This window comes from Aplidium turbinatum, chromosome 5 (assembly GCF_918807975.1).
Source record: "Aplidium turbinatum chromosome 5, kaAplTurb1.1, whole genome shotgun sequence".
Classification (NCBI taxonomy): domain Eukaryota; kingdom Metazoa; phylum Chordata; class Ascidiacea; order Aplousobranchia; family Polyclinidae; genus Aplidium; species Aplidium turbinatum.
The window spans coordinates 23,118,110-23,190,198 of record NC_137476.1 but is presented as its reverse complement, the minus strand read 5'-3'; the positions used below and the strand labels follow the sequence as shown (position 1 = coordinate 23,190,198).

General features: G+C 38.0%; 1 protein-coding gene across 2 annotated transcripts; it reads right to left on the bottom strand.

Annotated features, from left to right (window-relative positions):
• Positions 1-12,564: 12,564 nt before the first annotated feature.
• LOC145770716 (40-kDa huntingtin-associated protein-like) lies at positions 12,565-61,332 on the bottom strand. Of its 2 annotated transcripts, XR_014289163.1 has the most exons (10): positions 61,211-61,332; positions 60,936-61,055; positions 48,636-48,795; positions 42,185-42,253; positions 41,629-41,749; positions 26,219-26,311; positions 15,416-15,612; positions 14,922-14,977; positions 13,084-13,551; positions 12,565-12,679 (listed from the first exon to the last, which is right to left on the bottom strand). XR_014289163.1 is itself a non-coding variant. In XM_082582412.1 (9 exons), the coding sequence occupies exons 1-9, from the start codon at positions 61,267-61,269 to the stop codon at positions 13,470-13,472; spliced, it is 957 nt and encodes a 318-aa protein (XP_082438538.1). In that variant the 5' UTR covers positions 61,270-61,332; the 3' UTR covers positions 12,993-13,469. The 2 variants fall into 2 exon arrangements, 1 of the variants encoding a protein (XP_082438538.1); XM_082582412.1 differs by lacking the exon at positions 12,565-12,679 and having other exon boundaries at positions 12,993-13,551.
• Between the last annotated feature and the right edge of the window lie 10,757 nt (positions 61,333-72,089).

Here is a 72,089-nt window from a genome sequence, read left to right as displayed (position 1 = left end):
AGCATAATTATTGCAATAGTCAATAGTATGCTAATTGAGTTTCAGGCAAAATTTAGGTAGGGGTCTGCAGAATTAATAATTTGTCTAAAGGGGTCAGTGACAACAAAAAGGTTGGGAACCACTGACTTAGATGTTAAAACAATTTAAACTCTTCGCGAACAATGACATCGCCTATCTTTTGAGACAAAGGCAAAAAAGTTCTAAAATGATTGGAAGATGCTTTGCGGTTTGGATTACAGAATGGCCCGTTTTGGAGAATCCGATTCGGAGAAATCCCGATTATTTTTTCAGAGATTTTTTTAAAATCCAACGACGCTTTCTGTTTATTTAGAGAATTTTGTATTTTATTCCACAATATTGTCTCTTTTGCATTCCAACAAAGAAAAATAAATTGAATTGAAATTTAGCAAAAAATAAAATTGACATGTATCCTGCGTCGCCGTCTGTATGCAAACTTAGAAGTCAATTTATTTACTGGGCAAAGAGGGAAAATATGTTTTTACATCAGTTGTAAAAAACGGTTGATTTGCTGTCTGGGTAACTATACAATTCAAGTTCTGCGATGTTCATCTGCATGGGAAAACTATGTATTGACGTCAAATTTCGAGAAAGTATGCTAACTTTGTCATTGAAGTAGTATCCAAAGTTTGTACTGACTGCACAGCCTACTGGGCCAAACTTTTCTAAATCAGCATGAAGAAGTTGTGTTCAAACACGATGAACCGTAAAAAAAGTTAGTGATTGGATATCTTACTATGGGATATCTGCCTCAACTTGAGTTTTTTTCGGTCATTTATCGGTCATTGACCGATTTTTTAGCAAAATGTCCGAAAAAAATATGGTCAATTTGGTCAAAATGTCCGAAAAAGCATATATTGATTTCCATAAAGAATAGGGGATCTCCTGACTAAGAAGCAGCAGGCCAGCGATTCTCAATCAAGTATCAATTAATCATTTGTTTATTACAAAAATAAATGGAAAATCAGCAGAGCCCTATTGGCATATGCATTTTGCTCTACAACTGTAGAGCATCATTAGTGCTTAAAAAGCAAACATACAAAAACATTACCTAAAAGCTGTCACTAAATAAATCTGCAGTAGCTTAACTAAGATACTGGCCAAGACTAACTGGTAGAATACTATGTAAAAATTTACAGGTTGCATAAAATATTTATAGGCAATTCTAAACTACACGAACCTAACTACTATGACAGAATAATGAGAGACAAAGCGCAAAAACAAACCAAGGTTGATGAGAGTCAAATGTCTAAAGTAATACGTACAAAATGAAACTGTGTGAAGATAGCACGTCAAAATAAAACTAAGTCACAGAACATGGCAAAAAACAATGGGTCCATGACCTAAGTGTTAAGTGCAAATCAATAAGATAGCTCAACAATAAATTCACAATGAAATGAAGCTGGAAAAGCAAGACCAGCGAATCGAATCCTCTACTTAACAAGAGGCAAAATCATTCTCTTGATGTTAACCGAAGATTTGATCAGTGAAGCTCATTTATCTTCGTACATGTCCAAAACTGCAGCGGGTGGCTTTTCAACAAATGTCACTGTGAAACAGTCTGCGATAGGTGGTTTTGTGTTTATGTACAAAGAGTGGCGGAAGGCGTAATGTTTGAGTAATGCAGCCTTATCACCCCCCGGGCTGGTGTCAAAAGTGTTCCATGTGGACCTATGGCCTGATCACCTGGTAGAAAACCGATTGGAGGTTTGGCCAACATATTGTTCCGAGCAAAGTTTGCAGGAGGCAACATATATCCCGTAGTTGCTACAATTAAGGTCTTGCGGTAGTTTGATTACACTATCCTTAGATTGTATTACCCGGGTCCAAAGAACCATATTTTTATTGTAGTTGCAGAAATTACTGCACAAAGCACAATGCCCACATGGTTTAGAACAGCCGAGTGTGTTTTGAAGATTGTCCGAAAGTGCAATGGCGCGGTTGCCAAGAGTGAGGGGTCTTTTACATACAATGCATGCTGTTGGTTGTAGGGCCGTTTCCTTGGCAGTAAGTTTCATGGTAGTGGAAAATGAAGAAGCCCAAATTGTGCATTTATTGGTAGTTTTGTGATTCTTGGGACCAAACTGTTCCTTCCAATTTTTTGCTAATGTAGTGAAGCATTCTACCATGTCCTGTTTAAAACCAGAAAAATTACATTTGTTCTGTAGTCTTCGTAAAGAGTTGTAAAAATCTTCATCCAACTCGTTGAGACATCTTAAACATACACATTCACTAAAAACAATAGACTGGAAAATATGTGGGGGTGAAAAGTAGAGCCGTGGAAGAAGGGTCTGTGTTTCGCTGTGGGTTTATGAAAGTCTCTCGTGGTAAATCCTATTGGGCCAGATTGATCTGTTGATCTATATTTGATTTGCACCAATTAGGTCATGGACCCATTGTTTTTTGCCATGTTGTATCACTTAGTTTTATTTTGACATGCTATCTTCACAGTTTCATTTTGTACGTATTACTTTATCCATCCGACACTCATCAAGCTTGGTTTGTTTTTGCGCATTGTCTTCTACCACCGTATTCTACCGCAGTATTCTACCAGTTAGTCTTGGCCAGTATCTCAGTTAGGCTACTGTAGATTTATTTATTTATTTAGTGACAGCTTTTAGGTAATGCTTTCGTATGTTTGCTTTTTAGGCACTAATGATGCTCTACAGTTGTAGGGCGAAATGCATATGCCAATAGGGCTCCGCTGATTTTCCATTTATTTTTGTAATAAACAATGATTGTCCGAAAAAATAGTCAATTCGGCCAAAATGTCCAAAAAAAAATAACGTTTCTCAGCGAAACTTAATGTTGTAGCTAGTCAGGAAGTGCAAAGTTTGATTTGTATTAGCTACTTGAAAGGAAACATTTTCATCATAAAAAAACGACTGAAATAAATAAAAAATGAGCGAATTTTTTCAAGTCATTTCGGACAAATGACCGAAAAGTCTCAGCAAAAAAAAAAACAGGCCTCAACCATGAAATCTTAAAGCCATGAAGCTTGGGAACCTAACTCCAACCAAATTGCTCACAAGTCTCGGAAATTCAATCAAAAACGCCGTAAACTCATCAGGGAAGAGGTAAGCAAACTTTTATCAGAGAAAATCATTGAACCTTCTCATTCACCTTGGCAAACGCAGGTGATGGTTGCAAGAGATGGGGAACATAAACCAAGAATGGTGGTTGACTATTCACAAACTATAAACAGATTTACGTTACTTGATGCTTATCTGCTGCTCTCAAAATTAAGCAGGCCAATCATGATGTTGGCAATACGTAGTCGTAAATACCACGACAAGTATATACATAAAAAAAAGAAAATTCAGCAAAGTTGTTTTTGTTGTATGTATTTAAAGCAGTGATTCCAACCTGTGGTACACATACCACTAGAGGTGTGAGAAGTCATTTCTGGTGGTACACAGAAAATAAGTTTGTTTTTAAGCAAAATTATAGTTTTAACAAAACGTTAAACTTCTTTTTTCCAATGTATTATTCATTGAGTGAATAAAAAAATAACAGTTAACCTCTCAAGTACATGTAGCTCCACACAAAGTGAAATTTGTATGCCTTTTAACTCTTTTTTATTTCTTTAAAAGTAATGTCTAAAAAGACATTATTGATCCAAAAAGAATGTCCAAAAAGACATTATGAAAAGTAACTACGGACAAAGGCCAGTGTTTCGATCTTCCGATCTCTTCAGCGTAGTAAAGTGAACGTGGAAAGTTGTCTTGAAGGTGTTGGTTGAGATGATGATTTGAAACTTGAGTGATTGTTGTGAGACAATGAGACTGGATTTAATTTTGGACTTCAGCGAAACATAATTTTACCCCCATTTAGAAGGTGTGATTTTTTTGAAAGAATTTGTGCTAGGAAATGACAGGAATTTGTTGAAAATAAAAACTAGAAAAAAAGACAAGAATTTGCAACTTAGCTAGGACATAACAATCATCTGAGATGGATCTAAAATGCAAGAAATTAGATACTAGATTACTAGCGGCACATATAAGTATTAAAAATTTAAAGAAAATGAAGGGGTGTACCAGCAAACATCTATAGAATTGGTCCATGATACTAGAGAAGGATCCACAGATATAAGACAGAAATAGAAACTCATAAATCACTGCTTTGAGAAAATAGCAAGATCATTATTTGAATGAGTGTAAGCATGGAAGGCAACACCCAGCCGTCTTGGGCAGCCAAAGTGAGGAACTCAACCAATCCGAATATACAAGCATACAAACGAGATAGGGAGGTTACAGTAAAGTTCAAAATCCCAACAACAAGACAGAAGGTACACGAAATTATCAAGAAAATAAAATTCCTGTCAGCTCACATAATTGGAATACTTCAAAAATCACCATTATATTTCGATTTCACATGTAGTAACAGAGAAAAAGCTTTTCAGTTTGCTGAAAGCACAAAAGAAACTGAAGAAATTGAAGAGGCTCACCCTCAAGGGACGTTCAATATCCGAGTAACATTCAGACGTGTACCCACTACCCATCGACTTCCCAGATAAACGAATCAGGGAAGCCTTAAACTCCCGTATTGGAAGTATATGTGGCCCAACAGTGCTAGGAAGAGATTCAGCAGGGTTTCTAGATGGCAGACGATTCTACTGGATAGCCAAAAGCCACCTACAAAAAAAACCCTATAAAAAGCTACATAAGCTTTGACAGTACTCGCGTCTACGTGAACTATGAGGGCCAAACACAGACCTGCGCAGTCTGCGCCAAAGCAGGACACAGAGCAGCAGTATGCCCGGAAAGAATCCCATTCAATCCAAGCACATTAGAAGCAACTAACCAGCAACTCAAGAAATTTTGCGAAGAAGAAAAGCCCCTGAGCCCTATGCCGAAAAGTGAAGCCAGCGAAGAGAGTGAAAGCGAAGCGGAACCAACAACGAGCGAATCAGAAACCAACGGATTAGAAAGCTCAACACTGAGCCAACAAAGAAAACGTAAACGAATCGGACTAAACAAAAACTGCAATCATGAACTCATCTACAAAGAATTAAAAAAAGGAGAAGCCAAATCATGTAAGTGTGATGCTCTTTTTTACCGATGCCTTTGCGGTGATATGAAAAACGCACCGGATAAAAATTATTATAATTTATGCTCAAACACTGACTGTAAAATTGTAATTATAAATTGTAAGTGTGGAGATATTTCAATCGTTGATGGAAAAAAACTGAAAGAGTGAAGAGCACTCTTTCACTCTACCCCAAACCAACTACATGCTGCAGGTGGAGTGGCGGTTTTGCTCAACCACCCATCCCTCACTTTCGGCCGCACAATGTTGGATCACCAAGGCAGAGTAATAGCGGTTGACATCTCATTCCTATCCACAACCTTACACATTGTGAACATTTATGATCCAACACTTCTACAACCTGCACGATCAAACACTTCAAACCACCATTTTTTTCAAAACTTATACCGCTTTATCGACTCTAACCACTACACCATTCTCGCTGGTGATTTTAACATTGTGGACGACCCAATCCTTGACAGAAATCCACCTAAAAGACCCCACCACAAACCAACAGAGCTACAACAACTCATCACAACATTTCACCTCACAGACGCATATAGAACACTTCACGGACATACTTCCACATACACATGGAGAAACACAGAATCACAAGAACGACTGGACCGCTTTTACACTTCTCCCCTCATCACACCCACACATTACGAAAACACCAGCAATCCACTATCTGATCATGACCAAGTAACACTCACGCTTAACACGGAAGTCACGCCCCCTAGAGGAAGAGGAACATGGAAAAACAACACCGAAATCTTCACAAATGACGAATCTCTAGATGACCTCGAGCAACATTGGACACTGTGGACCACTCTATACCCAACTCTCTACCTCGACTTTGGCACTTGGTGGATCAACATTAAAAAGAAAATTAAGTCTCTTATAATCAAACATTCAAAAATACAATCACAGAAAAGCCGACAACAATACACTAACTTACAAAACCAATTGCAGACTCTTAAATTACAACTGCCAACCAACACGAGAATTTACAAAACATATCAAACAACCAAAAACAAATTAGCCACAATGATGAAAACAGATGCCCGCAAAAAGCTTGTCAAAAACCTTATTGAAGACAAATACAACTCCAACTTATCAACTAAAAGTTTCTTTCAAAAATTTGCTACGCTAAAGGAACAAACCACGATCTCCAGCTTGTTGAACAAATCAGGCACGACCACGGAAACACCAGAAGACATGATGAAAACAGCAGAAGAATTTTACTCGGACCTATATGCCCACCAGAACACACAAGGGCAGGCACAAGAAGATTTCTTACAACATATCACAAACAAATTACATGAAGACGATCAACACGAAATACAAAAGCCCATCACAGAGACAGAAATTGAAGAAGCAATACAAAAAACAGCACGCGGGAAATGCCCCGGCCCTGACGGACTCAGCATCGAATTCTACTCTCAATGCTGGCACATCATAGGCAAAGAAATAACACTTTTAATGCAATACCTTCAGCAAACCAAAAAAATCCCTAAACTCATGAATTTCATCTCTACTTTAATAAAATGTTTAATATAATTTATTAACAGTTGTACTGATGAGTTCTCTATGAACGAAAACCGGTTCTGCAACAAATAAATTGTAATATGAAATTGTAATGCTGTGTGGGAGATAGCTAGTCGTCGATGGTATAAAGATTGACTTCGAGCAAAAACTTTACAGTTTATGTCATTTATTGATTCGTTGAAGTTTAGATTTATGATCGCCCATAGAGGAAGTGCCTTAGTGCCGGATCCTTTCTATGACTTTAGCATCTTTTCACTATTTTGGTTCTGATAAAAGAAAGCCGTTAGTGATCGGAAAATCGGCAAAACCCAGATGCTTTAGGGGCATGAGTGTACTGCCAGTAAGCTACAAGGCTAACAAGAATGCATGGATGACGGCAACTATTTTTCAAGAATGGATAAACGAATTCGAAAAAAAGATGGAAAAAGAAGGTAGAAAAGTTTGTTTGCTGCTGGATAATTGTTCTGCACACAACATCGACAAAACTCACCTTAAGCAAGTAGAAGTTGTGTTTCTTCCAGCTAACACAACTTCTTCTGTCCAGCCTTTAGACCAGGGCTTCCCGATTGGGGGTGCGAGTAGCTGTTGCTGGGGGTGCGAGAATCCACCGAGGAAGAAGAGCTATATCGTATATAAAGATGGATTTTGTTTAACGAGGGAGATGGTGATTATCTCTCAAAGCATTCTATGTTGGCCTATACAGCACAATGCACAACAACAAGAATCTACCACCCAACAAGTTGCTGATTACAAAAAGGCTGCGGTCCAAACGTCACGTAATTTGTAGCGGGAGAATGCGGAAATATTGTGTCACCAATTTGCTCATTGTTTGCAATTGTTGCTCATTGTTGGCAATTGACATTCCAGAGGTGATGAATACTCATTGTATTCTTCATCGTCAAGCTCTTGTATCAAAGACTTTGCGCGTTACTCTGAAAAATGTGATGGATTTGTGTGTTAAAATTATAAATTGTACTCGAGGAAGAGCTTTGAATCACAGTTTGTTTAAAGCATTTTGCAGTGATCTTGATGATGGTGCTTCTGTTCTGCTGTTTCATACAGAAGTCAGGTGGCTCTCCAGAGGTAAGGTTTTGAAAAGGTTTGTTGAGCGCAGTATGGAAATTGAACAGTTTCTGCAAAAACGAAAAAATGCTCTTGTGCATACTTTTGAATATCCTAACTTTGCTCCTATGTCGGCATACCTGGCGGATGTTTTCTAACATCTAAATGAACTAAATTGTTCGATACCAGGAAAGAATGTGAATATATTGTGATTGCTTGTGGCTTGTTGCGTGCTGGAAGGTTGTGGAGTGGAAATCGGGAAGAACCGGAAACTTAGATCATCAACCCCTTTGCCTTCAAATGAGAGAAGATGGGAGATGAGGATGAAGATAAGGAACATCTGATAGATAGGCCTGTGCAAGTATGCCAATCGACAAAGCAGCTTTATGAGTCCAGCTCACTTGAAACTTTCTGATACAGCGTTCAAACTGGGTATCCAACTCTGGCTAAGAAAGCATTGCAAGTTTTGGTTCTATTTGCTACCACTTGGCTGTGTGAATCGGGATTTTCATCTCTACTTTACATGAAAAATAAATACCGCAACGCCCTGGAGCCCGAAAATGATCTGCGTATGGCATTGTCCCAAAAGGTTCCACGTTTTGAACAGATAATTGCAAAAAAGAGGCAGGAGAAAAATCAAAGATCTTGATTAATGTCATTATGTTCTCAGTTTGTGTTATTTCTATATTTATTCGCTTTTGCATTTTATGAGATTGCTTTGTTGAAGGCTGCCCTACTTCCTATTCGTTATCCATATAAAAGCCGGTGAGCTGCTTTTCTGCGTTGTTTTCGTACGTATTTTGAATTTTTGTCACAGAACCACTCCGCTTCAAAACAGGGGGTGCGAGATTGCCTTCATCAATCCCATGGGGTGTGGGGTGATAAACAAATCGGGAAGCCCTGTTTTAGACCAAGGTATCATCAAGAATTGCAAACATCATTATCGACGGAGTACGTTGCAAAAACTTCTGGTCACCATCGATGCTGATGAAAACGCTACAGCCACCAACGTAGCACGTGCAATTAGTGTTCTAGACGCTATAAATTTTATGTGCGCCGCAAGACAGGACGTCACTGCACAGACAATACAAAATTGTTTTTTTCCACGGATTAACTCCTGCTGTTTCGGATAAAACTTTTTTAGGATTTTTACCAGAAGAAGTCCCCCCAACGTTGACACAAGAAGCGTATGCCGAGTTTGTTTGCATAGATGACAATTTACAAGTGACGGGAGTGCAAACAGATGAGGAACTGTGTTTCGAAGTAGTGCATGATCAAGCCGACGACATTGAAATTGTTGACGAGGAAACCGATCAACTACCCTCTCCGAACAATAAAGAAGTTTTAAATGCTTTTGATGTCATCCATCGGCGACAGGCCTTCCAAGGAATGGACGCGGACAAATTATTTCAACTTGAGAGGGAAGTGTTGGAAAGCATGTCCAAAAGTTTAAACCAAAAAACTTTGGAGAATTTTTTTAAAATTGCTGAATAAAAGTACTGTTGTGAAATGTAGTGCGTAATTTCATTTGTGCAGTTTTGTTTAGAAGAACATTGCAACTTAATTATTTTAGGAGATACCGCAAAAGACTTGAAAAAACACCTTTGCGATTTCAAAACAAACAGTGAGTGTGAGCGGCGTTTTTCTACGTTCCATACTCAAAACTACACAGCAGGTACGGAGCTAAAAATAGCACGCATGAATCAAAAACTTCAACGGTCAAAGTTCGGGTTGTGACGTCACAGAGATTGGTGATATGAAAGATTGCCGATTTGCAGTCCGATTGCCGCAGTTTGCAGAAAAATGCTTTGATCGTACACGCTCTCCCAGTCAGCAAAGCTGGTCTTTTTCACATTGATTCAACGTCTGCAGACAATAAACCAATGTAAAAAGGACCAGTTTTGCTGGCTGGAACATACAGCATAGTGTTACTAACACAGAACTAGTAAACTCTTTAAAGTTTAAACCACAATTGTAAACAGTTGTAAGAAGTAGTATCAGTTGTAACGTGCGTTGCAGCCTAGTCAGCATAGACGTCTTTTCAACAATTATTCACAATAAACCTTTTTTTTAGTAAATTGGTTAAACGAATCAATCGCATAATCGTATCAAAACGTCTGGCAAATAGGTGATACGATTAACCGATTTCGTCTGTAAATCCAAAATGTAAAATTTATACAAAGAAGCTTTTGGCACAGAGGCACTGAGTTTTTCTTGCTGGTGGATTGTGTTTCAAAGTATGAACTTGAGTTTTCACCATCCAAAAAAAGACAGATGCGAAACCTGTGAGAGATATCGTAACTTGACGCCAGTCAAAAAAGATAAGAAAAAAATGTTTTTGTACAACATAGGCAGCAAGCTGACAAAGTTAGGAAAATTTAAAAAAAATAGTGATACTGATAAGATAACAGCAATTTTTGACCTGCAAAAGGCTTTGAAAACCCCAAAATCAGAAGTTTTTTTGTTTTATTACTCAAGAAAGCTCTCAACATATAAGTTTACTGTTACTGAAATTAGCAAAAACAAGCATTGTTTTGTTTGGAATGAAACAGTTGCTGGAAGAGGGTCATCAGAAATTGGAAGTTGTCTTATCATTCTGCTAAAACAACGGGATGCCCAAAACAAGAAGTAAATTTTTCAGTGATGCATGTGGTGGCCAAAATATAAATTTTAACGTTACCAGTTTATTTTAGTGGTTTTTTCTATAACCTATATGAAGCAAATTCAGTTGAAAGAATAAGTCATTATTTTTTGAAAGTGGACATACATACGGCACTTAGAACGAAAATGACAGTGTGCATTCGGTGATTGAACAAGCCAGTAAAAATGTCAAAATATTCAGTTCACCCTAGAGCAGTGGTACATGTTGATCAAGAGAGCATCGAAAACAAAGTATGGTGAAAGAAATATTTGATCTACTACAGGTGCAGGAACAAATTATTTAAAAAAAGGCTCAGCTAAAATACCCAAAGCTCAAATTATCACCTACACTAGGGATAGCGTTTTGATAAGCTCTTCAGCTTTGAAAGAGCCAAAAGATGTTGGGATCCACCTGAAGAGGCTTCAACAAAGTAACAAGGTTACTTTACAACAGCTATATCATGCACCACTAAAGATAAATCAAGCCAAAAAAATGAACCTTTGCAGAAAACTGGCTATACTAAGTACCTACCATACATTCTATGAAACAATTACCGTTTGTGAGAACTTGGAAGCTGCAGACACAACTGACTAGAATTCATAAATATATACAGTAGGCTACTAGTTGTCTGCTACTTTTCTTTTATTTGTTTTTTGCATGTTGATGTTTAAAGCTTAATTATATTTCTGTCTATTTTGCATACAACAATTTTGCTGTATTATTGTAACTGCATTTCGACAATTTTTTTTTGTTAAATTATTGTATGTCCATATTCATTTTACTAACGTTCAATTTTAGCAAAAAAGAATTATCGTTATTTTCAACAACAAAACTCCATGTTGAAAGCAATGTTTAGTTGTTATGTTTTTCCATTAAGAGAACTTTTAGAAAGATTATACAATGTGCAGAAAAGACGTGAACTTTAAAATTCAATTTTTTCAAAACTGCATTTTTGGAGTTACGATTGTTCAGCTTGTAAGCGACAATATGCAGTATTATATTTAAGACAGCAGAAGTTTTGGAATGATTCAAAAGGTTGGAAAGCACTGTTGTAAAGTGTAAAGGTAACAAGTGATGCTTCAACATTGGCACTTGCTGAAAGCCCAAAATTTGTTTAAGGAAAACATTTGTTACATGTAACTGCATGTGATACAACGATTTGGACTACCCATTAAAGGGTTGCTCATCACCAAGTTTGCCAGCTGGGCAAAAGATGTTTTGTAAATAAACGATTACTGAATTCGCTTACAACACTGCTTTGTTTTTTGATCCATAATACAGAAACGGATCAAAAATTGGTGATCCAAAGTAAGATTTTATGGGCCAGTGTTATAAAGCTTGACGTACTTTTAAGCAAAGCACTAAACTTCAAAACGGATATATACATCTCCCAACGAAAATGCTAACCTATTCATCACATAATTATTGGTTGGTCTGTCTGCAAATGAGTTTTTTCCTCTTCTTTTTGTATTGGCTATAACTTAAATAATCAAAACTTAATTATTTTTTATGTTTTAGTTCAGTATTTCCCAACCTTTTCAATTCACGGACTATTTTTGCAATAGCCCAAACTTTTGCAGACTCATGTTACAGCAATCACAAAAGAACTTATTTTAGCGAAATTTGTTTATTGCTCACATTCTCAAATTTCAATGGGAACCTTGTCTCTGAACTTGCTTCACCAGTTCATGGAAATTGGGGTTGATGGTCGTTAAGGCACATCTGATGTCGTCTTCTGGTTGTAGTTGGTGGCGGTACTTGGTTTAATCACAGCTAGTGCTGAAAAACTAGCTTCACAAAGATATGTTGTCGGAAAGGGCAAAAGAGCTCTTGTAGCCTGCAAACAGAGTTCAGATAGATTGCGTTCCACTACTTGGACGTTGGCCCAAAATTGAGTCAGAGAAACATTTTTGTATTTCTCTTTCCACAGCTGTCGACTTTGCAGCACAACCAGTTGTTCTCCAATCCAATCTATTTCCAAATGAACCAGTAGTGCTGAAACCTCGCAGGGATTTCGCGCCCACTTAAACTCTTTGTTGAAATTGCGGGAAGGAATATATCTGTCCAGCTCGAACATAAATGAAGTAAGGTGCTCAAGAAAGACGGAATGGCTCGTTTCGGTGAGTCCGATCCCTTAACGAGGGATTTTTTCAATTTTTTTTTTTAATTATCGGGTACCGTAGCTTAATTATCATTGCCGTTTTAGGGTTAGGGGTTAGAGGTTAGGAACTCACCGAATCGAACTCACCGAATAGTAGCAGACCCCAAGAAAGATTCCACCGATGCTCTTCAAATCAAATTTTTCTTCCAAAAATGCGTTTAAAGCAAGAAAAACAGCTATCTTCCCACTTTCCATTTGATGCATCCACAGTTTCATTTTACCTGTAAATGCGACAATGTCTTCCGATACATCCAAAAAGATTTTATTTCTTTCCTGCATAGTAGTGTTCAGCTGGTTTAAATCGCTGAAAAAATCAGATAACAGCAATTTGGCAATCCACTCATTGTCGCTGAATCGTTTGGCAAGTTTACAATTCTTCTCTTTTAAAAAAGCACCGATTTCATTGCGTAGGCTAGCTACTCTCTCTAACACTTTTCCTCGTGACAGCCACCGGATGTTCTAATGAAATAAAAGCCCAGTGTGTTCTGCACCATCTCGTCACACAACGCTCGAAATATACGAGTACATAAAGGGCAGGATTTGATATAATTAACAACAGATGCGTAATTAAACTAACAATTCCGTTGAGTTACATCAGAGTTGCATTGAAACACATATTGCTTACATATATGATCTTAGTTGATGTGCTTGCGAACTCAACCAAAGCCTTCCGCGGACTCGGGTTGGGAAACACTGTTTTAGTTGGAAGACTTGCAAAACATTTCAGAATAACCTGATGTTACTTGAAAAGATTCCAACTATGGTTGCATATTTCTGTCCTGCCCATAGGCTACTGGATGCATCCAAAATAAAAAGCGCATCATCAAAAAATCTAACATTGCTGATTGATGAAAGAAAACTTGATGCTTTTATAATAGTTTCAAAATGTAGATTTGAATTGTCCATGTAATTCTACACCTCCAGTATTCCAGTATTTGAAGCATTTGTTTAAGTTTTGACAAAAAACCCAAATGATCACAGCATCTTTATCCTGTTGTCCAGTCAAGCATGTCAAAATCCTAATCCATCAGGATGAGTGAACTCTTCAAGAATCTTCTCCAGCAGCATACATTGCGGAGGGGAAAGAAATTTTCTAAAATGAACCAAATGAACTGTCATGAGGTTCTTTATCTGGCATAGAGCTATTTTTTATCTGATGCACTCATAAGCAATTGTTATTACAAATTTAGAAGCAACAGTCGATGAGTCATGGAAACCTATCTTCGTGTTCAGCTATAAGCAATCAAGAATGTCAATAAAAGGCTTATGATGTTTGTTTGTCGTATCCAGGCTTACAACTGGTGGTTGAAGATTTAGATTAAGTGAACGGGAAGGCAAGGAAGCCAATCTTCATGTCCACCTTCAGGCATGCCTTTAAGTGTCCTGCCACAGACACAGCCGCATGCTCTTGAGCGGTGTCAAACTGGCACCCTTTCGATTGCCGTTCCAGTGTTCTCACCACTCGGCTATGCAGCCGACAAGGCTTGCGATGCACAAGGCTTATGATGAACCTAATGTATGCAGCCGCATACATTATGTTCATGGGAGACACTCCCAGGACTAGGCAGCAGTAATACAGGGTGTAAACGCCAAGTGTAGACAAACAAAAATTGTCATAAATAAGTCAATATCGAATAGATTTCATTAAATGAGGGCTAAATAATAAAACAAAGACACACTGATTAATATCCATCGCCATTTATTCAAAATATCCACCTTTGGCATGAATAAAACGTCTGAGTCTATTTGGAACTTGGGCACATGTTGCACGCAAAGTTTTAGCATCTATTTCATCCCAGCATTTGAGCAAAGCTCGTTTAAGTGCATCAGTATTTTTGTGGGAGGTTACACAGGCCTTCTGCTCCAATAGTGACCAGACACCAAAGTCCATACGGTAGGATTCAAATCTGGCGAAGATGGAGGCCAGAGTTCCTTTGACCAGAATCCCTTGAAATTGTCCTTTCAGAAGCTCTGGACCAACTTTGCGGTATGAGAGGTTGCCCCATCTTTCTGTAGTGTCACCCCGCTGTCTCCTAGACTCCTATCAACCCAGGGGACCACTGAATCCTTCTTTTTATGACAAATTTTGTTTTTATTTATGACAATTTTTGTTTGTCTACACTTGGCGTTTACACACTGTATTAATAAGTTCAACAATATCTTAACAAAAATAAGTAAAATTAACCCAAACAAACTTCCAAATCTAAAACGACAGTTTGCAAAAAAAACTAATCGTACAGAACAACTCAGTAAATTATAATTTAATTGTGAATGAAAAATGCCATTATGCAACTTTTCATATTTCCAAATGAATGTTATGAAAATTACAAGCTAAACATAAAGTAGAAAGTTTCACTATTTATACAAATTTGTTTTGAATACACTTTTTACACATGCTAACTACACAATCATCATGGTATAGTTTTTGAATTTTCCTTGCGTATCATAATAAAAACGATTTACCTTAAGTCTTCCAGCAAGTGCCGAATTGAAGACAAATCCTTTCCTGCACATGCCATCTGAGAAACATAATCGAAAAAAATTTAAACTCAAAAACAGTATTAACTCAAAATCACAAATTTACAGAAGAAAACAATCTTTCATTTGGTGTTATGCTCAAAGTTTTTAGTACCTTGATAAATCTTGCAGCCTTGCAAATATGACATGTTATAACGAAAGAATGAGCGTAATGAAAAAAAACACAAAAAACAGCATTTTCACTGCCACTTTTAACACAAAATTGATAAAATGAACTAGATAGATGTTCTGCTCAAGATGAAATTATAACAACTGTTTACCATTAATTCTGAAAAAAAAAGTCGCTAAGACAGTGGTTCTCAAAGTATGCGTTGCGACCCAAACATGGGTCATGCACGATCAAAAAATGGGTAGCGCATATTAAAGGAGCCAGGTAAGCAGTCATGTTATTATCAACTTATCAGACAATTGAAACTTACAACAAGGGACTGCAGTAATACAAATAGATCTTCGTCCATTGCGTTGCATACTGTGACGTCACAATCGCAATCTGTCCAGGTGTATTTTTGAAGCAACCTCGAATATTCAGATTTGATTTTTAATGGGTGGGGGTCCAAATACATAAGAAGAAGCACTACTGTAACTTCACAACTGCAGTGAAGTGCCGCATAGCTTCCTAAATGAAGTAAATTCAGGAAAAATGCATAAATAATGGTTACAAACCAAGACACAGTTTCCTGCATATATATAGTTTATCATTACACAATGAAACAAAGGCGATTTTCTTGTACAGGTACATGTTGTTACATTCTAAAATTTCTCGAGTTGTCATTGGACTTCACAGATTACTTCGGCACTCCATTTTTGTTGTTAATTTTACAAACAATAGTGCTGGTTTGTCTTTCCAGCAGAGATGTTGAAATTGCCAGACAGAAGTCAAACTGCTGATACTATTGCGTATGATGTGTAAAAAATTTAAAAATCGCAGCTTTTAAAGCTTTTGAAAACTTCAAAAATTACAAATGTTGTTAATTTTTTGCCCCACCTGATGTATATACACTGTATCTATTTTAACAACTAAATCAAATATAGTTATTAGTCTCTAAAACCTTGACAACCTGTTTCACCCTAAAAAGAGGATCATGAAAAGGTCAATACGAACAAAAATAATTACAAACAAACTAAAAATTAACTTTAAAATGTAATTTTTAGTTAGTTTTGGTTTAGTTGTATGTAGCCTACTGATATTTCATCACTTTGAAATGTTTTTTTTCGTTTTGAATTGTTGTACTGATGAGTCCTAATGGACAAAAACTGACATTCTGCAGCATAAAAAAATTATTGAAATACTGCTGTGAGTGATAGCCTAGCGATATGTTTTAAGATTTAAACTTAGAAAAAGTACTAGTGATTTCTTTTCTTAATGGTTTTAACTTAAGATATTGAAAATTTTTGATTGTACTCTTTGATCCCATTTTCAGCCATACATTCCCCATTGCACCCTACGGCCTATGCTGCAACAAAGATTTTTGGGAAGCACATGAGTAAAGACAGTAGAACGAATATTTGTGAAAAAAATTAAACAAAAAATTATTTCAATTGACATATTTGTAACATCACTTTTGTGAATGATTGGATTACAGAAAAAACATTTATATTTTTCCTTTGTCAGCAATGCCAAGAAAAAACAAGTCTATTAACTATCTTACATTTGACAGTTTTCACACTAAAGAGAGTCTATGTGCCCTTTAGCCATAAAATGGCAATAATATTCCTAGAATTGTACTATTTTTAACTCTGAAAGCATCAAAAATAGCCTGTGCTATCGGATTCTTTCAAAGTGATAGATTATTGTAAACGAAAGCCAAGTGCATATTAGCATAACGTTGTTTCCATGCTAAATGAGTTCTGCTTGCTTGTGAATGTAGTTTTCGCGCCAGATCTGTTGCATCATGGATTACATAGCATCTACGTCAGAGGTTCCCAACCTGGGGGCCATTGCCCCCTAGTGGGCCGTGAGCCTTTTTCAAGGGGGCCAAGGAAAAAAATTGAAAAATAAAAAAAAATTTAATTTATTATCTCTTAGTCCACTCTAACACTACATAACAAAAGAAATAAATTACAATTTAATAAAAATACTAGTACATTTTGCCCAAATTTTCATGAAATGGTCTTTAATTCCTGGTTGTTTCAAGAATAATATAATAATCAAAAATAGGGAACCCCTGATAAAATATAGGAAACCCTGTAAAAAGGTTGGGAACCCCTGATCTACGTTAACGAACGACTTACTGGTGCAACTATAACGTTTCTATTTCAACATCAGAAAAAGGACTTTTTCTTGTTGTAATATTAAATAGCACAATATTGCATTATTTGTTGATTCAGCATGAATACAGCTCAGCTATAGGCAAACATTTCTTTGCGTCAGTTTTATAAGTTAATGAATAGAATTCCTTAGCATTTGTTAAATGAGCTATTGAAAAATCTTTGATCGTCTGTAATTTAAGAAAGGTTATGTTAGATCTTTCTGGAATATTTGTTATTTATAATTGTTTCTATTTAGTCGTGATATATTGCTTATAGGCATACCACCTTCTGGATAAGAGGGTTGTCAACAAACCGGTAAATATCATTTTCATTTTATTCCTAGCTTGTCTAATTTATTAACCAGCTGTGCATCTCATATAAAATTTCGTATACTGTAATGTATGATACTATGAAGTCTACACTTGTTGTAACTGTTTTTATTTATGTTTTCGCATTCATAAAGTCACAATATTTTCCCTAGAGAAAAACTGCAACTTGACGCAACCTGACGATTGAGTGCTTCGACAAGCATTTTTTCTACATAGAACAACCTTGTCAGCTTGGTGGTGGTTGCAACCAGACAATTCGAATAGAATTATCTCAGTGATGAAGATCGTAGACGATCTTACACTATTTATTTTGCAAACTGTCAACACATTGTACGTGTTAGTTGTACTATATATATACCTATTTAAAAAAATATTAATTTAAAAATTTGATTTTTTTTCTTGGGCGCCACAGGGTTGACCAATGTCACAGGCAACCTCTGTAGCCTATTATTCTTGCATTGCTGCAGTACCACAATGATGCAAAAAATAGGTTTATCCAAGGTCATGACCTCGACCACAGCCACACACAGAGCTTGCACATGCACTTCCGGCTCCATGCTGTGAAAAAAAATGGCAGAGCCAAAGATCGTTCCATCACTACACTCATCTGGCTGTCCATCACCTGTCATGAAATCTGAACAATCCTTCTTCACACGAAAGAAGAAGATATCAAAAGTAAGAAAACTAATATATATACTTTGTAACCCTTCAAGGACGGAATTACTCCACCAAAATTGCACTATAAAACCGATAATACAAAAAAAATAATATTAATACTCATAACAATATTTTCAGGTTTGTTAACTCAAAGCAACATGTGGCACAAAAACATCACTTCAGAATGGGAATAATGCATTGGCGTAGGCTACATCATGTCCAAAAGATGGAAGAGTATTTTGTGGTAAAACTTTTTCAATCTTACAATGCTTACTGTAAAGAATAATGAGGTGGTCAAAATGATCAACACCACCCATTTACATCCTGTGGAGGTTGACTATAGTCAAAACAGAAACTGGTATCTTTTATATCTGGTTGGCATCATGTTTTTGCTTCTTTCATCTGGGCAATATACCAGCGTGAGCACTGAGCATATGTCATAAAAAACATACACTCTTCTTGTCAAGGTGATGTACAATAAGATTATTGATGCCATGTGTTAGTGCACAGCACATCTTATATATTCCTATTCTTTTTTTCTTCATGATAGCTCTACTTGGCAAACTAATGTTTAGGACCCTATTGGGCCACACAGTTCCCAGGTCTTGTATAAAAACTTTATAAAGTTTACACACATGTGGAATGAACGCAATATGCCACTAAACAAATAAAAGTTTTTCAACTTCAAAGTTTTGTCTGTAACAACACTGACATTTCCTCAAATTGGGGGCAAAACTCCCCATCTGGCAACACTGCCAATCTTAATTTTTTTTGACCCACTTTATTACCAAACATGAATGACTGACTAATTTTTAACTGACTTCGTTTTTAAAGATTACATGAATTGTGTAGCTAACCTATAACATATAAATAGAGCCATTTTTATTTTGACATAAAAAAAAATGACTTTATTTTTATCAAATTTTGAATTAATTTTGACCTAACGAAATTGCTTATTTGTAGAGGCCACAGTTCTTCTTCGAATTGATACCAGTTACCCAAACATATTATTTTGTCGATTTCAGACTCAAACGTAAGTTTTTGTCTTCCATCATGGAAAATCTCCATGATCTTCGAAAAAACACATTTGTGAAGAGGTAGTGTTTTATAAAAATTATTTAAGTATGTAACAATGAATAAACAATGGACAATTTGCGATAAAAATTACTGCTGATCTAAGTGGGCATTGTGACATATTTCCTGCTTTTATGGGTTAATATGGTTTAATTGTGTCGCAGTTCCTGATATACAATGCTTCCACGTGGATTTTGACAAATTTTAACTTTATTGTCAATTTTGACGTATAAACTTCTTAAACAGTTCCCTAGGTGCTGAAAACAACTTCAATTGTTTGATTTGTGGATAAACGCGGTCCTTATAAAATTTTGACTTTATTGACTTTTGCGGGCCCTAGTAATAAAATTATCGTGAAAACTCAATTAATGCAAAATAAAAAATGTAGCATGTACATGATCAGTAAAAAAGAACAAGCTGATGTTGCTTTCAGTTAACAAACCAACTTTTGCACCTGCAATTTAAAAAATAAATACTTGTTTCCTTACGACAAGTTTTTTCTCAACATTAGTCCCCTTAAAATTCTTAAAAAAATTACAAAGCAAAAAAATGATTGAACAGTTATTTTTTGTTGGTTTATCTCTGTCCCACTTGAGTTGGCTCAAAAGTCATAGACAAAAAAAAAATTGTTTAAAATCTGAAGAACAAACAACGGAATTACAATTTTTTGACCCAAAGGATAGGTAGGTACATAGGCGTCGAAATAGGGTGGGCCGCCCACCCTGCTGTGAAACGAAGGTGGGCAAAATATGTTTCGCCCACCCTGTTTTCATGACACTTATGAAGTGTCAGTTACAATTATTTCCGTTTTTGTTAAACGCTGAATTATCCAATCTCTCGCTATCCTTATCTCTTGCTAGGTATCAGACAGAACAAAGCAATTTCGCAACAACGCTGTGTTGAAAAAAGGTGGTACTCACTGCATTGCTGTTGCTACGGCAACTGCAACACGCTGGCAATTCCTGGTGATAGAAAACCACGTTTGATCTTTTCTACGAATGGCCACACTTTCGTTAAGTCACAATCAAACTTCAGTTCTGGGTCAGCGTAAGGGAGTATGAATATGACATCACAATGAACATGACAATAAAATAACCGATACAAACTAAAGACGTACTGAAACAATCGCTTTTTACAAATCTTTCCTCACAAACTTGTTGCTGGGTATAAATTGGGGCACCATGCAATGTTGTCATTTCATTATTGAAAAGTTAAACATGAAGCAAAGTCAAACATCTATTCGCGCATTCTTGAAACCAGTTTCCAAAAGTGGTGTAATCAGTGGTGTAATCAGTGGCGTAGCCAGGGGGGGGTGGGGGTTTCAACCTCCCATTTGAGAAAAATTAAATGGAAAAAACTGAATTACACTTTGAATTTTACGAAGCAGATCTGCCGTGTATAATCACCCTTGCTATTATATCCGAACTGCATATTAAGGCGATTCAAAAATCAAATTTCAAAATTTAACCTATCGCTCATGGATTATAGCAACATGTAGAGCATTTGCTATAATCCATGAGCCATTTGCTATAATCCTGTAAAATATTTTGTAATAAAACGCTCTAACTTTAAACATTGAAGCGTTTAAAGATTAGGTATTTACAACTTTTGATACGGCGATTCACCAAACTAGATTGCGTAACGCCTGAATCACCTGATCCAAATAGCGCTCTGTGAGTGCGCAGTTCCATGAAAACGTGGTCTGTGACAACACAATGAGTGATTTAACAATTGGGAGTAAGCTCCAGAAAATAGACAAGAAGCAGTTTTCAGCTGAAATGTTTGCTACAGTGCAATTTTAGGTTGGTGAATAACATTAAGGCTAATATGTGTTTAAAACTTATAGTTGTTATGTGGCCTAGCTTTTCCGAGAAACTCGAAGCGGTTTTGTCATTCGAAAATATTAGGGTTTCTGCTGATGATTGCTTTGGTGTATTGTACAGTAGCCCAATTTCTGCTCGGTGCTAAAGCATTACTGAATCACGATGACAAATTGTATAAAATGTGGAGTTTGTTACAGATTAATGAAGTACAAGGCCTAGGAATTTCAATATTTGAAATTAAATCAGTGTTAGAAAAAGTTCTGTGTTCTGTTGAGTTCTAGTCTACTTCACAGTTTGTATGTACCGTAGTCATAAGATCACAAAACTATAACGGTACCATACTCTTCAACTATATTTTCAGTAGACTGTTGTATCAGTAAGATAATGCCCAAAACTTGTACGAAGACTATTAGAAGCGCTGAAAGCTCTGTCATTGGACCCTCGAAAGAACTCCCGACTGCAGACCTACCAACGCTACGAGATGTCCTCGCATTCTGTGGTATGTTAAAGGTAACATTGAAATTAATTGAAATATGTTTATCTTTTAAAGCTTAGCAAGGAACTGATTTTAGACAAGTACGGCATCCAGTAAAAATCCTGTTGCTCTTAATAATTCATAAAAGACCCACATTCCTTTTAAGAAAAGAAATTGTTTGTTTTATTATTGAGTTTTCAATCAAATTTTATTCAAATTGCAGATGCTAGTTCTGGTTTATCTTTTAGAAGTAATATAATTTATGTACATCATATACCACAAACAGATTCCTCCTTATTACAATAATTAATAAACCACATTTTTTCCAGGACATCAAATGCAATTACCATTTCCAACAGTCGCAAGAGAAGTAATGCGATGGGGTACAAGTCAAAAAAGAGCTTCTGCTTTGGTAAATGCTACACTTATTGATGTCGGATTTATTTCACCAGACAACCCTTTAATGATAGTAGACCACTGAAGCAAGATCCGGAGGGAAGTGGAAAAGGTTTGCAAGAGAGAACCAGAAGTAGATCGAGAGAAAAGAGGAGAGGAAAAGTTACAGGGTATCTTCTTCGATGAAAAGGAAATTGAAACTGTTACTGTAGAAGAAGAGGATGGGGTTTTTAGGCAGAAACAAATAAAGCAAGAGCACATAGTTTTAGTTGGAGAACCGGGAGGCTAATACATTGGACATGTCACACCTTTTGGGAAAGCTGCAGAGCCCACAGCTGTTGAAATAACAAAATTTTTAAAGGAGGAATACCTCATCGACAACTGGTTGGTTGTAGGAGCAGACTCCACTGCTGTTAATACTGGGAAAAATAATGGAATAATTGCCAGGTGTGAACGACACATTGGCCACCATCTCCAATGGAATATATGCATGTTGTATACCAATGAGCTCCCATTGCGACATTTATTCCAAAAGCTTGATGGAGCAACTTCTGGAAGTGCTTCCTTCAAAGAGCCAATCGGAAAAATTATGCCGCATGTTGAAGACCTTAAATGGGATGCAAAATTTCTGCCAATTGAAGGCCCAAAATTACAAGTACCACCTGAGATTATCTCTGATCTTTCCACAGATCAAAGATATCTTCTTCTTTCTGTAACATCAATTCAAGGTGGAAACATTTTAGACAGCTTGAAGCATTTGAAGCCCGGTCCAATTTCTCATTCACAATGGCTTACACTCGCAATCGATAATGTCGTCTTTACATGTCAAAGCATGCTCTGCAGGGGACGATTGTTGATGCTCTCCAGAAGTTGGTAGCATTTATTGCCACTAATTATGCTCCACTGTGGTTTGACATAAAAAGCAAGCCATACATTCACCATGCCCCATTTCATGTTCTTCGTCAGGTCCAGCTGCTACCATTTTCTTACTGCGGATACTCGGGAAGTTGTTGCTCCTTATACAAAGTTGTGGCATGCTCACAGTGAGAGCCTCCTTCTAGCGATGGTAAGCAATGACGATCCTGCTGTTCGATCTTTTGCTGTGAGAATTTTGAAAGACATTCGTAAGGGCAACAACACTGGTGATGTTTCCATCCGCACATTCATACCTCCAAAATTAAACTGAAATACCGACTCACTGTGCTCGTTAATTAATTGGGAGGATACCACACCTACAGAGTCCGTATTAACTTCTCACTTGACCTTGGACAAATTAAAGAATTTAAAGAAAACAAAGTTTGAATGCGCTCATTTCCCTTGTCATACTCAGGCTGTGGAGCGCCTTATCCGGGAAGTGACCAATGCCCGCGGAAGTGTGGCTGGCTACCAACGACGGGATGGCTTTATTCGAGCTAAACTAGCTTCAAGGAGAGTCACTCTAAAAGCAAATACAAAATTCGACTTTGTTGCTATGACCAGGATTTAATATTTGCTAGTGAGCACGGTTATATCATTCTGATTGCTTTTTCTGTTGATGTGGTTCAATATTGCAATTTTGATGGCACATATTTCATAGGTAAACGTTGAAGTCGTGCATTTCCATGTGATTTTTAATTTGTAGTTGTTACTACGTCCATATGTACGAGGTTGTTGTATCTTAGTGTATTATTTATACTGCGTATTACGTTGTTATGTTTACTGCAGTCCTACAACAAAGCAGATGATTGACGATTTAAGACGATCGAGATTATACTCTTGATGTAGAGTTGAATATTGAATAAGCCACATTTATTGCTGACTGAACAACAGCAGGGTTGCTAGAGTGATTGTGAAAGATTGCGCAGAAGACGCTGAACCTTCTTTTGAACAAAAAGTAGCCATTACACTGGTTCTTATTGCAATTTAGCTCTTTAGGGTTGCCAAATTTTTCTGTTTTTAGAATTTTGCACAGTTAAATTCTTAGAACAATTAGTTTATGGCAACTCTGTCCTTGTTACAAATGCCTGATCATAAAATCGCCTCAATGTTTAAAGTTATGCAGAACACAAAAAAAATCTGCCTTGAATTAGTGTTAGGAAAGGTTAAAGGTTGATTGATTGATAGGTTAAATTTTGATCCTTCATACTTCTTGAAATTTCAAATCGCCTTATACCAGCTTGCCAAAAAGTGATGTAGCCTAATGTGCCTTGCCATTTTGCCCGCAGTCAAAGTTTCCAAACAATAATATTTTAACAAGTGAATAAAAAAATAACAGTTAACCTCTCAAGTACATGTAGCTCCACACAGAGTGAAATTTACATGCCTTTTGACTCTTTTTTATTTCTTTAAAAGTAATGTCTAAAAAGACATTATTGACCCAAAAAGAATGTCTAAAAAGACATTATGAAAAGTAACTACAGACAAAGGCCAGTGTTTCGATCTTCCGATCTCTTCAGCATAGTAAAGTGAAAGTGGAAAGTTGTCTTGAAGCGTTAGTTGAGATGATGATTTGAAACTTGAGTGATTGTTGTGAGACAATGAGACTGGATTTAATATTTAATTTCGGACTCGAGCGAAACGTAATTTTACAGCCTATTGGATGGTGTGATTTTTTTGAGAGAATTTGTGCTAAGGAATGACTGGAATTTGTTAAAAATAAAAACTAGAACAAAAGACAAGAATTTGCAACTGAGCTAGGACATAACAATCATCTGAGATGGATGGATCTTCTCTAGTATCATGGGCCAATCCTATAGATGTTTGCTGGTACACCCCTTCATTTTCTTTGAATAATATTTTACTCCGCATTCTGGCTACTCTTCCAGTTCGGAATGGCCCGTTTCGGCGAGTCCGATTTGGCGAGTCCAATTCGGCTAGTCCGATTTGGCGAGTGCCCTATTCGGCAAGAGCCCTTTTCAGCGAGTTCCCTATTCGGCAATTTTTTGAATTTTTTTTTAAATTATCGGGTACTTTGGGTTAACTTTAAAGCATTAAAGTTAGTGACTTACAGGAATAAGATCGTTTTTTGGATCAACCAAGGAGAAAATTGATAAATAATAAAACGGTAATAATCTCGCAAAAAAGCAATCAACCTATGTCTCTAAAACAAAGTTTGCCTAATTTTAAACGAAACTGCATTAAAAGAGCTAGTTTTGCCAATACCAAACATTCAAACATCTCAGCCAGGAATTAGCAACAAGAAAACATAGAAACTTGGCTTTATTTCCGAAAAATGCCGAGGAAAACATGATCTTATTCTTTTGCTATGCCACCGAACAGCACCATTTTAGAGGAATATATTCATACCCACATTTTTGTTGAAAATGCTCTCAGAATGCACCAAATTCAAAGTAATTTTTTTAAATTCTCTGGGGGATGCCCCCCAGACCCCCTGCCACTGAGTGTCGTCTTCGGGCTTCGCCCGTCGGTCGTCAAAAACCTCCTTTTCAAAATTCCTGGCTACGCTACTGCATTCAATAAAATCTGTTTGAAAACTCTCGCCCACCCAGAATTCCTCTCTTCTAAGAAAAAATCAACGCCTATGGGTAGGTAGGCTACATTACTTAGATGCAACAACAGGCAAATGCAACTTTAACTCGTTTCTACATAATGTAGCTGAATGAAATCTGGCATGTTGCCTCAAGTTAACATCTGACGCTCAATGGGTTTAAAAAAAAGATTGTATTATTTTCTATACCGGTAACAAGAAAGTAACATCTGTACCAGGGGTGACGAACCTTTTTGCAGTCGCGGGCCACTTTGTCAATTACACATGACTTATCGGGCCACACAACTTTTTAATCGTAACCTACTATGAAATCTTTTAGAAGCGACTCAAGATGTTATTCATGAAAAGTAACAAACGGCAGATGAAAGTAATAAAACCCTAACAGTTGAAATTATCTTACGCAGAATCGAAACATACAAGTGTAAAAAATAAAAACAAATCGACTTGAGCAAAAAGGATAGAGCATTAGAGCAACAGTACTTGCACTGATAATGAAGACATTTAATTTTTGAAGAGTTTGCTTTGCGGGCCATACAAATTTTCTGACGGGCCGCATATGGCCCGCGGGCCACAGGTTTGTCACCTCTGATCTATGTTCATAATCACCACACAACAGTCATCGTATAAGCGTGTACGTCACTTACAATAAAACAAACCATATTAGCCAATTCCGGTTTCAATGCAATTAGTCTTTACAGGTTTAATATCTAGTCAAAGTACTCACTACTCACCAAACAACGTAACTCCATCCTTTCTGTATGTGCCTTTGTCGGCTATATGATTTAAAACTTCAATTCCCACTGATAACGCTCCTATATAGTCCCCTGTAAAAAGTAATATAGATATTAAAAATAAATTAATCAATTAGCAGTACCGGTACACACTTAAACTCTAGCCAGCCAGAGAGCAATTCTATGTGGTAGATGGACTCTCACTGGGAACAATAGATTTGATGACGCATTCATCTTTTCTTGAGCAAGGTTGGCAGCATTTCTGATTAAATACAGTTCAACAAAAATTGGAACTCGATTCTTCGTTTGTATGCCCCAAAGAAGATATCAGCCGTTTCTTGAACCTTTGAATGAATATTACTCTTTAGAACCAAACCACAAAGCTAAATATTGGAACAAACAAATTGGGTACGGTAGCTTTGATGTAAAAAAAATATTATAAACATTACAGACATTATTTGTAATGATTGAAAATACAGGGTCATCAATAATTAAAGTTACAACTTCAAACAACTGTATTTAACATCAATATTTAGCGTTACAATGTTAATAAATTAAATATTTCTCAATTTTATATTTTTAAGGCCAAAATTTTATAGGCCATGAATGAATATTTGAATAAAAGAATAGCTTTTGTAGAGCTCTTGAAATCGGGCAAGTCAAGGAGTGATATTTGCAAGGACTTAAAAATTAACAGAATGTGGTCTGGGAAACTCTCAAAAGGCATAATAAAACTGGAAATGTCAAAAATCGACCTGGCCACGGTCACTCTCGAAGCGCCAGAACTTCAAAATTGATAAAAGCAACCAGAGAAAAAGTGCGAAGAAATCCCAAGAGATCCATTCAAAAACTGGCAAAGGAGGCGAACGTGGCCTACTGGCCTATGGACCATGTTCACAGTTCTCAAAAAGGATTTGAAGATGAGCCCATTCAAACACATGAAGAAACAGTTGCTAAATGCCAATACCATTGAGAAACGCCTCTCCAGAGACAGATTCTGCTCTCACGCATTGAAGGAGGAGGCACTCTGCCAAACCTTGTGTTCAGCGATGAGAAGAAATTTGATGTCCAGCATCATTTCAACAGTCAAAATGATCATGTTAGGTCAAGAGATGGTGACGTGGAATCCCAGGTAGTCACTCGGAGACAAGGGGTGGCATCAGTGATGGTGTGGGGTGGGCCACAGTCAACGAATCAGGAAGGAGTCCATTGATTTTTGTGGACCAAGGAGTGAAATTGAACCAAAAAAACTACCGAAATGATATTCTTGAGGGTGCATTGTTGGCTTGGGCAAAGAAACACTTCAAAAACGTAATTGGTCATTCCAACAAGAGACTGCCCCTTCACATGGAGCGAAGAGAACGCAAAGCTGGCTTTCAGGCAATGTGCCATTCTTTATTTTTAAGGAAGAATGGCCTCCTTCATCCCCACACCTGAACTCCTAGACTTTGGCATATGCTCTTACCTGGAGAGCAAGGTTTCGACTAAACACCACCAAAGTTTGGAAGCGCTGAAGGCTAATCTGAAAAAGGAATGGACTAAAACACCTCAAAAAGTTATTCATGACTCTTACAGGTCCATTTTGAAGCGACTTTGACTTATCGACGCAAATGGCAGACATATTGAGTAAAATGTGTTTTTCTTAAAAATTTGTTTATTTGACAATAATTGTCGGTTCCAGCTCGTGTCCGAGCATTGGTTTGTCTTCAAATCGAATTTGGCTTTGGATGGTGATTGGTGATGTCGTATGTGGCTTTGGAGGCCCAATCTATGATGGAAAAGACGTGGGCAAAAGGCACATTGTATGGATGGTGGGAGGCGTGGTAGCATTAGCTTTTCTTTTCTAGCGTTTCGTTTTTTTTTGGGCTTTTTGTATCCTGTTTTATTCGAAAATTTCAGTGCCTTTCCTAGTTTTTTTTCTCAAGAGTGATCTGTCACTAGCAAGTTGTTCCCATGAATCCAGATCAATGTTTGCATGATTGAGGGGGACTTTAAGCTGATCTTTGTATCTCTGCAGACTTTACTAGGAATAGCACCTAAATGACCGGGAGCCACAAGGCTCCGCACCTAAATATCCTGACGCCATAGTTTGTGTACCTATTTGACCGGCGCCTAACTGTCTGCACCTAAAAGACGTGAACCCGTAAAAATTGGGTACCACATCAAAAAAAGCACAATAAAAACATAGTAAGGCAACCAGTATGGATATTTAATCAAAAATGCATATTGGACAGAGTGATTCATTTGTATGTTGTGTCCGGAATGGCCCGTTTCGGTGAGTCTGATTCGGTGAGTCCGATTCGGTGAGTCCGATTCAGTGAGTCCGATCTCTTAATGGGGGATTTTTTCAATTTTTTTTTTAAATTATTGGGTATCGTAGCCTAATTATCATTGCCGTTTTAGGGTTGGGGTAAGCTGCGCCCTTTTGGGGTAAATTTTTAATTTCAATTGGGGGGATATCTAAATATCTGTGTATGCCTGAAAAATGAAGGCATGCAAAAAAAATTTTTTTGGTCGATGTTTAGACCCTGCTGTCGGCCCCGGAACATTTGCAGGTTACCAGTATTTTGAAATCCTCATAAAATCATAATCTTTTGTGCTAGGTATAGCATGTTGGTATTCATTTTTATTGTTTTTCGATAATTAATCCATTTATTAAGTTTACAGACAAATTTAGACATGTTTTAAAATTTTAATTTTTGCAACGATGATATATTTTCTTGCATTTTATGTAAATTTTTGTCGTTTCTGAAGGTTATGATAGTAGCAAGTTGGATTTACTGGTTCTGGTACATTCTGAAATAATATAAATAGACTCATTAGTTAAACATTTTAACAAAAACAATTGCTAAGGAAGACCACATGAAAAAATAGTATTATAATTCTTATTTCTGTAACAAATTACATCACAGGCATGTAAGTATGTACCGTATGCTGTTTCTCCACCCATTAACTCGATTCCGATTTTACCATCCAGGATACTACGTAATATATATACCTACATGACTTATTTTATTGAATGTTATAAGTATTAGTTGAGTGTAAGAATGGCATAACGATCTTCAATAAAGGATGATAATTTAGAAATAAGAAAGTATGAGTCAATGAAAACATCTGAACTTCTGCTTCGTTTGAAATGTACTCAGACATTTTCTCTATGTTCGTACATTTCAATTTACGAATTCCACAACATCTAGTCAACTGCACAATCAACTCTACGAAGACATCATCAACATATATTCCTCTGCATCTATAGCAGCTATAAAGTGCAAGAAGACCATCATAGACCAAATAAAAGAGCTTGAAACCAAAAGAAAGACTGTGAACAAAAACAAGAATAAGCAGCAGATTGTTAGGTTCAATAAGCTAGAGTTAACCAGCAAGAGTGACACAGTGGGCCAATTTTTTTCTTGATCAAACTTTCTGGAAGATTTTCACTATTGGTCGCCTTGCCCTGCTCATGCAAGTGCTTTGTATCATTTGAGAGATTCTGCTCAGCTTGAACCGAAATTTCAGGATATTTTGGTATATTTAGTGATTCAAATAGCATTGGCTCCATTCCCATACATTTTTGGCAAGCATTTTTCCAATTGGGCCATTAAAACTGTTTGGCCCTGAAGTTGATCCATCCATGTGTTCAAAAAGTTTGCGAAGTGATAACTCGCAGTAGTGAAGTAAGCAAACTACACGCTGACAAGGTCTTCCTATACTTTCGATATGGGCCATTGAGCCATCCTTCCAGCCAGTATTAGAGCATCTCAAATAACACATATATAATGTCAGATATGCTAATTTTCATTGATGTTAGATGATCCACGACACCTTCAGCAACACATTTTCCTGTAGAATACAAATTTTAAAGTTAAGACTTCCTAAAAAATTTTTATTGAACCTAAGAATCTGCTGGTTTTTCTTGTTTTTGTTCACAGTCTTTCTTTTGGTTTCAAGCTCTTTTATTTGGTCTATGATGGTCTTCTTGCACTTTATAGCTGCTATAGATGCAGAGGAATATATGTTGATGATGTCTTCGTAGAGTTGATTGTGCAGTTGACTAGATGTTGTGGAATTCGTAAATTGAAATGTACAAAGATAGAGAAAATGTCTGAAAGTACATTCAAACGAAGCGGAAGTTCAGATGTTTTCATTGACTCATACTTTCCTATTTCTAAATTATCATCCTTTATTGAAGATCATTATGTCATTCTTACACTCAGCTAATACTTAATAACATTCAATAGAATAAGTCATGTAGGTATATATATTTCATAGTATCCTGGATGGTAAAATTGGAATCAGGTTAATGGGTGGAGAAACAGCATACGGTACATACTTACATGCCTATGCATGGCCTGTGATGTAATTTGTTACAGAAATAAGAATTATAATACTATTTTTTCATGTGGACTTCCTTAGCCATTGTTTCTGTAAAAATGTTTAACTAATGAGTTTATTTATATATATTATTTCAGAATGTACCAAAACCAGTAAATCCAACTTGCTACTACCATAACCTTCAGAAACGACAAAAATTTACATAAAATGCAAGAAAATATATCGTCGTTGCAAAAATTAAAATTTTAAAACATGTCTAAATTTACAAGTGAATAAAAAAATAACAGTTAACCTCTCAAGTACATGTAGCTCCACACAGAGTGAAATTTACATGCCTTTTGACTCTTTTTTATTTCTTTAAAAGTATTATTGACTCAAAAAGAATGTCTAAAAAGACATTACGAAAAGTAACTACGGACAAAGGCCAGTGTTTCGATCTTCCGATCTCTTCAGCGTAGTAAAGTGAAAGTTGTCTTGAACTTGAAGCGTTGGTTGAGATGATGATTTGAAACTTGAGTGATTGTTGTGAGACAATGAGCTTGGATTTAAGTTTTAACTTTGGACCTCAGCGAAACGTAGTTTTACAGCCTATTAGCAGGTGTGATTTTTTTAAGAGAATTTGTGCTAAGAAATGGCAGGAAACTGTTAAAAATAAAAACTAGAAAAAAAGACAAGAATTTGCAACTGAGCTAGGACAAAACAATCATCTGAGATGGATCTAAAATACAAGAAATTAGATTCTAGCGGCACATATAAGTATTAAAATTCAAAGAAAATGAAGGGGTGTACCAGCAAACATCTATAGGATTGGCCCATGATACAAGAGAAGGATCCCCAGAGGATACAAACTGATATGAATGAATCAACAAGTGAATAAAAAAATAACAGTTAACCTCTCAAGTACATGTAGCTCCACACAGAGTGAAATTTACATGCCTTTTGACTCTTTTTTATTTCTTTAAAAGTATTATTGACTCAAAAAGAATGTCTAAAAAGACATTACGAAAATTAAAAAACATTATAATACTGCCATTTCTTAGCACAAATTCTCTTAAAAAAATCACACCTGCTAATAGGCTGTAAAACTACGTTTCGCTGAGGTCCAAAGTTAAAACTTAAATCCAGGCTCATTGTCTCACAACAATCACTCAAGTTTCAAATCATCATCTCAACCAACGCTTCAAGTTCAAGACAACTTTCACTTTACTACGCTGAAGAGATCGGAAGATCGAAACACTGGCCTTTGTCCGTAGTTACTTTTCGTAATGTCTTTTTAGACATTCTTTTTGAGTCAATAATACTTTTAAAGAAATAAAAAAGAGTCAAAAGGCATGTAAATTTCACTCTGTGTGGAGCTACATGTACTTGAGAGGTTAACTGTTATTTTTTTATTCACTTGTTGATTCATTCATATCAGTTTGTATCCTCTGGGGATCCTTCTCTTGTATCATGGGCCAATCCTATAGATGTTTGCTGGTACACCCCTTCATTTTCTTTGAATGTCTAAATTTGTCTGTAAACTTAATAAATGGATTAATTATCCAAAAACAATAGAAATGAATACCAACATGCTATACCTAGCACAAAAGATTAAGATTTTATGAGGATTTCAAAGTACTGGTAACCTGCAAATGTTCCGGGGCCGACAGCAGGGTCTAAACATTGACCAAAAAGATTTTTTTTGCATGCCTTCATTTTTCAGGCATACACAGATATTTAGATATCCCCCCAATTAAAATTAAAAATTTGCCCAAAAAGGGCGCAGCTTAGGGTTAGGGGGTAGGGTTAGGGGTTAGAGGTTAGGAACTCACCGAATCGGACTCACCGAATAGTAGCAGACCTGTTGTGTCAACCTCAGGCCTTAAAACTCGTGTTTTTTTCCGGCAGCCATCGTGGCCTACCGAGAGCTCCTTCTCGGCGGCCAAATCTGCGTGCTTGGAGGCCAAAATACAATAACGATAGCACAAGTAAATAGCATTAAACTTGCAACAATGCTAAAATGATCACTTAGCGTTGTTGAAGTCTGGGCGACGTCCTGCGATAGAATCGTTGTACCACGCATTGAATGCTTTATCGGGATTGTAATCCGGTATTGCGGGACCATCTAACGACCTTAAATTGTTTTAACTGCTCGCAGCTCAGTAAATTGTTTCAACTGCATACCGCTTTTCATAAAACCTGACCATTTATTCCGTTATGATGTCACCATTGAGGGTGTGAAGTCACTAACCCACAGCGTTCTCAACTATGAAGACACGTGTTTTACCCACGAATGTCAACTAACCTAGTTCTCCTTTTCAACAACGATTCAATGTCCGACAACATTGAATCGATATAAAAACGACAATATTGCCAGCCGATGTAAATTAGCACTTCGGATTAACACTTCGTTAAAATAAACATCGGGAATTGCAAACAAGACTTACAGCGCTGGATATATTCAATACAACAGTAGTGACTAGTAGGCGCTGACCTAATTCTGCGTCACTCTTTGATACTACATATTTTCGACATTTAATCCACGATCATTCTATTGCGAAATTAAATAATTGGCTAGAAGAAACCGGCGGCCAAACTTGGCCGACAGAGGAGGTAGCACAGGCGGTCATTCAAGCACTACTTAGCGGCCATGGCCGCGATGGCCGCCGGCTGCTTTAAGGCTTGCAACCTCCTATACCAAACTCCAAATGGATTCTCCCATCATGACTTCATCCCACCTCCCTTGGTAGAGTTTTTCTATAAATAAAATGTCTTGATGAAATCGTTCATCATGCTCCTAGCTTCTCGCTTACATTACCCAAGTTATCACAGAAAAAATCCTAATGAAAATGCAAATAGTGCAATAAGGGCATAAGGCATCCAAGCTTTTGGTAGCTTTCAATCAAAATTGACACGACCATAACGTGGTCTTTTCTTCTATAGTTACCAAGAAATCCTTTCACTCTTATTCAAAAAGCTTGCCATGCACTTTTTTTCAAAGCGGTCATTAATTCCTCCTGTTCTTCCTCACAATTCTCAGACATTGGGGAAGCCTGAGGGAGTTCTTTGTGTACTGACCAGTCTTTTATCAAGTAGGCTTAGTGCTCCTCATCTGCTCTTTTATTCCACAAATAAAGAAAACAAAAATGTTTGGTATAGCCATCTCGCAAACCCAACAAGAAAGCAATCATTTAAAATCGTCACACACGTCCCATCTGTGGTTCTTGTACATATTGTGTCAAATCCAACAATATATTAACAGATTCGCAATCTTTTATTTGAACAGAATGTGCATTGTGCAATTTAAGCCACCTTGGGTCACTGGGGCGCTTCAGTTGCTTTTCTACTTTTTCTTACCAAATTAAAATATCGGTATCTAAAAACATGCTAACCCTATTAACTGTACTCCACAAACTCCACTAGTCACAAACGTCCTTAGCTTACCTTCAATGGCTGACTAGGCTATAGGTATTAGGTAATACAAAACAAAGACTTCGCCATTAGCTCAACACTCCAAAAATATGTGTCCAGTTGTAGGCTAAACCAGGGGATATGAAGGTTCACAGCAATTGCCTTATTCTCATGACTCCGGCAGGGCGGTAGTTTGTAGCAAGTTAAACATGCGGTTCTTTTAAACTTGCAGGAAGTTTTGTAGTGTAGCTGGTACAGTCAGCTACAGAAGACAGTTGGGTCGTCGTCGTGTGAGCGTCTGGGGCCGATGGACGAGGGTCTATCCTTTTACCACCCCAGATTCACGATGTTTCCGGATTACACTGGAAGGCTACTAGAGAGCAGCCAGTCTTTGGTTTCATCATCCATGACACGCAGACCTTCCACTCCGTTAGGTGGCTTGAAGATGGAGCAGTCATTGATGATGTGGTCTGCGGTCTGTTTCTCGGCACCACATTTACAGGAAGAGGCCACTCCCCATTGGTGCATGGTTGAGCAGAAAAGCCCGACGCCCGTATGGAGACAATTGAGGCGCACCCATGCCTGTCTTGGTAGTGTTAGACCGATGGGGCACGTGTCGGCGTTGGGGATAAACGAATAGAGTCTGGTGGCGGTTGACTTCCATTCAGAACTCCATTTATGGTCCGCCCAAGCAGCCGCAGAGATGTCTTGTACATCAGCTTCTTTGATAAGAAGTTGAGCGGCTGGCACGAATTGGTGTCTTGGTTTCAGTCGACGAGTGTGCTCATTTGGGAGAGCAGAGATCTTGTGGTGGAGAAGGTGGTTAGGCTCCAGTGGCCGTCAACCGAGGGACAGAGTGGCTTCTTCGCGACGAAGCTCAGCGGGTTGGATGCTAGCGAGAATGGGGAGATTGTTCAATGGTGTGGGACGCAGGCATCCGGTCACTGTGCACAGGGCGCTGTGTGTTTATGGCAGTGTCGATGTTATGGCAGTGAGCACTGCGGCACCAAACAGGTGCACAGTACTCTGCTGAAGAGTAGACAAGGGCTAAGGCTGCTATATGCAAAGTGTCAGTCTTTACCCCCCAGCTAGAGCCTGCCAGGCGCTTGAGTAGTGCAGCGCGGAATGTGAGTTTCTTGCGCAGTGACACCAAAGAATTGCAGTATGTGAGCGATCTGTCCAGTGTCACCCCAAGATACCTTGGTTTGGGGCAGAAGAACAGAGATTTTCCGTTATTCTGGACGTGTAGCTCACGATCAGCTTCCCGATTATGGAGGTGGAAAGCTGCTGCCACAGTTTTGGTTTCGCTGAGTTTCAGTCGCCAGTACTGGAGATAGGCTGAGCAGGCCTCGAAATTCCTTTTTGTTGACGACGGACAAACGTGTCCGATCTGAGCAGCTATCTCGGCGGACAAATTAAGTCTCACAGCGGACACACCAGTTTTAGCGTCAATTGTCATGCTTAATCACTTCTTCTTGATAATTCTTTGCAATTTGAGAACTATAGCCACAGTTTAGAAGGCTTTTTGAAATTTCAGCGAAGTCACTTTGAAAAGCTTTTATATCAGACCAAGCGCCGTGTAGCTGCTAAATACGACTCATAACTGATTAACTTGCACTGAACGAGGTCGTGTGGCTTCTTACGTCACAATGCTCTTTGTTACGCTGATTCAATGTCATCAATCGTTAAAGCAACGTAAATATAGAAAGTTTTTCTGCTCGAATAGAAGTTAAGAGATACAGTATTCACATTTTCTAGATGAGCGGAAAATTATATTCTCACAACAATTGTTCGTGCTATGCAATGACGATTTGTATCACTAGTTCCTGCGTTATTTCTCGACGGACAAATATGACCGATCTAGATGGTACTTCCCGCGGACATCACATGCTGTGACGACGGACATGTCCGCCGTGAATTTCGAGGCCTGCTGAGAGAGTTTTCATGTCCTGGCTCAAGGTGTCTTCTAGATTTTCCCACGACTTTGTGGAGTGGAGAATTGCCAGGTCGTCCGCATAAGTGTATTTTGCTGAGACCGTAGTTGGCAGATCGTGGGTGTAGATGTTGAAAAGAAGTGGAGCCAGGATCGATCACTGCGGGACACCATTTTTCAGGCGTCTCAATCTGCTTCGCCGTGAGCTACCGGTGGTGAGGGTGAAGCTTCGATTCCTGACAAGTTCCATATATAATCATATGAACCATAATTATGTCGGTCAGGAAGCAGGCGAAGCAGCTTGCAAGTGAGGCCGCGATGCCATATGGTGTCATAGGCAGCTGTAAGATCTGGAAAGACAGCGCTGGCCTTCTTTTTTGCCTCAAAGCAGTCCTCGATGTCTTGGGTTAAGAGTGTGACCTGATCTACAGTGGATTTTCGGCGCCAAAACCCAGCTTGCTCTTTTGGAAGGAGCGGGTCGATGATTGGGTTGACGCGTGAGTAGATCAATCTTTCGAGGATCTTGAAAGGACCACAGAGGAGGGATATCGGACGATAACTCCTTGGGTCCTCTGGTGGCTTGTCAGGCTTAGGGATCGCAACTACTAAAGCTCTTTTCCAGATTTTTGGGATTGTGACATGGTGCAGGCAGGAAGAGAAGAATCTACGTAACCAGGACATTAGGGCATGGTCAGCATGGAGCACAAGCTCAGGGCAGATCTTATCCGGCCCTGGAGACTTGTGTGGTTTCACTAGGCGGAGGGCGGTGGCGAATTTCTCTGGGGTGAAGTCTCCAGAGATTGCTTCCTCTTGTGGTGTTTCCACTCGCCACAGGGCAGATACTTCCTTGGCAACAAGCCTTGCCGTCCTTTGTCTTGTAGACCTCGTTCTGCATTAGCTGGGAAGCGATGGCATTAGCAGAAACATGGGGCTCAAGTTGTCAACCTCCTAGTGGTGAGCCCTGGTAATTGATTCTTGCAATCAAGCGAATGACAACAAATCGAAACAGCAATTGTAGCTCACAGAGCTCCATGCAACTCCATCCTGTACAGAGTGATGTCGACCCAGAGCATGCGCCCTTCATGTCTAATAGCTGTTCAGGGCGGGCAACTTTGGTTGTCATATGGGAAGGCATCACCTTGCTGCAGTTGAATGCGGAAGGCCTGACCAAGTCTAAAATCGACATCTTAGAACAAATAGTGAAGGCCAACCAAGTAACGGCTATTCTTCTACAGGAGACACACGCCACCAACAGTGCTATTCTGAAAATTCACGGATACACATTGGCTGCACAAACTTGTAATAACATCCATGGTATTGCCACTTTTGTAAAAGATTCTATAAAATGGAAACCAGTGTCCTCCTCCCACCCTAGTTCTGCATTGGAATGGTCAGCAACGGAAATCCATGGTACAACTGTAATTAACCCGTACAAACCACCACTCGCTAAACTTCAGCAAACCTCTCTTCCCATGTTTCTGGCGCCATGCATATATGCTGGAGATTTTAATTGTCACAGTACCACCTGGGGCTATCAACACTCAAACCAAGACGGACTAGCTTTAGAATCCTGGGCATCAACCTGCGGTGTCTAGCTACTGTTTGACCCCAAACAGCCTAACAGCTTTCACTACGGAAGGTGGTGCTCTAGTGCTCTACAACTAACCCTGATCTGGCCTTTGTCAATCTAGCTGGCCCAATACCAAAGCGAATGATCCTCGACCCATTTCCAAAATCACAACACCGGCCATCACTAATTACCCCAGCAAACCCCATCGCACCCACCCCTACAAATCCAACAGTTAAAAGGTGGAACTTTCAAAGGGCAATTGGGAAAAGTTTACACAACAGGTTGATAAAGAGATAAAGAAACTTCCTCAACCCGCCTCTGCCGACATCAACGCAATAACGCATCCTACCGAGCCCTATGCAATATCTTCTCTCGGGTAACTAAGAAGACAGTCCCTCGTGGCGTTCGTCACAAATTCATTCCCACTTGGGACAAGGAATGTGACTTACACTACAATGCCTTTTTGAGCAGTAACTCAAATGAAGATGCTGCAGTCAGTGCCTCAGACCTGATGAACTGCCTTGACAAAAAGCGATTAAAGCGTTAGCAGGATACAGTTCAATCAATCGATTTTACTCACTCCAGCAGGAAGGCATGGAAGACGTTCAACCGTCTCACTGGCAGCAGTTTAAAACCATTTAAACCCTGCCCTGTATCAGCCAACAGCATTGCCCACCAACTTCTAGCTAATGGAAAATTCCCTGGTGCTGACAAGAAACACGAACTTAAAGCAAAACAGGAGTGTAGCAGACTTTGGAGTGCCCCGAGAGTTGATGGCGTTTAGTCAGCTCCTTTTTCTACCCAAGAGCTGCAAACGGCGATCCAACAACTGAAATGTGGCAAAGCTCAAGGACCCGATCACATACCACCAGAGTTTTATAAACACTGCGGCCCTACATATCTTTCCTGGCTTAAAAACTTTTATTCAATCTGTCTCAACCGCAACACAATTCCTAAGATATGGCGGAAGGCCAGCGTGATTGCCCTACCCAAACCGAAAAAACCGTTGGACGACCCCAAGAGTTATCGTCCTATTTCTCTCCTCTTTGTCCCCTACAAGATTCTTGAGCGGCTCATTATGACACGCCTTGAACCAGTCATTGATCCGCAACTTCCCGCAGAACAAGCTGGCTTCCACCATCCACCATGGGCATTGTACAACCGATCAAACAACTAAATTGACCAATGACATAGAGGATAGTTTCGAGAGGGAAATAAAACCGGTGTCATATTAGTAGACTTAATGGCTGCTTACGGCACAGTGTGGTACCAAGGCCTAGTGCTAAACTCCTACAAAAATTTCCTGACAAACAACTTGATCGCTTTCTCGCTAACATTATAGCAAACCGCTCATTTGTGTTGAAAACTAGCGACGGACAATCCAGCCGCCTCTGTCGTCTAAGGAATGGAGTTCTCAAGGATCTTGTTTAGCACCCAAGTTATTCAATATTTATATTAGCGACATTCCCCAGACAAAGTCCACACAGTACAGCTATGCAGACAATTTGGCCCTACTATATACAAACAAAATTGGACTAAGGTAGAGGATGTCCTCACCAAGGATATGAAGCTGATGTCACAATACCTAAAAGACTGGAGACTAAAACTCAGCACAGCTAAAACCACCATCACACCTTTCCACCTCAACAACAAGGAAGCTGGCCGCCAGTTACGAGTCCCCCTAGAATGATGGAACCCTTATCTGACATGACCCCTGCCCTACATATCTGGGAGTGACCTAGGATCGGCAACTCACGTATAAGAAACACTGTGACTCAGTTCATGCCAAAGCATCAGCAAGAAACAACCTTCTCAGATGTCTAGTTGGGTCGACTTGGGGATCCAAAACCCCAACACTACGCATTAGTGCCCTAGCGCTTGTGTACAGTGCTGCCGAATATGCTTCTCCAGTCTGGTGCCGCAGCACACAGGCAGGAAAAGTAGATATCGCCCTTAACGACACCATGCGCATAATCACTGGATGCCTGCGCCCAACTCCTACAGACTTACTACCAATGCTTTCAGGCATCGCCCCACCAAAACTACGCAGAGAGAATTCTACCATACAGCTCGCATTAAAGGCAGAGGTCAATGATCGCCATCTCCTCCACAATGTAGTCCTTGACGCACAACAGCTAACACGTCAACGCCTGCCTTCCAGGCGCCCTTTTTCTCGACACATTGTGGCGCTTCATGAAGGTCACTTCGACCTGATGAAGTCATGGAGAGACCGCTGGGAAACCATCTCACGGCTCAACCAGTTCCAAGTCACACCAGACACTACGGTATCACCTGGCTCAAACCTGCCAAGAAAAGAATGGGTGACTCTGAATCGCCTCCGTACTGGTGTTGGTCGCTTCAAGCACAATGTGTTTACCTGGGGATTGTGTGACTCACCAGCCTGTATTTGTGGTGACTGTTAAACAGCACAGCACATCATAAATCACTGTCCAGTGTTTCGACCTGAAGAACATGTGAATTTCATAGACCCTGATATGAAGACACTGCTCTGGTTGCAACAATTGGGAGATGTTACCTGAATTGTTGCCTCATAAGCAAAAAGAAGAAGCAGAAACATGGCATTGACACAGTTGGGTCATTCCATGCCAAATGAGCAAATGGGTTACACCATATGTCGTAGATTTTATTGAAACTTGGCATACTTACGTAGATGTCAAAGAAATAATATGAAAAATGCAAAAAAAAATTGAAAATTTTTAAATATTAGTAGAGTTATGGTCATTAGAAAAATCACGATATTGCCTGTTCCGCTTTAGTGATTTTGCCCAATTTCTAAACTTATGATCATACAAAATGGTTGAAAATTGCCAGACAGACATTTTAAGATCCAAGGAATTCAAAAATATAGATTAAAAAGTCACCAGAAAAATGCTTGATATGTTTATAAAGGTTTCAATTTGTTACATGCATTTTTCGTAGCCAAACTTTGAGGGCCTATAAAAAATGGGTATAAAATTTAAGAACTGAAATTTCACATGTTTTATACTTATACCTATACCAATACTCTTTCATGTCAAATAAAAAATATAAATTGATTTTGATAACTACTATGATAAAAGCTAAATTTTCTGACTTGCAAATTGTGTACTTTTTTACATTCATTGTTCAAGATTTTTGTCTATGACATCACTATGACAATATGAAATATGACAAGAAATTGGGCAAAATTACTGAAGCAAAACAGGCAAAAATGGCGATTTTTCTAATGACCATAACTCTACTAATATTTAAAAAATTTCAATTTTTTTTGCATTTTCATATTTCTTTGACATCTACAAGTATGCCAAATTTCAATAAAATCTATGACATTTGGTGTAATTTTTCCAAAAAATTTGCTCATTTGGCATGGAATGACCCAGATAGCAAATGTTAGGTAGAGCATGTTTAAAGAATACTTGTTTGGAAAGACAGTTGAAAAGTTACCAGTAAGCTGTTTTTCTTAACAAAGCCTTGGCAGTAAGCTACTAGGCTAGATGTAAAGCAAGTATGAATATACAGATAGTTTAATTAACAAGCAACCATTAGCATGAGTTGAATATCCAGGGCTGATGCTAATAGCGCCATGCAGGTTATCAATTATCATACATAACCAGATTTATGAAACCACTTAACTACTATTGGTGCCAATTGTCATTTTACGATAAACAGAGATTATTTACGAAAAACAGAAGCTTATTGTCAGACGTAATAAAAGCTTTCATGTCCCCTTCTTTAGATATCCCTAGGCTAAACAACCAAAAATTTAACCTATCACGTGTTTAAAATTTTCGCGTTGCAAGTTTGTAGCTTTTCACATCAATGAAAAGGAATAATAAATTATTTAAGCAGGTTGAATTGAACAGCATATTAAATAAAGTTTGGTTTGGTATTGAACAGCATATTAAATAAAGTTATAATAATCTCAATTAATGCACAATACAGTATCTACACAAATTTTCAAATACCAGTGAAAACGTTTTTCGCACATATCTTCCAAACCATTAACACTAGAGAAAAACCAGCACCAAATTCGGCATCAGCAAACCCAATAACATACAAAAACACTGAATATGACAGATAAGCACAAAATTATTGTCTTGTGTAATCTCATGACCACACAGAAATATGATACACAATGGCTTCAAAGCAGGTTTGATGAATTAAACGTTAAAACTGTCTACCTACCAGTCAATATGCTTAGGTACATTAGTCGCTCTTGTGCTTTCATTGAAAGAAGTGGGTGCTGAAAATAAAGCTCCACACTACGCTGATGGTAAGTCAATGCTTCATTGTACTGCTTGGTAGTCTAATAATTATAAAGTAACATTGAAGATTAGAAGCTGGAGAAGATTGCTACAAGAGCAGATTTAGTAACCAGAAATGCAACATGCTGACAAAAATCAAGAAAGAAATGTAGCCTTAATCAAAGACCAACAATAAAATCAACCTGGTAAGTTAATATGTGAGAAGTGCATTTTGTCATAGACCAAGTCAGCTGATCCCAGAAATCTCTGAAGTTGTAGAATGAAAAATGATAAATCCATATGCCATTTTAAAAAATTATCAAAGTCTTAATACGATGATCAATGAACAAATCAAGAGAACATTCCCAGCAAACCTTCTGGAAATCAAACTTAACCACAAGCTTTGATTCATAGGCAACACCACTGCTAGAAATGCAGCAGACAAGCAACTGGCTGGCCTGGATTTGTAACAATAACATTGAAGTAACAAGATCTACCTCCAGATAGCGTCCCATTTCTCCACACAAAGACGCTGCCATTGCTGGAAAGTCATTTGATATATAATTCTGAAATAAATGTGAGTAATTAAATACATTTAAAAATTGGATTAGGATTTAGGATAAAAACCAGGAACTTTATTAATACAGTTCCTATAGATTTCACACGCCTCTTTCGCAGAGCTCCATCAGGGTGTTGACTAAGGAGCAAATCTATGGCTGTGGCATAACGACAGGGAGGATTGTCTAACCCTAACCTTACAAACGCTTGTGTGGCCTCGACATTTTTATTGCTGACACTAATGCGTCATTTATGCATCTGTGTCGGCAATCGCAGACACTAATTTTGAAGACTGAGAAACTCTTTTCTTAATTAGAACAAAAATATCGAAAAGTATCAAAAATTCAAAATATTGAGTATTTTTTCAAACATCGTATCGTTTTGTTTTTTTTCCATATCGCCCAACAGTAATTTGGTCGACAGACATTTCGTCGACAAAACATTTGGTCAACAAGACATTTGGTCGACAGGACATTTGGGTTAGGGTTAGGTTAGAGTTAGGGTTAAGTAAGTTAGCCCTAACTAGAGCTCGACCGATATATCGGTCAGCCGATATATATCGGCCGATATCAGGTGTAGGTGTAGCCGATATATTGTATCGGCTATTTTTCGCCGATAAACATCGGCCAGCAAAAACAAACTCAGAACCAGCCATACATGCCCTTTTTAGAAGAAACACAAGTTGCTCAAACGTGCTTGCATAGCACGAACATTTATTGCGAGAATATGATTTCCCGCCCATTCTAGTGCGCGCATCTAGAAAATGTTAATACTGTACCCCTTAGCTTCCATTCAAGCAGGAAAACTTTCGAGTTTTACGTTGCTTCAACGATTGATGACATTGAATCAGTGTAACAAAGGTAAATTTTTCGCTAAAAATCGATGGGAGTACCAGTGTACTTCTACACTAACCACGCGCAACTTATTTCAAGTCTTACATCACAATGTCTGGCTTTGATCTCCGAGTGATATTGATAAGGCAAGATTCGTTACAAAATTAGATCATACGAGTAGGATATCACAGCAAGATGCAGCAAAATTTGTCAAGTTTTGGTATTACAGTAAGAAAGAAAAGCTCAAGGAAAATTAACATTTGCTCACATGATATGCAAAAATAAAACCAAAGAAAAAGCCTAGTGAAACTTTGCACGGAAGAAAATAGTAGCATCATTGTAGAAGTTGCAAAAATATACCCCCAAACAAAAGCCTAGTGAAACTTTGCACAGAAGAAAATAGTAGCGTCATTGTAAAAATTTTCCGACTCGTGCCCAGAGCATTGTGAAGCAAAAAGCCACACATCCTCGTTCGGAGGAAGTTAATCAGTTATGCGGCGGCGTATTGCAGCTACACGGCACTTTGACTCTCCAAACGCACTTCGTTGGTCTGATGAAAGCCTTTGCTGAAATTTTGAAACGCCTTCCAAACCGTAGCCATAGCTCTTAAATGACGAAGAATTCAGACCGGACACAATTGTCCGCCGTCAGGAAAAACGAATTTCGAGGCCTGGGTTGTTTCTTTTTTGTTTGGTGTTTTTTTGTGATTCGTGTTAAGAATGATTTTTCCATTACAGCAACTAATGCATAAACTTTCTTGGACTGGTTTGTTGCTTAATAACTTTATTGGTAACAAATTTTTTCGTAGCTGATATATTTCGTAGTAGATATATCGGCCTAAAAATTTCATAAATATCGGTATCGGCCTGAAAAAGTGATATCGGTCGAGCTCTAACCCTAACCCTAAAATGGATCGTTCTCTCGACCAAATGTCCAGTCGACCAAATCTCTGTCCACCTAACTTCCTGTCGACCAAATGATATATTGTCTTCCTCAAACAAACAAATCAGTCACATTAATTCAATTGGCTCATTGAGGAACTGAATCATAGAGTAAACTTAAAGAAACTATAAGAAGCAAGGACTTTGTTTTGTCCAAACTTTGTGCATTTGTGTACTTTTGTGCAATTTTATGCAATTATGCATGTGTTTCATTTTTTCTCGAATGGTATTTGAAAAGCTAATAATATCTCTCTCCACACAAAGTGGGTCTGTCTATTTGGAGAATCCGATTCGGAGAGCCCAATTCAAAGAATTCCCATTTTTGTTGATTTCATATGATATTTCAAATATATCTCATCCAATGTTTACTTTTGAGTGCCTTCAGCCTGTAAGTTAGTATTTAGAACAGACTGTTCAACATATTTCTTTTACCTCAAAACAACCTTTTTCAAAAAAAGATGCTTTAACTCAAAACAGTCAAAGAATTTTGGATGTCAACAAAACTTTTGAATGTAATGTAAAGGCAAACCAAACGTGGTAGCCTATAGCTTTCATCGAAAGGAATATGTTTGCAACTGCCTAATTGGTCAAGTTCAACTTCGGTATGGTAGCCTAGCTCCCAACCAGCAAAATTGTCATTTTTACATCGTTTCAACGTCGCCAGACGTTGAAATCGTGTACAAAAGGGAACTTTTGCCGACTAGGTATAGATTGTAACTGAGAAAAACATTTACAAAACCATTAGATTTGTTCAAAGAACCCAATTAGCGTAACAGTTCGTATTTACATTGATTCAATGTCTGAATACGTTGAATCACTCAGTTAGCCTATCGTTTTTCTTTGCATTGATTTCACGTCTGAACACGTTGATTCAATGTAAAAAAACTGTTTTGCTGACTGGCGCGGCGCGCTTGTAATGCAATGGTCATTTCACCGATCAATTGCAAAACCGATTTGCTCTAACAGCATTTTATGATTAACCATAGAGCAGTGGTTCTCAACCTTTTTTCTTTCGTGGCCCATTTTTCTCTGCATAAAAGTTCTATGGCCCATTAAGTTTTTATGTAAGTAAAAACTACAAAATAGGTTTATAAACAAAAAGCAGCAGAACATATATCAAAACAGATTATTTATTCAACTGACCAATAGTGAAATGCTTGCTCCTGAACATTATTCACCAACACGTCAATTTTTGGAAGGGTTGAAGATAGCGCACAACACATACTACCTTCCACTTCAAGTTGGAATGTTGCTGGAATCCCCCTGTAGAATCGAAGCGCTGACGCTTCACACTATCTTCTTTTCGTCTTTATCCTTGTAATTTAGATGAAAATTTTCCAGGTGAAATTATACTTTTGATGGCCTCAATGAATGATGACTGAGAACTTTATAACATAGGGTAAGGTGGGGTAATTTGGATAAGAGGGGTAATTTGGATTCACCAACCATTAAAGCATATAACTTTTTTGTTATGCATTGCAATAATATAAAATAATATTAAGACCACTAATGGGTTATATTATTGACTAACTATCAGGAACTTTTCAACTCCCTACTTCAAATTTTTCTTGTTTTATGTACATATTCGCTAATATATTAAAAACTGCGTAATTCTTACTACAAAACAAACTTTGCCATATATTTTTTATAAATGGAGTAAAAGGTGTGTTTTTTTGCACGAGTATATCTTGAAACAATACTTTGAGATATCAGAAGAGTAAAAATACTTTAAACAAATTATTTTAAAGTTATTGAAGAAAATGAAATATGGGGTAATTTGGATACATGGAATTTTTGATGCGGGGTAAAATGGATATGTACTTATAGTGCATTGTAGGAAGCCATAATAGTGTTTACAGTTATTTGTGTCATGAATCATTTGTATATACTGTTTTTCTACCATTCATTTATTGATGTTTATTGGATAAGTTGTAATTTGCATTTATACATGTAATATGTATATGTAATATACATGTAATAATTTGCATGGCATATATTGGGCTGGGCTGGGCAAATATATTGGGCTGGGCAAAGTTCAGGGAATGTGGGGAAATGTTGTATGGCAGAAAATTTTCACTAAGGATGAAAGGAAAAGTATATCGGAGCTGTGTGCGGCCTGCAATGCTATATGGTAGCGAGACATGGGTATTGAGAGAGAGTGAACTGGCAATCCTGAGAAGAACGGAAAGGTCAATGGTGAGAGCAATGTGTGGGGTGAAAACGAGAAGGGAAAAATGGACTGAAGAATTGTTGGATATGCTAGAGATGAGAGAGACCATAGACCAAATGGCAAGGGCAAATGGAGTAAGATGGTATGGACATGTGATAAGGAGGGAGGAAGGAAGTTTTCTTAGAAAGGCACTAGATCTAAAGGGTCTGCTACTATTCGGTGAGTCCGATTCGGTGAGTCTGATTCGGTGAGTTCCTAACCTCTAACCCTAACCCCAAACCCCTAACCCTAAAACGGCAATGATAATTAGGCTACGGTACCCGATAATTAAAAAAAAAAAGTTGAAAAAATCCCCCGTTAAGGGATCGGGCTCACCGAATCGGACTCACCGAATCAGACTCACCGAATCGGACTCACCGAAACGGGCCATTCCGAGATCTAAAGGTGGATGGGAAGAGGAAACGCGGTCGTCCAAGAAGAACGTGGAAACAACAAGTGAAGGATGAATTTAAAAAAGTCGGACTGAAGGAGGAAGATGCAAGGGACAGGGTGAAATGGAGAAGAGGGATAAAAACAATTGCTGCGTGGAAACAATCGGCCACCCCCACTAGTGGGGAACAAACCGACGATGGATTATGATGATGATGATATACATACCCACAAAATGAGGATAATGCACGGTTTAGCAAGGATGTCATCTGCACTAAATTAAACCAACCAGAAATGCTTCGCCGGGGACAACTGAAATTTCATGAACTTTGTTCTTCACGAAATTGAACTGCCAAATTAACCTGTATTTGTATTGATGATTTTCTTTTTTCATTCAGACTTGTCACCGTAATGTGTAAATATGTTCGGTTTGTTGTGTTGGACATATAAACCACTACCGGTACCTAGAAGTAAAGTAATACTTCTTTTTTTTAAAACACACCTTTCTATCCACAATACCCCACTATGTTGCAGGCTTGAGGGAATGAGGAGCAACACAATGTGGCTTTTATTTGCTGCTATCCGTTTTACCCCAGCCATGGGGTAAAATGGATATACAAACTTGTTTTTAAAAAATTGATGAAAACCTAGTCAAAAATTATTTTTTCAGAAAAAAAAATGTAGCATGATAATTAGAACAGTTAGAATGTATAAAATAACGAAATAAACTTAAACTCTAGCTTTTTTTCAAATAATACTGAAGTACAAAACTTTTAATACAGTAAAATCCTATCCAAATTACCCCACCTTACCCTAATACACATTGTCCTTTTTCTTCTCTGTTATCAAAAATTGAAGTAAATCCATACTGAATGTAATTTTTATCAAACTTGAAGCCTCAAATATTGTCAATTCCTCCCTAAAATAATCCACAAAATAAAATGCTGCACGTACTAAAAAGCGGATCTGCAAAAATTCAAGTAGGCTGCCGCTTTTAAAGATGGCTTAATTGTAATCACAAACTAGTTTATTACATCAAAACGTGTTGTAAAAACTGAGTTGATATAAAACTTTGTGTTGCAATAAAAAAAATAATGATTGCCACTTTGTAGTTGAAAGCAGCAACATCATTCATTGTTACTAAACAAACACACAAGTGTAAAATTAACTATACATACTGTCAAAAATGAAACAAAATGTTTCAATAAATCTCTCAGTTTTTTAAATAAGTCTGTGGCCCACCTCAAAATACCTCTATGGCCCACTAGGGAGCCATGGCCCACTGGTTGAGAACCGCTGCCATAGAGGTTAATGAGATAAAGTCTCAGCAAAAAAGTGTCAACGAAAAAAGACAGACTTTGCAAAATAGCGTTTGACATAATCGACTAAGTTAAAACCTAAGTGGCAGTTTAGAATGTGAATTGTTTAGAAACAGAAGGCATCGTTGGATTTACAGAAGGTGTCATTGAATTTTCAAAAAAATCTCCAAAAAGAGCTTTCTCCGAAAAAAGCTGTCTCTCAATCGGGATTTCTCCGAATCAGACTCTCCGAATCAGACTCTCCGAAACGGGCCATTCCGACACAAAGTTGCATTTGTTCTCTTAAATTGTGAAAATAAACTCGTGTATTAATTTGAACAAAAAAAGTAGCTTGTGCAATGTGCCTTTGCGTAAACAATGTTAAACCAGAAGTTTTCTGTCAAAGGTGTTCATGATTTTTTAAATAATATTAACAGAATGCCGAGCGAGCCAGACCTATCTTGCCTCCTCTATCTCAGACTCAAAGGGGTGCCATCCCTGCCTTGCGTAATTGACACCTATATATGTACACTGTACAGCAAAAAAATAATGTAACTGTAACAAAATATATTTATTGGAAATCGGCCATCAACCAAAACATTCCCAAAGCAGCCTTTTCAACAAAAACTCCTTTAGCAAGCTATTTTCAAAAAATGCAACAGCATCAAGTATTCTTATCCAGCAATTTATGCTACAAAACGTCAAAAAAACCAACTCACTTTTATGGCAAATTCAAAGCAATTTTTGGCTGATGTGAGATGTTCGCTGCAGTTTGGACACCTCAATGTTTGAAGAAGTTCATCAGCATGTAAAAAATGCCTGGCAGCGTCAATGAGAGATTGAACTTCACCAGCCAGATTTGACATATTTAACTCACACCTGCAAATTGCTTACCATATTTAATAATTGAACACAATTGTTAAAGCAGGTTACTTTGATTAGTTAACTTTAAAAAAGTAAAAATATGCTTCGAATCTAAAGACACTAACCAATACTACTCTGAGTCTGAACCAACTTGATCATGATCGTTTTAACTGTTTTGTGATAGCAAAAATAAAACACACTTACCAACATTTAATTACATATTCATGATTATAAACTATCATTACACCTAGGTCCTAGGCAATAATAATAATGCAACAGTTCTTGACATCACTGATAGTAGGGTATGGCCATGTTTTTGTCCACTTACAGAAATTTTAAAAGATTGTACTACTGGTGGCAAGATCTCTGGCCAAACTCCAGCCATTTTTTTCAATTCTGCCTCAGGGCCGGAGGTAGTAGCGACTCCGACCTGGTGCCAGAGGTGTGTGTGCAAGCTGAATGTGTGCCTGTACTCGGGTTCATAACCTTAAATATATATTTTTTTGTATCATTGTGGTACTGCAGTAGTGCACGAATAAGCTGCACATGTTACCTGCAACATTAGTCAATCTTAACGCCTAACAAAGAATTCACATTTTAGGATTTTTTCAAAAAGGTGTAACTTGGTACAGTAGAAACCGGCTAACTTGACACATAAAGGGGAATCGAAAAAGCTGTTGAGTTAAGTAAAACATAGCCGTTGAGTTGGGTGGAACGCCGAGTTAGGCAAAACATGAATTTTCCACCCAAGTAAAACATAAATTTTCCACCTAAGTAAGACACCAGACATTATTATGATAAGTGTGAGAATTGTCTTGTACTTTATTTCTCCATTTCTATGTCTTCCAACAACATCGTACTTTTCTTGCAAAGTTAAGCATTTTAGTTTGATAAATCTTTCTGACATTTTCCAAAATAGTAACTCGTACCAACCGTATTTGTTCAATAAACGTAAACTGTTTTTTTACAAATAAAAAAATTGAAACTTGCAATGGTACAGCTTGGAAAAGTTTAACAAAAAGAGTCAAACTGTGAAACGTGGTGCTTGGCTGCAAATCTATTCACAAGATGATACTCAGTTGGAAGTCGAAAATCCGCAACCCAAGCATAACATTCAGTTTGACACATAAAAATCGTCAACTTACATGAAAGTCCTATTGTGAAGACTGTGAAAAAGGTGTTGACTTAGAGAGAACATCTAGATATCCAGTGTCGAATTAGCCAGCACTAGCTTTGCATGAAACAAATGGCGTATTGCCGGGACTAGGGAAAAAGCATTGCATTATGCGGAACGTTGAGTTAGCCGCTGTCGACTTAGGCGGTTTCCACAGTACAGTGTACTGTACTGTACACTGTACAAAGTGTACAACCAACATAAAATTGGCAACATTGAACTATAAAAGGTTACTTGAAACTATTTTTAGTTTCATTTTCTTCACAAATATTCATTCTACTCTCCCAAAGTTGTGTACTTTCCAGAAATCTCTGTCGCATATATGCAACATAGGGCGATACTGGAAACGTAATCATTGATAATGAGATCAAGTAGTCCAATCAAAAATCTTAAAACTCTTAAAAACTATTCTACATCAGGTGGATAGAAAACATTGCCAAATTTGAAATCTAACCAAAATATATTCCTGAATAAACCCTTTTAAAAGACCCCAAACCTTGCCCTTTTTCTAAAAAAACAATAAATTTCCAACTTTTTTAAGCATTATTGCTGAAAAAGGGCTCTGATGTCCTTGCTAGTCCATAGATGATTTTAGATTACAGAAATGACTTTCCAAGACTTGATTTAGTGGGGATAGACACCAAAACCACTAGCCTGCACCCACTAGAAAAAAAATTATAGCCAATTTAAGCAATTTTGGTTTGGCGGCCACTAGAGAGCTCTTGGATAGGTGTCAAACGGGGTCAAAAAATGTTTTTTCAAATACCAATGTAAAAGATAGCCCAAACTGCAACTTTTAGCAGATGCACTAAGCTGAACTTAAAAATTCGTTTTTTTTTTATCCACCCTAATGATCGTTGAAGTCGATGTCAAACCTTAGCGGCCGCATAAAACAATGCTGTCAGGTTAGCTAGGTAATAATAGCGGTAAGAGACGTTTTTAAACAAAATAATAATAATAATAATGCAGGCAATATCTGCGACCAAGACCATTAAACACCTTTTCTTTTATCGGTTTTCAATTTAATTCTCATACCTTGCAAACAAAACAATGCGTTCTGTTGAATCATAATTGGTCTCACAACGGAAAAACCTCGTTGAAAATAGCGCGTCTAATTTAGCTGGTTTACTTAATATTGCGTGAATGGTTATCACGTGACTATTCCAGCAGAGTAAGTTACTCTACGATCTACTTTGCAATTTCGATATTATACCGTATGAGAAAGCCATGCGATCAGCTGCTGTTTTCCGGGCAAGAGCAACGTAGGCTATATTTCGCTTTCGGCATTCTTTAATTCCGTTTAAATCAGTGGTTCCCAACCTTTTTTGGTGTCGGGACCGAATTTCAAACTTCAGAGTACGTATGGAGCCGCATGAAAACACTCAAGTAACTATAACGAAAATTTTAAAGCATGAAAGCATGTAGCCTACCAACGAATAGCAACACTAACAAGAAAAATAACACAAATCAATTCAATGTCCAACTTGGTATTGGCTTTGAGCTTTAACAAGTTTGTCACAGCGAGGCGCAATTGCAGAGGATGCAATGCGCTTTGTTGTCTACCTCAATTTGAAAATACTTTTCTTCCCAAGCGCTTTGAAAGATCCGATTCTCCTGCTTTATAGTTTTATAGCGGCAATGACTTACTGCTTTTCTCAGTCTGTTTTATAGGACCTACCAGAAATTTTACACGTTTTGAGGTGTGTTGAGCATCACACCATATCAACCTAATTATTTCACTTAGCGACAATGCAGTTGGTAAACAATTTTGACTTCGTAAACAATTTTGACAAGTCAAAAAATAATCGCCCTAATTATAATAAATAGATTTTTTATATTTTTTGTGGGATTTTCAGGGGTCAATGAGAGCCGCAAGAAGGCTAGCTTGGAGCCGCATGCGGCTGTAAGAGCCGCGGTTGGGAATCACTGGTTTAAACGATCTAAATCTCTTTCGTGAAGTGTTTTATCTTTGAAACACCACTTGTAATGACCATTTTTGTTGCCCCTCAACCATAAATTTACGGGGGGCGCCGCCCCCTGGCCCCCCCGGAAGTCGGCGTGTATGGATACAGATAACTCATGTTGATGCGCAATCTGCTTGACATGGAAATGGCGATTACCAGGAATATTGATACCAATATAAAAAATGGAGAAGGCGATGTATACCGTAGGCTATATTGGTATTTTTCTCTTGCATTTTCAGGTTTAGTTTATTCAAAGGACCGAACAGATCAACCAAATCAGCAAGGAATCTATTCCATCTGTCATCATTCAGCAATGAAACAAATTTCAATTTTCTCTAACGGTCAAAAAATAATTTAAGCTCGTTTCTGAGCTCCAACACTCGCTTGGTTATATTTCTTCTCGAAAGCCATCGAGTATTTGTGTGAAAAAGAAGTAGGCCTACGTGATAGTCTGCATCCATGTCAGTGATTGATTTTGAATCTTTACCCTCGAACTGACAAAGCCTTGATTGGTTATTGCTGGTAGTTTCGCATCTTGTAGAGACTCTTGACACAGGACTAGTTACTGAGATTGGCAGAGTGAAGTTTTTCGATTGTTGAAGTCTTGTTGCTGGGGAATTATTCCATTCACTAGGTGCCTCTGAATGGAAAGCAGTCCTGGAATGCGTTGCTTAAACGCACACCCCCAGAGTCGAACTTGCGCTGCGTGATCTTGAGCCGCGCGCGTAACTACTGAGCTAATGAGGCGGACAGTAACAGGGCGGACAGTGCACAGCAGTTGCTTAAATGATCGGGAGTTAATCTAATAATAATTTTCTCTTTAACGCTTTAGTCTATGCCAACTTACTAGGCTTAAAAAGGTTTACAATCATAAAACCAAATTTCCCCCTGAAAATTGCAAAATTCTCCCCTAGTGGGGAATTCCCCCCCCCCCCCCCGGTTGGGAACCACTGCACTAGGGAGTTGCAAATTTACACCACCATCACCAATTTTTTCAATCCCTTGCCAAAAGTTGCGATAGGATCCAACTAGAACACCCACAAAATTTTGGGCCGATTGGCCTACCCTAAAGGGTCCTTCACCCATAGGCGCCTAAGCCGTTGGAGCCAGGCGCCTAAGCCGTTGGAGCCAGGCCCCATTCACTAGGTGCCACTGAATGGAAAGCAGTCCTGGAATGGAATAACTCCCGACATAATCAACACAACAACGGACTCGCGCAAACTGCATGGTGCACACACGACCATTGCCATAGAGACCCGATCAAAGGCGGGGAAACATGCGCATCTTTTGTTTCATCTGCAACACGAAAACGGGCGTATTACAGCGAATTGAAACTTGAAAGCAGGTCAGCCATAAGTTGCGATATTGTAGTGAAAACGGAGCAATGTCAAGTCGAAAACTTAATCAAACGTCTCTCCGTAACTATTTTTCAAGGGCTGTTTACGGATGTCAGCAACTTTTAAATTTATTCAAAGTGACGTACAGTTGAATTGATGTGAACATGAATGATTTTACTTTCAACAGGTATATTATCAAGCGTATGATTCCAGTATGTGCATTTCATTTTCAAAACATTGTCATTCCATTTGCAGTATATATACCTTTTAGTAAACCTTTTCGTCTCTTGTTTCATGCTAATAAATCTAGTTCGTTGCTAAACTTTATGTCGTGCTTAGCTTAAAGAGTCGCAGTCCATCAACCGCTAGCCAACGCAGACGCATAGCATGTGTTTTGGTCGAGTTTTGTTTATAATAATTAATGGTAGGTCGAACGTAGCGATAACTCCGAGTGTGGCAATAAAAGCAATCCTAGTGTGACGACATAATTACGTCATCTATCTGCGTGACATTTTGCTGAATTTACGTTGCTGCTGATGAAACACGCTTTTGCCCCCACGGCTAAAAAAATAGTTAGGCGCCTATGCCTTCACCCCACATTTATAATTTCCGGGTACGCGCAGGAAGTACCGTATTGCTTTCTAAATCAAATGGTCAAATGTTTTACAGAAATAAAGAAATGAAAATGCAGGATTGGAGGTCATGAACATTTTTATTTATTTAATTAATTTGTAATTTTTCGTTTGTTTTTGGTCCAGTTGTGCTGACATCTATTGATATTGTAGGCTAATTCTTATTTCGACTCAGTTGTGCTGACATCTATTGATGTAGGCTAATTTTTATTTCGACTCAGTTATGCTGACGATTCCTAATGGAAGAAAACCGGTTCCATAACATAAATTAAATCTTATTGAAATACTATTGTGAGTGTTAGCCTGGTCAAATGTTTTAAGGTTCAGACCAAGGAAAAAAAGCTATTGATTTATTTTCTTGCTTTCTAAATATTCATACTTTAGCTTAGGAATGACCTAGAGACTTGGTTATAGGCTTAAAACATTCACAATTGCCAACTTTTTTTTTTTTTTTGTATTGGCTTGTATAACAACTCTAAGCTCTAGGAGGCTTACTTTTTATGTTATTTGCGAAAAACTGTATTTTGAGCAAGTTTGCGGACAATTTTCAATTTTTCGATAAAATAAATTCAGTTTTAGATGATTTTATTCGGAAACAGTCAATAAAACACAATTTGAAAGTTACTGAGTCTCGTGGTATAGATTAACAACTAAGAGTAACTCATTGCATCTTTGTACATCGCTCTCCTCTTCCATTCTTCAGCAAATCCTTCTGACGTGTTCTTAGTCTTACCCCTTGACAACTTGGAGCAAATGCTGCCATTGTTCCTCGGATCTGGTGATCCTATCAAGATGATAATCGGTTAGCATGCCAAAGGCTCTCTCTGCTGAGTCATTATTTACCTTGATAAAACTAGCCAGAGCCGACAGCTTAATGAACATCTCATCTGCTGACCATGGTGACATATGGTTTAGAGAGGAATGTTGGCTTTATACCACAAAGTCCAAAAAATTTCCAGGAATTAGGACCCACAAAGCATTTCAGTCGTACTGAACAGAAATTCTTGGTGATTGGCATATCCTGTGAGGCTGATGGTGTCTTCCCTTTATATCGGACAAGCTCCTTCGCCATCTCAGCCTTGTCTTTCTTGCCCGTGGTCAGGGCTGCGATTTTTGCCTTTTTTGGTGACGAGATCACTCGACACGCGTCATCACTATTCGACAAACGCCATGCCTTACGGAAAAAACACAAAACAAAAAAATAAAGGAAAATACAAAGGAAAAAAATCTGAGAGAGGACTAAACGTCCTCAGGTCGAGGAACAATCGGGGGGGGGGGGGCCTCACGTGATGCAATCATAAAAGTGCTGACTTACGTAACCAGGTACTTCAAAGCAAGGTCTAAAAGCGACGCTTCACACGAGAAACTCCCAAGGCGTCCGCGCCGCCATTCTGAACTCTGCGGGAGAATGCTTTGATCGAATTTCCAACGGCTGGCATCAAACATTTCGCCACACACGTTTCGTGCTATTCGACATAAGGGGTTTCTTTTATAGATAAAATAACCGAAGTAGGCTACTTTTAGTTGTCAACGTGTTTGCAAGTTTGTGTTTATGTCTGACTTATGCACTTGTTGTTCCAAGATTGCAGAAATGTTTTGCAATGTGAATAAAGAATAGTAGACAGATAAACAAGGTTGCAACTCGACTTCACTAAAAGAGTTTCTGTGATTACGTAATGGGCGATTTTGCACATTCACAAAAGCACACAACCCAGCTAGCAAAACCCGTCGTTTTTACATTGATTCAACGTCTGCAGACGTTGAATCACAATGCATGACATGTATAATAATATTTATTTGCATCAGACAAAGCTGTCTATATTCAAAACAACGAAATACTACACAAACTGCAAATGCACAAAGAACGAACAACAACAACAACGAAATAATATTACACAAACTGCAAATGCACAAAATCTCACTACATAGGCTATCTACTGTTAAATAAAGTAAACAATATCACCGTGCATCCCAGTGGATCATCAGTTGAATTATAGGAAAATTTGATGAAAAGTTTAGGAACGAAGCTTTGTTTTGGTATCTACTGTTAACTTACAAGTTTGCTTTCTAATGTTACAAGTTTACAGACAATGGTACGGTAGTGTTACAAGTTAGAAGAACTGAAAGTATTCAGAACGATAAAAACAATCAGATGACATGGCAGTCATCAAAACTAGATAACAGCATACATAGAATTATTATAATGAATACGGTAATTTGAAATACGATGACAATCAGACCTCATCAGGGAGGCAACTATAGAGTTAGACGATACTTTGCATCTTCCAACAAAAGAAAAAACATATTTACGAAGTAATGCATCAAATGTTATGATGTTGCACAAGACTTGATGTTCACGTACGCTATAGTATAAACAAGTTTGCTGGCTGGGAAGTCTGGACAATTTGTCTCGCACCTGGCGAGATGCCATCCTTTAAAAGATTTAACAATGATGGATTTATGTAGCCAGTGCATGATGACGAAAACAAATTTAAGATTTCCTTTCAGTTATATAACTTAAAGCAGGTGATTGATACAGGAGAAAATAATCGCAGAAGCACACAATTAAAGAACACAGTAAAGCCTACTTATTACGCAAGTTTTTTACATCAAGAAAATAGCCTAGTTTCCGACCAGATGTTCAGAATCAGAAACACAGATAAGAAAGGTCGCTATATACTGTATAAGAGTTCGCTTCTAGAATAGTAGATAGTCACTGGGAGTGGACAAGGCAAGGTAATGGGCAAGTTGTAAGAACAGCATAGATTTGCCCAACTACAGATAGGATAGTCTTCAGTTAGTCAGTATCCTATAATGACTAAAAAACGAAAGAATCCTCCGACAACACGGAAGCTTCGGTCGGTCTTACCGAGAAGCGGTTAAGGTTCAGCAAACAGCGAGTGAAGTGCGGGATCTGTTCGAAGGAGCTATCGAGAGAAGCATTGCCACGTCACTTTGGAACTTATCATTCAGGTAAACTTCCGGCTAATAGCGTTTAGTAGCCTAACGTCGCAAAGCATTCTCAATTTTGAACATGTTTAATTTAATAGTGGTAAGCAAAAGCATGCTTCGTAAAATGCGCCTATCAATTCTCTATCACGCAGTAATTCGCGGCCAAACGCTTATAATCTGACTCTTGTGACGTCATACCACTATTCGACAAACAAACGCAAAATCTTTGGTCGTTCGACAAGAAAGAAAAAATTGCAGCCCTGCCCGTGGTGTCGCTGAACAAGGCTAGTGTAGTTAACCGCTCACCCAGATACCACAAATGTGCTTGGAGTTTTTGTTGGGATGCATTGATAAGCTCAAGCATTTGGGTGTCCTTAACTGCTTTGGATGCTCTCTCAAAAAGCTTTAGCAGGTCCAAGTCTAGAGCAGGTGCTGAAGCGGCATTAACCCTTTACAGGCGGCGAAGACTATCTCTCGTTATTTGTTAGTTATTTTTTTGTATGTTGTGGTTTTTAGTCCAACTAAGAATATTTTACGAAAAATTTTTAAAATTTTTATTTTTTTGTTTGTTTTTTGTTATGTTCCCAAAATGGGAACGTTGGCATGTAAAGGTACCAAAACATATCGTAACGTGTTTTGTATTTGAATACGACATAAGCTTGGGTAGCCTACTTTATTCGATACAATAGCATTGAAAAAGACAATAAACAAAAGTACACACGTTTAAGAGATCCACAAACAACAATGTACTTTCTACCACTGTACTTTCTACCATGTAACTGTATTGCAACCTTGTATTTTTTTGTACAATACACATCTTCCTTGTGACGATGATACAAGAAAATGATTCAACGAGTCGAATCGCACTGTTGCAGACGGAGGTGCAGTAGGTTCCCTAAGTCGACGGCTTAGTTTCTCCACTTTTTCCAATGACCGAGCAATCTCGCGCCTGAACTGAAGATGGTTTTCAGAACATTGATTTACGTGCTTATAAAAACGGAAGGCAGCTACAATTGAAAGGTTGACAATGTGGGCAAAAAGATTCCACCACCATTTTTTCAATCGAAGTCGTAAGAAGATAAGAAGATAGCAACCTGTCACATACATCCACACCCCCCATTCCCTGATTGTACATAGCAATCATAAATGGTTGTGTCACTGATTTTCCCTTATGTTTTACTTTTCATTGAATTGTTTGAGTTGGTGCTACACCGCAGTAATTGCTTGCAACAGCGACAGCACAATTATCGTTCCATCTGGCACAAATTACAATGCCGTCTGATCAGTAATCAAATTCTCCTCTAGGCTTTTTCTGTAAGGTTCTCTCACTGGAGAGAGGACAGGAACCGGTCCTGTTCTCTCCAATTGTACCACATGCTCTGATGCTTTTTCCAGCAAGATCAGTAAGTACAGTAGTTGATGGTTTGTGAAAAAATTGTCAAAGAGAGTAATATGTTGGTCTTTGTCGGCAACACATGACAGCATTGTCTCAACTACGTTAGCTCCCAATGGTTCAGCTCTTCTTTCGTCTTTACCGCAGTAGATTTCGAAGTTGTAGGGATAACCATCGGAGCTACACAACATCCGTAACTTGTAACCAAACTTTACTGGCTTTCTTTTTATATATTGTTTTGCACTGTGTAGTCCTCGACAAGGAACCATCGATTCGTCAATGGTTAGTAACTGCCTAAGTGGTGAAATGTACCAAATTGTTGACAATTTGACCTTAGCAGATCTAACAGCGGCAGTACCTTGGCCATTTTAGACTGAACTAGATTGTGATTGCCAGCCAGGTGCAAGTACGCTTTTATATTGCAAAAACGGTCTCTGCTTATGGTCTTAGAAAATATTGGTGCCTCCATGCCATCTGCTGTGCACCAATAGTCATTTTCTGATAGAAGACTGTGGTAACCACTGACAGTAATTAGTAAGCCAATAAGTTTTCTCATATCAACCTCATCAACTTTGAAGTTTATCCTATTCTTGTCTCTCCTTGTATATAAGCTTGTTTGCTCTACGAGTAAAGAGAACATGTCATCAGTAAAGAACAGAGAAAATATCTCAAACATGCTTTTCCCTCCATGAGCTTGAACCTTATCGGATGGATGCAGTTCTTTCGGGTCGCTTAGTGATGCTTTGTCTTTTTTTCGCCATCTGCAAGCTCTTTCCGTTCCTTCGATAGAAGTCATAGAAGTGTTTTCTGCTTAAGATGAAGCTGTGAAAACATCAAGCTGTGACAGCATCAAGCTGTGAAAATGTTCTCTTGGTAAAAGTAGTGAGAACTTTTTTGAGATAAACTCCGTTATTTGTGTATCACATGTTGCCAACGTTCCCATTTTGGGAACATCGTATAAATTTAATTATGAGAAGAAAAATGCTAAACATAACGAAACAAATGGTAAGGGAAACAAGTTATTAGTAATATTCTCACATAAATAACGCAAATATTTCGAAAAAAAGTTTGATTTGTGTTTTCGAGAAGCACTTTTTTTCGAAAGATGAAAAATGTGATTTTTGACTAAATCCATCGCTTTCATAAAGGAAAAATTTTGCAAATATTATTTTTTCAACAAATGCATCTGAAACAATAAGCATTCAACAACAATATCCAAAACAGAACATTTTTAAATGAGGTCTGTGTAAAGCTGTGGGCGACTTCAACCCCATGTTCCCATTTTGGGAACGTTGGCGTGTAAAGGGTTAAGACAGTTGAACCAATAACACACATAAAACAAAACAAGGAAGACACCCAAAGATTCTATCATCTCAAGAGTATCCAAATCAAAGACATCAGTTAGCTGCTCTTTGAAGAGGGCTATCTTAAGGGTGTAAGATATTCCAGCTATCCATCTCGCATGATGGTGTGCCCCTGGAGAAAATAGATGTTGATAGCCTTCTCTCCATCTTCAACGGGTCTGCTACTATTTGGTGAGTCTGATTCGGTGAGTCTGATTCGGTGAGTCTGATTCGGTGAGTCTGATTCGGTGAGTCCGATTCGGTGAGTCTGATTCGGTGAGTCTGATTCGGTGAGTCCGATTCGGTGAGTTCCTAACCTCTAAGCCCTAACCCCTAACCCTAACCCTAAAACGACAATGATAATTAGGCTACAGTACCCAATAATTAAAAAAAAAATTGAAAAAATCCCCCGTTAAGGTATCGGACTCACCAAATCGGACTCACCGAATCGGACTCACCGAAACGGGCCATTCCGATCTTCAACAGTACCACTAAGATATAACAGTGACAGTTGAGCCATTTCCTTGTAATTCTCCCTAAAAAACTGCTGTTTAAGAAGGTCACCGAAAAACTCAACTGTTGAGGCTTGAAGTCCTGTTAGAAATTTCCCTTTGATACTTGCAAGTGAGTAGTTGGAAGTATTAACTGCCGTCCAAGCAGCTGCAAGAGCAACGAAGCAGCTTTCATTTGGTGACTCCGTTAGTCCATAGATGCATCTGCAAGCAGCACCACACACCAGCTTACACCAGGTGTCGAATACCAGCCCAATGATCATCGTATGATAGATGTTCAGCTTCTTGAGGGTATCTTTCTTAAGTTTTTTGAAAATAAAGCGTCTTCCAATTATTGTTTAGCTTCTTAATCATTGAAATAATGTTCTTCAATGTTTTTGTAGCAATGAGTCCTCGCCCACCATTCAATAACTTGTTCTGCTGTTTGTTTGTAGGCATCCCTGAGTGCAGATGTTCCATTGGAATCAGCCTGGAGAACGTTATGAGTCCTCTTAAATTTGCGAAATACATCTTTTACAGTTGGAGGTTTTGACCCGAGGAATGGATCAGGCGTATCAGCACAATCATCAAGGAGCCAGATCTTCTCTCTTAGATCCATTTCGAACAAAAACATGTTGACCAATGACCAGTAGCCTACTTTCAAAACAGAACATACACTAACAAACGTAAATTGTTAGTTTATTGACTGTTTCCAAATAAAATCATCTAAAATTGAATTTAATCCATCGAAAAATTGAAAATTGGCCGCAAATTGGCTCAAAATACAGTTTTTCACAAATAACATAAAAACTAAGCCTTTGTGATTTTATGTTTGTGTTTTTGTAAAAAGTAAAAAAAGGTTATTGTACCTTGCCATTGCCAAGCAGCAAAAGCCAGCATAGTGTGAACTTCCATCACTATTTAATGACTTTGCAATCTCATGAAATTCTTCCCGAGCTTCAGCCAAGTTAGGTTTCTTTAAAAATCGTCTGGAAAACAAACATAACATGTTGCAGGTTTACACTTTGCAGCAGCAACTTGCAAAAAAAATTTTGTTTCGTAACTGAAAAGAAAATTAGCCAATTTAAGTTCAACACTGTGTCAATAAAATCAAAATAATGTTACTACAAAATGCAAAGCATACTTTTTTAACTTGCTGGAAACAGCTTTGTAGGATGAAAAAAAGTCCACTTCACGTTCCATTGAAATGTAACAAGCATATGATTTTGAATAGAAATAGATGTTAGAAAATGATGGCCTCCTAAAACTAATAAAGGTGTCAATGCTACTTACTTACAACGATACAACTTTTTTTAAATTAGAATTAAGCTATTCTTCATACCATCTATTCAAGTATAGGTTGACCCCCACTTTTTCTCTGAAAATCGGTGCCATTTTTATTCTCTTATGTATAAGTCAACTAGCTTATTCTCAATCTCAACACTACCACTCGGTGGTCACCCTAGAGCAGGGGTTCCCCACCTGTGATACGCAAAGGTTTTTTCAGGTGGTACGTGGGTAGCTTCCATTTTTTTCACAAAAACCTGGATTCACAACTTTATATTATGTTAATCTGGTTCTGTTTACAAAATAAAAAAAATCCCGAAACCTATTCTTATTGTTTTGTTTCATTACGATCTTCAAAATACAGGTCATGTTAATTGTCAACAAGGAACACAGTTGCTTTGAAAAGCCATACAACGCTGTGGGACGATGAGCGTTAATTACATGTCAAGTGATTGCTCTTGATAGTTATCATCTACTGTTTTATAGCTTAAGCTACAAATAGCGTTGAATTATGCTAGTTGTAAGCTAAAAATAGATGCAACGCCAGCTTACCATGCTGTTCCACAGCTACTGATTTTCCCTTCCACGTGGGAATGCGAGCAGGGATTTTCAGTCATGATAAACATCAAGTCAAAAAATCGAAACCGACTAGGTGCGCCAGGAAATAACTTTTGATGCGCCGATTAAAAATTTACACCGCCCATCGACCAATGGGTGGACAGTAAGCAAGAACAAAAATCTCATTAAATTTAGTTGCACGGTGCTTTAGTGTTATTTTAGTACGCCGATATAATTCTTCCAAATAAAATATGATTAGATCAAATTAGTTGTTCCGCAAGAAGTGGCACTCTTGGCAATACAGAGCGTCCAAGTGGTACAAGATCGTAAAAAGGTTGGGAACCCCTGCCCTAGAGTATTGGCATTGACATATGACAAGGGAATGTAGTTAGAGGGAAGAGCAACTTAAGCTGTCCTGACAATCGACAAATGAAGAATTTTTTCTGGTTATAATTTGTCTTGTGGTTTGCACTTTTTATTTGATGCTTTTGTTTTGAACTTTTTTTTAAAGAGTCTTCCATGCTCCATACAGCTCAAAGCATTAGGATAGAAAGCATTACAATAGCTCAAAAACTGTGAGCGATAAAAAGCCATGCAAAGCAACCAACTTGAAGAAAAAACTTTAGCCCTATGTATTGGGCAACTCCTGCTTTTTGAGGCGAAAGTCTCGACCTATATTGGAGTATATAAGATCATTCACTTTCTACATTCATGATTCCATGAATGGTACTCATTCACATTCATGTGTGGCTACATCAATTGTTGATGGAAGGTATGGTGGAAGAAAAGAGGTGCAGAGAAAAAAGCAAACAAACTTGGGGGGATGATGTAAAACAGTGCGTTGACTTCTCAAGCATCAGTGAAGCAAAAGGTACAAGGTTATTACCTAGTACACTGAAAAGAAAACAGATGACCTTTTGCTTACAGATCTACTTTTCAGTCGTTTAAAACAGGGCTTCCCAAACTGCGGGTCCCAAAAAGTATAGAAATTTTACACAAAGCACTGCATATATTAACCAGTGTTGTACGTTGACGGCGTCAACTTTTTGTTGACGCTGAGTCTTGCGCCGTCAGTTTATTTTTTAGTTGATGGAAGTGATAGCGCCGTCAATTATTTTGCCGATTTTAAGCGTCACGGGCTATGCGTCATTTTTTGTTTTCATGGAAAATCTTGTTTCACAATCAGAGTTTCACGATGTATTCTGGCCAGCACGACTCATCCGAATTACCTGCTTTCGCGTTGGTTGGAATGGCTACTGGAATACAAGCGGAAGAAGTTCGCCAAATGGTGATCACTCATATCGTGGGCAGTATCGAGAATGAGGGATCAGAGACAGAAAGAGGAAAATCAATGAATGTCATCACAAGAGCTCTATGTCTTTGAAAACAGCGATGTTGGCGCAGTGGACCTCGTTAAAAGATTTATATATACTAAGCCAGGGTTTCCCAAACTTTTTTGGGCCATGGACCACTATTTGTGAATTTTTTTGGGCCACAGACCACTATTTTTTTCTAAAAAACTTTGTAACTGCAACAAAGATGCAACAAGTAAGATTTACGATATTGGATAGCAAAAGCTTTCAAAATCATTTAAGTTGTAAAGAACTGGGGCAATCATCTTTGACAGGGTAAGTACTGTACAACGTGTATCACTGTATGTGTGACTATTTAATTTCTTGTCATATCGCCACGGACCACCTGTGCAGTCATCGCGAACCACTAATGGTCCGCGGACCACAGTTTGGGAAACCTTGTGCTAAGCCATCACAGCACACTTGGAACAGTGATCCCTTTCCGTGTAAACGTTTTCAAGACTAGTTTTTGAAATACAACACACCAATACCATTCAGCGCTGCTGTGAAACGCATGTTTTCACTTGGAAAGGACATTATGCGTCCCAAACGCAGCAGATTGTCAGCAAGGGCGCCGGAAGCGGGGGGAACATTTTTTGCCGGAAGCGAACATTTTTCTGTGGATGAGGGGGCAGGGGGGGCAATGGTGCCCTTTTAAGGTTATGTAAGCTACTGCACATTTTGCAAAATGATATAACAATTTCAGTTATTAGCCTAATTATAATCTTTTATTTCAGCCTCAAAGTAATATTCACCACACAAAATTCTGTATCACAGTAGGTAATTTAATTAGCCTATATGATCATAACATAACATGATGCCCTCCAGTGCCATTGTTCTTTGTATACCGGACACTTGTATCATGACTCGATGATGACCTGATGGATGAGCATTATTGCTATATCTTATCTTAAAACTTAAAAAAAAATTGGCCTTTCAGTAACAAAAGTCCTTTTTCAAAAACCCAGTGTCACAATTAATGTGCATTGTGCAAGGCCTCGCGATGGACTGCTTTGTGTCTTCAACGAGCGTGTTGTTTTGATTGTAAAATTCTGGTGCGATGTGTTATTATCGGTTATGACCTGAAGTAACCTTTGATTGCGAATCTTTGTTATGTAACGTAGTTGGGTCAGATGCATCAATTTTGTACCTGTAGTCTCCAGAACGGAGAAAAAATTCAGAATGCTTGGTGCCATAAAATTTTGATTTAAAAGTCTTGAGATACTTCTCTACCAACTAAATCAAAAGACTGCCCCCAAAAAATATCATGTTTTTATACTGAAAATTAAATATCAGTGTGAGTATACCTATTTTATCAGTTTCTAGCAGGTTTACTGCAGTTGTGCGATAATGTACCTAAATATTCTGATACTTCAGCCAAAGTCATGTATTGTTTGACCTCAAGGTAGTAATAAATCATATGCTAGCAATAGTAATAGCAATACTTTTTTCATATGGAGCCATTGCCAATCAAATATGCGTAAAAAGCACCTCACAATCACAGCTAAATTAAAATTTAACAACTTTAACTGTATCTATGTTCTCTAAGATCAAAAATAGGTTACAGAATGCTTCAACAGGTATCATTTCTTATGAGCAACTTTTATAGTAACATTACATGTAAAAATAACTGTACAAAGGAGTGCTTACTGGTTTTACAAAAAAAAAGAAAAAAAAAAAGTTCTGGAGACTACAGTGTTCTGGAGACTACAGACAAATTCAATAAGAAAGAAATTCCTAATCTTTTATTTATTCCGAGTCCTCTCTATGAAATCCTGCTAAGTGAGCATACTAGTCCATCACATACTGGAAGAATGTTTGCCATTTTAAACAGGGAAGCATACATTTTTTGTTAAAGTTTGTTCTGGAGACTACACAATTTTGGAGCCAGGCTAAATAGCTTCCATAGAAGAGTGAACTATTATCACACTTTTTAGTAAATCTGTTTTCTTGTTTTGTAGGTTTGTTTATATATAAATTTGCATCATTTTACACACAAACAGGAGCACAGAGTAGGCATTGGTAGAGTAGTACCATGGGTCGTTCTGGAGACTACAACATAGTGGAGCCAAAATTGCAGATTCGAAAAATTGAGAAAAATACAAGGCCAAAATTGTAAAGCCAGTGTCATTTCAACATTAAAATGTAGCTAAAGCTGCACAGTGTTAAATAAAAGTCAGTTTAGCACTGCAGTATTTGCCTGTGAAAAATCACAAGGGAATTACAGAAGTAAAAACGTGAAAAATCCAAAAAAAGTGGGCAATTTTGTGATAAATCCAAAATTTTTGCTAAGAAGTTAACAATTTCCATTGAAAATTAGCATTACATAGGGGGGGCACATATCTAAACTGTAACTTAAAGCCTAAAAAAGTAGACTGAAACCTTAAGAAATACCAAAACTGCAAAAATGCGTTCTGGAGACTACAGGGTACAAAATTGATGCATCTGACCCAGTTCTGGACCATTCTGTAAGATGCGAATCTGGAACATTCTGTTGTTTTCACAATTGCCAATATCGTTTGTCATGATGTCACAAGGTTATTTACCTATGGATCTCCGATTGCGAAATCATTATTATGCAATGTATTTTCTAGAATCGTTTTCCCTACGTGACAATCTAGAGACTTCTGTTGCTTACGATTTAATGCAACTTGACAGAACAATGAGTCCTATGATGTATCATTACGTAACCTTCTCGAAGTTACTAGACCGAACAAACCTTTTATAAATAGTGGTGTAATTTGCATAATCATTATTATTCTGAGTCAATTATTATGATGAGTTGATTATTATGATGAGTTGGTGATGAGAGATCATTGTTGTAGTAGTAGCAGTTGTTAATAGACGCAAAGATTATTGTTGATCGAGAGTTGAAGTATTGAATACGAGTAAAGCAAAGTTGATGCTAATGTAATTTCTGATTGAAATTAGAATCGTATGAGAAGCTGTGAGTGGATCACGTAAACTCGATCAAAAGCCGCAAGCGTTGGAATCTATTGCTGTTTACTGTTACTTTGATTAATTGCTGAAAGCGGTGAACCATTCGTTGGAGTCCTTCAAGCGTTTTCATATATCATTTCACTAGTAGAACTATTCGACATTTGATTGACTGCTTTTCGGTTATAACCCATTAAACTACGCCATTGAACCTTTCCAAGCCTTTTTCCTGGTAAGAGATAGAAAGAAATCATGACATTCTGGGGGCTCGTCCGGGATAACCGAAAAAACGGAAAAAAACGAAAAACCGATTAAACCGATAACCGAAAAACCAAAGGATTTATTGAAAGAATAATAAATTAACAACAAGCTGTTAAAATGGCGGATACCGTCAAACATGAGATGATTGAAGACTTACGGAGCATGGCTAAACGAATGGGGCTGAGTGACAATGAGAAATCTCAGTTTGTGATGGAAGAGTATCGCAAAATAATGGCCCAAATAGCTCAACGAGAAGCTGACGAAAGAGAAGACAGAAGAGCTGCTCGTGAAATAAGGAAAGCAGAACTTGAAGCTGAAGAAAAACAAGCACAGCGTGAAGCTGAAGCTGAAGAAAAACGAGCACAACTTGAAGCCGAAGAAAAACGAGCACAGCGTAAAGCTGAAGCAGAAGAGAAGCGGGCGCAGCGCGAAGCAGAAGCCGAAGAGAATCGGGCACAACGCGAAGCAGAAGAAGAGCGCAATATGAATTGGAAAAGATAAGACTTGATTTAGAAAGACAAAAGCTGAACATTGGTGAGCGATCTAATTCTACTAATGATAATGCTCGAGATGTTATTGTGGTGTGCAAGTTAGACGTCCAGATTTGCCATCATTTGTTGAAGAAAAAGATGAGCTGGATAGTTATTTGTTAAGATTTGAAAGATATGCTACAATAGCCAAATTGGAGAAGTCGACGTGGGCTACCCAGCTAAGCATGTTATTATCGGGACAAGCTCTTGACGTATATTCAAGACTTTCGCAAGAAGAGGCCATGAACTGCGATAGATTGAAGTTAGCTCTGTTAAAGCGATACAATTTTACCGAGCATGGATACCGTCAAAGATTCCGTGAGGCAAAGCCCGAATGACACGAAAGCCCAGGTCAATTCATTGAACGTTTAAGAAACCTTTTGTTAAAATGGTTTGAACTTTCATGGGCTGAACAATCATTCGACGGATTGGCAAACCTTATAATTAAGGAACAATTCACAGATTCATGTTCAAAAGATCTGTCTGTTTATGTAATGGAGAGAAGTCCAAAGACTCTAGAAGACATAGCCAGTGTGGCGGAACAGTATTTAGTTGCCCATGATGAGAAGTTGTCGACCGAAGAGATGTTGTCATTCGATGATGACGAGGAGCAAACAATAATTTTAAAGGAGGTGCGGTTCCAGGAGAAGTACGTTGTTTTAATTGTAATGGCTTAGGTCATAAGGCTGTTAACTGCTGGAGGAAGACTAACAGAAATCATCAGGAATCGAGGAAATGGTGAAATCGTTGCAATAGGCAAGGACACGAAGCGAAGGAATGCAAGGACAAGTCGTTTTCCCCATCCAATCAGTCTGGGAAGAATAAAGACACGGACGTTTATCGAGGTGGTTGTGCGATAATGATTCATGAACCAGCGCTTGAGGAGGAGAGACCGGATGAAGATGATCAGTTGAAGAATAAAACGAAAAAGACAAAAAAGATGTTTGGGGAAAAAATAATATATACCTGAAGATTACCTCCCAGTAGTGAATGGAACAGTTGGAAACAAAAAGGTAAAAGTTTTACGTGATTCTGGTTCTACGGGTATAATGGTGAGGAGAGATTTAGTAAAAGACAGTCAGTTAGCGGCAAAACTGGCCATGTCATGTCGATAAATAACACTTCAATCCAAGGACCGTTAGCGAAGATATATATCGAAACTCCGTATTGTAGCGGGACTGTGAAAGCATCATGTTTACAAAACCCTTTAGTTGATCTTATAATCAGAAATGTTACTGAGAGAGATTCTGAAGTTACTTGTTATTCTTGTGGCAAGAATGGTCACTTTGCTCGAGATTGTTCTGCAAATAATCAGCGACAATTTTATGATCACGGATACTACAAGCGCGAAGAACCGAGGAGAGGAGGCAGGCGACGACTATTTGGAGTTTGTTATAGATGCGGTAGACGCGAACACTTCGCCAGGGAGTGCGTTGCTGACGGCGGACATTCGGAAAACAGACGTTGCCGTGACAACTACTGCTACCGATGTGGAGAGATTGGACACATAGCCAGAAGCTGCGCTTTTGATGAAAAGGCTTGCTACAACTGTCACAGAGAAGGTCATCTGGCCAAGGACTATCCGGAGAGGAAGTGTTTCCGATGTAAAAAGATGGGTCATCTTGCTAATTGAAAATTATTGAAAATTAAATGTTTTGAGAAAAGCTGTCGTTGTTAGACCATGCAACGATGAACTTATGGGAACAGTTTTATTGAGTAATTAACTGTTTTGTAATGTGTTTTGTATTGATTGTGTTGTTATATTGTTTGCAACAATATTCTAAGGGGGAGGGGCGTATGTCACAATCAATGTGCAAGGCCTCGCGATGAACTGCTTTGTGTCTTCAACGAGCGTGTTGTTTTGATTGCAAAATTCTGGTGCGATGTGTTATTATCGGTTATGACCTGAAGTAACCTTTGATTGCGAATCTTTGTTATGTAACGTAGTTCTGGACCATTCTGTAAGATGCGAATCTGGAACATTCTGTTGTTTTCACAATTGCCAATATCGTTTGTCATGATGTCACAAGGTTATTTACCTATGGATCTCCGATTGCGAAATCATTATTATGCAATGTATTTTCTAGAATCGTTTTCCCTACGTGACAATCTAGAGACTTCTGTTGCTTACGATTTAATGCAACTTGACAGAACAATGAGTCCTATGATGTATCATTACGTAACCTTCTCGAAGTTACTAGACCGAACAAACCTTTTATAAATAGTGGTGTAATTTGCATAATCATTATTATTCTGAGTCGATTTTTATGATGAGTTGATTATTATGATGAGTTGATTATTATGATGAGTTGGTGATAAGAGATCATTGTTGTAGTAGTAGCAGTTGCTAATAGACGCAAAAATTATTGTTGATCGAGAGTTGAAGTATTGAATACGAGTAAAGCAAAGTTGATGCTAATATAATTTCTGATTGAAATTAGAATCGTATGAGAAGCTGTGAGTGGATCACGTAAACTCGATCAAAAGCCGCAAGCGTTGGAATCTATTGCTGTTTACTGTTACTTTGATTAATTGCTGGAAGTGGTGAACCATTTGTTGGAGTCCTTCAAGTGTTTTCATATATATCATTTCACTAGTAGAACTATTCGACATTTAATTGACTGCTTTTCGGTTATAACCCATTTAACTACGCCATTGAACCTTTCCAAGTCTTTTTCCTGGTAAGAGATAGAAAGAAATCGTGACACCCAGCTCTTTTTCAAAAACCCGCCCCGCCAGTCAAAAACCGTTTTGACGCCACTGATTGTCAGACAAACGTTTTGAAATGCAAATTGTGTTTCTACAAGTAAGTACCGGAAACTAATAAGCTAAGCAGCTAATTACAATACAGTCTCAAAACATAAAACCTACTCTTTATTTATAGCCATTGTTTGCCTAAACTTGGTTGCAATACTTCCGTTTTGTAAGACCCTGGCTAAAATAGCGCTAGAAATTAGCGCTGACGCCGTCAATCTCTCTAAGAGTCAATTTCTCTAAGAGTACTTTATGCTGTAAAGTTTTTAGGCAATTCGCGCTGACGCTGACGCCGTCAGTTTATTTCATTGACGCGTACAACACTGATATTAGGGTCTGCTACTATTCGGTGAGTCCGATTCGGTGAGTCCGATTCGGTGAGTCTGATTCGGTGAGTTCCTAACTTCTAACCCCTAACCCTAAAACGGCAATGATAATTAGGCTACGGTACTCGATAATTTAAAAAAAAAATTAAAAAATCCCCCGTTAAGAGATCGGACTCACCGAATCGGACTAACCGAATCGGACTCACCGAAACGGGTCATTCCGCTGATATTAACACTTATGTGCAAGATGCTGTGAAAGTTATTAACTTTATTAAGAGTCGTGCACTCAATAGGCTACGATCCGTATTTTGTAAATTTATATAGTGAAATAGGCCTATGGAATAGGAGTTTAAAACCGTCTTTGCTGCATTGTAAATGTGGATTTCAAAACTAAAGCCAATGCTTTAAAAAGTTATTAGTGTTAAAAAATTAAGTCGTGATTTTAACAAAGAAAAAAAAATTAGACTTTGTCCGCCGTTTTTGGAAAGGCTTTTCAAATGATGCTATTTGTCAGGATTGCTTGAAAAAGGGGAACGAATTTAATTTGTCCTTCCAAAGAGAAAACATCTATGTTTTTACATTGAAATATAAAGTTGGAGCGTTCATCAAAAAATTAAACATCTAGAAACAAAAAATTGAAAATGATTTACTTGAAATATTCTCACTTACTCAAAGGTTTTTGGCTAACAATGACATGGAATCAAACGTTATTAAGCTTCTGGTTATCGACAGTTGACACTCGTCAAGACTGTTGAAAGAGTTTAAAAAGTATTATTATCTAGAATTGGACAATACCAATTTAGATTGGATCCAAAACTCATTCGCAATGCAAAAAAACAAAGTACCGAGCACCTCTTTTTCAAATCTCAGAAAAAATTTGCAGATCTATCTTTTGACTCTAAGTAGTGGCATGAATTTTCTGGAACACAGTTTCACATTTCTTGGCTTAGCCTAACGTTAGAGCAGAATATTCACCATTATATGGCTTAGCAGTAACCGCACTCCTGCCGTTCGTCTCCACGTATATGTGCGTAATAATACTGCGTATCAGTGTTTTCAATGTTGATAAAATACCGTTCTAGCGGAAGTAACATTAAAACCGCTTTGAGACTAGCATTGACAAACATCGAGCGACGACTAGACTTGCTTTGTAGCAGAAAGCAGTCGCACCCATCACACTGAAAAAATGTGTTTACTTTTTGGTTTTGTTTCCAGCAGGCTACAAGTAGTAAAGTAATAGGCTTCGATTATGGATAACTTGTTTTCAGTTTTCGTTTAAATTAAGCCTTTCAATAAATATCACAAACGTATATTTTGCATTGTTTGTCCTTTTAACCGTAACGGGTCGCGAAAAATTTTAGGAGATTAAAAGGGGTCGCAAGCAAAAAAATCTGGGAAGCCCTGGTTTAAAAAATATCTTTTCAGCTAAGAGCTAACTGGTTTGGCATTGAATCAATGCACACAGTTGTTTATAAAAGTGCAATTGCAAGTTACAATTGCATGCAATGGCCATTAAAGCCTTGGACTTTTGTTGGAAATGTAATTCCAGCAGAGGGTGATGATGACTGATGAGTGATGACAGAGCTGGAAAAACATCTGATGTTATTTATGTTTAATCTTCTCAGCTTCGTTTTGTTTGCTGTAATTGCTAGAGAATGAGTTTTAAAGATGCTGCAAGTCTAGAATGAGTTTATCTTCTTTTGGTGATGAACACTCCATTGTTAAAGTACCGGTATAAAATAAAAACAAAATATAAGGTACTGTATTTGCTCATTTCCGACTTTTCTAGATAGCTTATGGCAGTGTTATGCTAAAGCTTAAAATTACCTCTTATTTGGCACATAGTGTGCAAAAAAGCCTTGATTATTCATACACAACACAGCTGATATAACATTTTAACACTGGCACTTAAACAATTTCATATCGTCCAGCTTCATAAAGGGTTCTCACATTCCATGTTCCTATTTTGAGTACCGTTTTTCTAGTATTCAGTAGCCTAGTCTACCATCAGACTTATG

Coding starts and splice junctions, on each gene's coding strand:
- LOC145770716 (XM_082582412.1), bottom strand. CDS start 61,269: ATGGAACGTGAAGTGGACTTTTTTTCATCCTACAAAGCTGTTTCCAGC. Junction 42,254..48,635: donor GCTTTGAATTTGCCATAAAA/GTGAGTTGGTTT, acceptor CATTTATTTCAG/AATTATATATCAAATGACTT. Junction 26,312..41,628: donor GTACCTAAGCATATTGACTG/GTAGGTAGACAG, acceptor TACTTTTTACAG/GGGACTATATAGGAGCGTTA.